Source organism: Chelonia mydas, chromosome 2 (genome assembly GCF_015237465.2).
Source record: "Chelonia mydas isolate rCheMyd1 chromosome 2, rCheMyd1.pri.v2, whole genome shotgun sequence".
Classification (NCBI taxonomy): Eukaryota; Metazoa; Chordata; order Testudines; family Cheloniidae; genus Chelonia; species Chelonia mydas.
Genome location: NC_057850.1, coordinates 3,069,259 through 3,130,206, shown reverse-complemented (window position 1 = coordinate 3,130,206; position 60,948 = coordinate 3,069,259). Strand labels below are relative to the sequence as shown.

Here is a 60,948-nt window from a genome sequence, read left to right as displayed (position 1 = left end):
GCTGGGGCGGCAGCTGGGCCTGGGTTCAGAGCTGGGGCGGGGGTCGCTGCGGGGAACACGGGTTGGGCCTGGGTACAGAGCTGGGGCGGGGGTCGCTGTGGGGAGTGGGGTGGGGGGAGCGGGGGTCGCTGCAGGGAGCACGGGCTGGGCCTCGGTTCAGAGCTGGGGCGGGGGTCGCTGTAGGGGGGCCTGGGGTCGCTGCGGGGAGCAGGGGCTGGGCCTGGGGTCAGAGCTGGGGCTGGCATCCCCCTGCAGGCTCCCTCTGCCCATGTGACGCCGCCCCCATCCCAAGCGCCATGGCGGTTAGCGGGGGGGGGTTCACACCGGGCCGCCAGGCCGAGTCCCTGGGGGAAGTGGGATGGAGAAACGGGCCCGCCAGAGAGATGTCGCGGTGCCCATGGGAGTTCGCAGGTGAGGCCCAAACCCTGCTTCTCCCAGCGAGAAACGGCACGAACCATGTCCCGGCTGGGGGGCAGCACATGCCTGGGGCGGGGATCCAGGCCACCATTTGCAAGTGATGAGTTTCTATTGCAGAATCTATTATTATTATTCACATTTGTGAGGGTGAGGCCCCAGGGTCAACCAAGGATGGGGCCCCATTACCATGGGTGGTGACGTGTGAGCCAGGAAGCCTCCAGGTGGACTCTCAGGATTGTCTTTTACCTGGTAAATGGATCCGTTAGCTCTGGAGTCCAGAGGAAACCGGAAGCCTGGAGACCCATGACCCCGTTGTGACAAGCCATGTGTCAGAGTAGAGCTGCACCGCATCATGGCATTGACAGAGCTGCCGCTTTCAGTCCATTTAGGAATGCAGATGTCCGCTGTAACTCTCCACCCCCTTCACTGACATTGGGTGTAGTTCTGTCCTCGCTCATCGGTTCTGTGTTCAGATTGGCTGGTGAACCAGAATTTGCCCTCCCCTTGCTGTCCTGGGGACAGATTTTGGGGGATTGCCTTTCTGATTTTGATCTCCTTAGTGTTTTACTTGTTTCTGCCCTACTCTTTGCAGTTTTCCTTTCTGAGAGATCCTTTCTCCTGACTGCTGGATGTGATCTTGTCTGGGTTCTCTCTCCATTCTGCAGACGATGGGCTTGAGAGTGACTGTGAGAATGAGAAAACTCTACGGGAAGATCCTGGAAAGGTGAGCGCCAATGAGCTGTTTTCAGACTGCTCCATGGGCAATGTTTCCCAGAGTCTGGACCAGGGAAAAGACAGTGAAAGTCAGCATGGGTTACAAACGCAGCAGGGAAAATCCACAGGGAACCGGTGGGGCAAATCCACTCTCTGTGAGAGACGTCTCAAGAAGTGCAAAGATGTGGCTGTGCACTAGAGCCCAGCTCAGAGGGGAGAGAGACCCTATAAATGTGAGGAATGGGGCAAAAGCTCCTGGCAGTGCCCAGCCCTTATCAAACACCAGAGAATCTGTATGGGAAAGAAGCCCTACAAACGCATTGCGTGTGGGAGGAGCTTCCAGCTGAGCTCAGCACTCTTAAACACCAGAGCACCCACTCCGCGAAGAAACCCTCCAAGTGCCTTGGCTGCGAGAAGCCATTCAGCTGGTGCTCCGCACTCCTGAGACACCAGAGGAGCCATGCTGAGCAGATCCCCTGCCATCCCACTGAACGTGGGGAGAGCTTCCAGCAGCGCTCTGCCTTTGCCAGACACCAGAGAATCCACTGGGCGGAGAAAAGGTATGAGCGTGCTGACTGCGGGAAGGCCTTTGGGCAGAGCTCGGACCTGATCAGACATCAGAGAATCCACACCAGCGAGCGACCCTACACACGCGCCAAGTGTGGGAAGAGCTTCTCTTGGAGCTCAACCCTCATCACGCACCGGAGGATCCACACAGGCGAGAGACCCATCAGTGCAGGGAATGTGGGGAGTGCTTCAACTGGAGCTCCACCCTCCTCGTCCACCAGAGGATCCATATGGGGCAGAGACCCTACAAATGCACCGAGCGTGGGAAAGGCTTCAGTCACAGCTCAGCTCTCATTCAGCATCAAATAACGCACACGGGAGAGAGACCCTGGACCTGCTCCAAGTGCGGGAAGAGCTTCGGTCAGAGCAAATCCCTCCTTGCCCATCAGAGAACAGGCCCTATGGGTGCAGTGAGTGTGGGAAAGTCTTCCAGCGAAGCGCGGAGCTTCTCCGACACCAGGTTATCCACCTGGAGGACAGACCTTACAAATGTAGCGCCTGCGGGAAGAGCTTCAACAGCAGCTCGAACCTGACCGAGCATCAGCGAATCCACACTGGGGAGAAACCCTACAAATGTGACGTGTGCGGGAAAGGCTGCAGCCCATGGCCCACCAGAGAACCCACATGGGCGAGAGGCCCTATAAATGTCCCAGTTGTGAACAAAGGTTTAGGTGGCACTCAACACTTATTAGACATCGGAGAATCCATGTGGAGCCAGTTGCTCTGGGGGCATTTTCGTAAAACCGCCAGGGAGCTATGTCCTGTTAAGCAGGGAGCCTGGGGGCTGCACAAGAAGGGCTGCGTTTGCTGTGGACCCCTCCCCAGGAGGGAGTAAAAGGAGGCAGCCCAAGACTTGAGCATTCACCTGCTGAGAGAGGAAATGTTGTTACTATCGAGGAAAAAACATCGTAAAAACTCATCAGCTACGTAACTCCGAGCTGCTTGGATAGCGGGTCGTAGCCAGTGTGCTGGGGCCAGTTTTGGGGTGACTGCCTGATTCTAAGTGGGCACCAAAAAAGTCGTCATAAAAATAATCTGGTGTTCAATGATAGTCTAAATGTGAATTGTGAAAAAACAGCTCTGTGCTGTGAGGGAGAGAGACTGTGCGGAGCAGGGGTGAGTTACTGAGGGGACAGTGAGAAGACAGAGGCGAGCTAGCCGTGAAAGAAAGCAGAACGGCTAAATTCAAATATATGGAGCTGTAGCCCCTACTCATTCATGCTGGCGCGGCCCTGTGGATTTCTCATGTTGTGTTGGCCACAGCTGAGTGCAGTGGAATTTGCATCGTGCCTGCGTCCAGGTGTGGACTGGTCCATGACTTACAAAAACCGAATCCATACACTGGAGGCGACCTTAGGCCAGTTGGGACGGGAGCTCGCTCATCCCAGGGACTGCGAGAACAAATGACCTGCTGTGCCTCCAGGCGGCAGAGGGGGTGATGCTGATCAGTGAGACTGGCTGCTTTCTCTTAGGAATGGCATAAAACCATTTTAGCCTGCTTGAAACATGTAAAATAGGTTTGTGGGTGGTGGTTGTTTTTTTTTTTTTAAAGCCCTCCCCCCGCATTTCTGCAAAGGCTCCCTCTGATCAAGGCAACCACCTCACCCCTTTCCTTGGTCTGTGTCTGCTATAGGCCCCATTACACAGGAAGTGCTTTTAGCAGCCTTGTTGCTGTCTCACCTGAACTGTGAGAAATGCCATGTTTGGGGACGTGGGATTTCCCTGGGGACGAGAGAGGTTCCAGTGTGACCAGTGGCCGGAAGGTGCAGGCCTCCTCCAGCTGTGACTGTACAGGAGGTTCCTAGTTGGTTTGATGGTCAGATACACCCGCCACGGCTGTGGTCATGAGCCAGAGTGTGTAACTGAGCTGGAGTTAGTGTATTGAATGATCCCTGTGGCACAGGCTCAACACCCTCTAAGCAGGGGCTGTATGTGTCTCCATCCCTTTCGTGCAGCTCCCTGGTTCCCTGAAACAGTCATTGCTTATGCCACCCACCCCACTGCAGCCTCACTGGGGAGATCTAAAATGAAGCCATCCTGTGGTCCAGAACCTGCCTGAGCTCATAGTTCTGGGCAGGGACGGGAGCTGCCTTCTCTCTGTGAGACTGGCTGTGAACACTGCCCTGAGTCCGGTGTGTTCTGGGAGCAGCGGGGCAGTCACACACTACAGCATTTCTCGTTCTTGTGGATGGTATTTATCCCAGAGCCAAGGGCAGTGGTTAACAGGTGGGGGTTTTGCTGGGGGTGTGTGTGTGTGTTTGAACAGGAGGGACCAATGAAAGTGTAGAATTGCTGAGCCTGGAGACTTTTGAACATTTTACATAACTAACACTCACATAATCAGTGAGGTGACAGGCAGGCTTTGAGGGCCAAAGCTGGGGCATTTGCCCAGCTGAGAAACTTGCTAGTGGGACCAGTTCAAATGCCCTCAGGCCCTCCTGTTAAGGGCTGGTCCTGGACCAGTGAGGAGGGAGGAAGGAAAGCTCACGCTCCCTGAGTCCTAGTAGCTACATCCCCCAGGCCCAGAGGTGTGTGCCTGCCTCAGCTAGGGTGGGAAGGCAGAAGAGGCTGAGTATTTCCATGCTTTGATGGGGGTGAGCTTCCTGCCCTGGGGAGGAGATGAGTCCAGTTTGCTATGGGGCACTGACTGATCACATGAGTTTGGGAGGCTGACTGGTGATTTTTCCACTCGTGGGGTTGGCAATGCTGATCTTGCTCACCAGGTGGCTTTTCCCAAAGAGCTTGCAGCACTAATTGTAAGTACAAGGTAACTCATTAGTAATAGCACACGAGTAACAGACAGTCACCACAGCGCTAGTTATTTCTAGCAATTATGTTTTCACACTTTTACTTGCCTGTCAGGTATTTTCTACATTCATAGTTTACAGTTTAACAGAGTGGCGAAAGCAACAGGTTAATCACTGTCAGAATTTTGACTTAATCTCCATGAACAGAATATTGTAATGTATACCATTTGTGGATTCTTTGGTCATCCAGCTGTATTATTTAACGAAGAGACGTAAATCAAAAAGCATGAACAGATGAAACTCTTACAGAGCGGCGTTCCTTTTTCTTTATGAGTCTTACTTTAAATCTCTGGTCTAAAAGGACGCTTAAAAAAATTAAGCTTTAATGTCTCTCCTATAAAGAAAGAAAACGTAAAATTCCCCAAAGCCCCCTAGCGTGCTAAATCGTCCAATCCAACTCCAGTCAAGTAACAAAAACCCGTCATGTGACACCACATATTTTAAACCCATATGGAGTGCTAAACTGAAAACAACCCATTTAAGTAGAGCTTAGTGTGCAAAGCCTGGCGTGAAACCAAAATTCAGGTTTCTTACAATCTTCATAAGAAAGTACCCACACTGTGTTGTCAAACACTGCTAATTGCTGGGGTGTTACATTGAAGTGTACAGCCAGTATGATCATGATAAATTCTTCAAAGCAACAACGGGTCAGTAGACAAGAGAAAAGAGGTTCACAAAAGGTGAATCCCAATGCTAATTAAAGTGAAACTGCCCATTAACAGATGCATATAAAAGTTAGTAAATTTCTTTAATTGTGGAGCTATGACACCCTGGCCCCACCCCAGAGCCTTCACCCCCCCTGCACCCTAAACCTCTGCCCCAGCTCTGAGCCCCCTCCCACACGCTGAATCCCTTGGCCCCACCCTTTCCCACACATCACCTCCATATTGGTGCGCATAACAAAATTCATTCTGCACATGGATGTAAAAAATTAGAGGGAACATTGGCTGTTAGGTGCTAGTACAATCAGCATCACTTAACAGTAACATGGATGCTCTTGCAGTTAGAGCACTGGACTGGAACTAAGGATCATCTGGCTCATTTCACAACTCTGCCATGTAATTCCTGTGTGATCAAGGTCAGGCAACTTACCTGTTTTTGCCTCAGCTCCTCATTAGTAAAGTGGAAATCAATGATACTTCCCTATTTCACAGGTGTTTGGTGAAGATAAGCTCACTATTATTTACAAAGAGCTCAGGTACTACAGGGGAACAACACCCTTGCCCACGAAAATTGTTTTATCATTCAGTCCTTTCAAGACTAACAGCTTCATGCAGGTTTATGAATCACATTATGACTTTAAGTAGCAAAAAATCCCAAATCTGCTGCTGTTTCAAAGACGTGTGGAACAACGTCCATTACAAAAGTGGCTAGGCTACCTGGATCCCCGCCCTCTTGGATCGCAGGCAGGTGCTAAATGCTTAATTGCAGATATTGTAAACAGGAAATGAACACAAAAATTGGAACGGTTCAAGCTGGGCCCAGTGCCACGAAGAGTGAAGAATCCCTCAATCCCACTGGCACTAGTGGTTGATAACACATACACGGCAGGACTGGATCCAAGTCACCAACTCCATCACTCCCGACAGGGAGGAAAGTACAACGTGATGGTGAGATGTTGTTTGATTTCATCGGATCTGTGCCCTGGTATTTGCATATATCCAAGGTAGATGTTTAATTACACTGGTTCCAGGCATAACAAAGAAGAACAGAATTGATAAAGGTACATTGAAACCTAATCACTTATCAAGTCTGAAAGACCTAGGTAAAACCTTTCAAACCTCACTGCCTAAAATTAGCTTTATTAAGCTCTTCAAATTGAGATGCCTAAGTAGGCTTTCAGTGGGGCTGAGCACCCACCAAACCTCTGAAAACCAGATGGGGTTTTTTGTGTGCGCTTTAATATACAGTTAGGTGCAAAGTTTGACATTTTTGGACATGTCACCAGATACTGCATAATCATTTCATACAAACTTTGCATCATCTTTATTCCTCAGAAGTAAAACAAAAAATATAACAAGAACAGGGCAAGAAACTCCCTAGCACAGCCACAAAGAACTTTCATTGTAAAGGTATTTATATTTATGTAGAACAATGCAAACATATAGGCCTCAATTCTCTGTGCATTTATTTCTCCACTTGAGGCACGAACAGGACAGCGACAGGGCTTAAAGTCACCGTTGTGGTAGGCCAGCTCAGAGTCTGCCTGGCCCCCAAGTAATGAAGTTAAAGCAACCTCAAATATACCCTGCTAATTCATATTCTAACTCCATATAATGTACTTACTGGTTTAACTTTTTTTAGGATAAGAAAATATGACTATAATGCTATCGTATTCTAGCAGCGTGCAGTCTAGACCAGACAGGGCGGTGTGCGTGGCAACTGAAACTTCTGATCATTTGTTGCTGCTGCCACAAGCTCCTTAGCTACTCCTGTCTGCAAAAATCCAGCAAACTCGGCACACGTCATTTTATAGTTGAAGTGCACGAACAGCTCAGCTTTCACCATGTCCACCAGGAGCCGAGTCCTTTCATCAGCCCACAAGTTCTTCATAACGCTGAAAACGCGTTCCACAAATGCGTTGCTGGGTGGAACAGCAAACACGTGCTGCACAATTCTAAGCAAGTTTGGGGCCTCGCAGCACTTAAAGAGCTCTACCCACACCTCAGAGACATTGATTTGATGGTGACGCTCTTGTTGCTGCTGGCACTGTGTCGATTCAGCATCGTGTATTGAACTCTTGAGGATTGGTAGCACATCATTCAATACGCACATTTCTGTAAATAATTCATCTATGTTCACTTGAATGTTCAAGTTTGTAGACAACGCGCACAGTTTGTCTAGCTGAAGAGGTTCGTCCAGATTGAGTGGTGCACACAACCTATAGAAAGAGTTTTCGCTGAAATCAAACCACTTTTCCAGGTACTGTAGCATGCGTGTGTAAGCCCGCTGGGCATCGCCAACAAATTTATTCTGCTTGTTAAGCGGTAGCTTCTTCAGGAACTGTGTCACTTTGTACCCATAGAAGCCTTTCTCTTGTCGATTCTGAATCTCTCTTCTCAGCTTGTTGAATATAGCATAGAGTTCGGTTACCTGAATGTAATCACTTTCAAGAACCTTTATGGTGTTGTTAAATTGGCTCATAATGTTGTGCACAAAGTAGATGTACAGTTCGGGAAGCGTAACAGTTTCATCATCAGAAACTGTCCCCTCTTGCTCAGCAAGAAAGGCCCATATTGCGCGGCTCACATCTTCCTCTCCTTTGTTCACAAAGTAAGATTTGAGTGCAGGCCAATCCTTCAGTAACCTGTCTACGGCAGTGAAAAGGGTCAGAAAACGTTTAGGTACCTGGTGTAAGATTTCTAAATATTCTGTCTCCATGAAGTCAAAGAATTCTTTAAGTTCACTGATATTCTTTGCACTGGATGAGAATTCACTGAAGACCTTGATGACCAAATATTCTACATCGTAAGAGAGCATATTCAGGCCATGTTTCGCTGTATTGTGAACTATGTGAGCACTGCAATACCCTGGCACAAGGTTTGGTAAATCCAACATTTGTTTTAGGTGCAGAAAAACAGACTTATTTTCTCCAAAATTGACTGCTCCATATGCCACAATTTTATTCTGTATCAGACCGGAATTTTGAAGACAATTTCTTAAGTTGTTTGCGATTGCCTCTGATGTTTCGTCTGCATCCTCGAAAAAGTCTATGATAGACATGCAGAGTCCCTTATCTTTATTAAAATAGCGGACGGCAACTGGGAATAATATAGTGTTCCCTTTATTAGACGCATCTGTCGCCACTGAGAAAGGTGTTGATCCAATGTCTTGCACAGCCAGTTTCAATGAATGGGGTGCTAATACATTCTCAATCAAAGCTTCTGCTTTTGTCATTCCACAGTGAATTTTGGAAGCTATCTTGGAATCGGGGAAAATGGAGTGATACAGTTTATTTCCACAATCTTGAGAACGGTAGCTGTGGTGGTGTTTAACTCCGTGATATGTTAAAAGCAATTCAGCCGTGCATATGTGTTGTTCTTTGGCGTTATCAGTCTTTATGGAGACTTTATTGCTAGTACTGGACCATACCTGTCCTTGTACTTTGATTCTGTGACCTTTTGTCTCTGCATGATGCTTAATAGCTTTTACAGAATCAAACTTAACCGTGAATTGAACACAACAAATAGAACAATATCCCGAGTCTTCACTTGCCTTTGTAAGCCAGTTCCGATACTCTGGGAGTTGTAGCCACTCATCTTTAAAAGAGCAGAGCCTTCGACTCTTTTTCTTTTCGGGTTCCGCCATTTCACCCTCGCGCTAGTCTGGCTGCAAGCACAGGTCAGCCACCAGATAAAAGTGTTGAGTGTGTGTGGCAGTTGCTCCCCGCTGCTTGTGGTGGCGCACTAAAAAAGTTATTCAAAGAGTCAATCACCTAGTTTTTGGCAGATTGAGTACGCTAATTACAGGTTTTATTTGTTACAGGACGCTAGAAGAAGATGGACAATCGTGGTAACTCACTTTTGGTGTCCGGTCAATACTTCTGACTAGAGACTGCACAGGTCCCCTTAAAACTGGACTTTTTATATATTAGCCTCTCTAATTTGTCACAAGCTATTTTCCTGTTTTCAGTGCAGCTAAAGTTAACAGCGGTGTTTTGACCAGCTTGGGTAACATCCAGTTCTGCAAGGACATCTCTGTGTATTTGCATCAGTTCAATTAGCACCACCCTGGGGAGAGCATTGACCGCTGCAGCTAGCACATCAAGCGGCATGCTTACAGTGTCCCCATATTTCATGTTTGGTAGAGTATTATTAAGCCTTGACAAAATGACGTGAAAACGATAAGTTAACAATATAACTTACATTGGATACCAGTTGCTCTCAAGATTAACAAAACAAGGCCCTAACATGTTGATATATTAAGTCAACTGTATTAAGATAAGAGTCAGAGTCTGGTTTTAACCTTTAAGACAGAAAACCCCCAGGCAGAAGACAATGCACAGAGAATTTAGTTCATAACTCAACACCCTCCCCACCCCCCCCACCCCCGACAGTGTTTATATTTACGTATTAGGTACCAGTCATTCCTTAGAAACTTCCAGTGACTGAGAAGCTGTAATTGTCAGGGGTTTCTCAGGATCGCCTTCATTTGTTGGTACTACATTGACTCAACACATGGTATCTGTTGTTCAAACCTTTGCTGAATGTTGTGTCAGAGAAGTCAGGACAGGGGCAATAGGGGGCAGAGCACTGCGGGAGCAGTCCCTGGAGCCAGAGGCAGCATCGGTCCCTGGGCTGAGGGCATTCGGGGCACGATTGGGCGTAGGTGGGGGTTGATTCCTGGAGCAAGGGGTAGGGTTGCCACCCCTCTGGGTTTTTGGCTTCTGTGTCCAGGTGCGATGAGGCTGGAGAGAGCCGGGGCCTGGGAAGCTGAGAAGGCAGGACGGGCCATTACGGATAGCGAACCCGGCCATGCTCCTCAAATGCTGTGCGCTGGCAGGATCCCTCCCCGACGTCCAGGGACACCATTTAGGGAGGGGGAGAGGAGTACTTGCCCTCCCCGCCCCCCCAAGATTCATACCCAAGCCTTGGCATGCAGGAGTGCTGGCCCTTTAAGACAGGCACACAGAGGCGTGTGTGTGTTTGTGCACGCAGGAGTCACACAATCCCTCCCCCGAGCTCAGAGATGAAAGTAAGCTGGCACGGTCCAGTACAGCATACCGGTGAGAGCCGGTACACAGCCGACCATACAGCAGGGCCACTGATGATGGGGGCCAAAAGGGGCAGCTTCCCCAGGGCCCGGCAATTTAAAAGGGCCCAAGTCTCCCGGCAGTGGCCGGGAGCCCCGGGGTAGCGCTAGTGGCGGAGATGGCAAAGAGCCCCAGTCCCTTTAAATCGCTGCTGGACCGCGCTGAAGGGCTGGCCGGTGGAGTCTGGCCCCAGCCCCACCCTTCCACCCAAGGCCCCGCCCCTTCCGGTTGAGTCGCCCCCGCACCTTGCTCAGGATCCCGGCTGCCCTGTGACTGGAAAGTCCCTTAAATTGCTTTCACCCAGCCTGAGCTGTCAATCAGCTGGTGGCTCCTTTGACGCCTTTCCCGTGCACATCGCTCTGCACAGTGCTGTGCCTCCCCTGGCCAAAGCCTTGAGTTTGCACTATCTGTGGTGAACTTTCCGGGGGAGGGGAGGGTGGGTTGCTGGTCCCTGGATCCTGCGTCTCCTTCATCCTCCAGGCTACCAATTACAAAGTTCCCTTCCCCCCCAAAAGGGTTTGAACTAATGCCTTCAGACCCTCATCTGCCGAAGGGATCTATGTCACCTTTGGTGAGTTCATCCTACTTTTGAGAGGCTTTCTAACCTTTCACAGCAGAAGTATATTGCAGTCTGCCACGCAATCATGATGCCAGTAAAAGCCAGTGCTTTTACTGACATGATGTAGCTGTATTTTATTAGTTCCTCCACTGTTTTGCTGCCTTTTGTCGACAAAACTCTGTGGTGTAGACAAGACCTCTAATGCCTAAGACAGTGCCCTAAAGAAATTAAAGGAAAAAGCTCAGAGAGGGTAAAAGATGCCCAGCAGCAAGACAGTGGGGGTAGTTCTACATTATCCAGAGGGGTTTCTTTTCAGATCTCTTCAGCTTCTAGTTTCATCTCCAGTGTTCCAACAAAAAGAGCAAGAGCTGCCCCCAGAATGCCCCGTCATTTACCTAGGCCCGAGTGTTGGATGCTGATAACTTGTGATGTATGTGTTTAAGGATCTAGCCCTTGGTTCAACTTTATATCTAGGTACCGTCTTGTAAAATGGCTTGCTTTCCCCCCGGAAACGTTCTCTTGTGGATGATCTCCATACATAGTTTTACCATAGTTAATTCATTGCAATTAGGGGTCCTACACAAAGTCTAATGTTACTAGAAGGCAATGTTTGTTCCAATCTTTACAGAAGTTCTATCAAGTAAGTTCTACTAATTAGATACACTTTAATACTACCAGTAAGATGTGCTAAATGAATTCTTCACTATAGCATGCCACTTAGGGAGGTCTTTTAGCAGAGAATCCCTATCCATAGCTGTCTCTAGCACAGTTTCCAATGGAAATTGCAAACGGGCAAATTCTGCCCTCCTTTGCACAGCTGGAAATCGGAGTCACTACATGGGTCTCAACCATTATTCTGAATTTGGAGTTGTGTAAATGAGAACAGAATATGGCCCATTTTATTTCATTTTTAGTTTTGATCTTACTGATGCAAGATTTTGAAAAATATATTTTGGCCTCCTTATTATAAACTTAAGGTTCACTGAAATTCCACTATATTTAGCATTTCAATCAATCATTTGTGCATTGAAAAAGTAAGACTACAGAAAGTACTGCTATTTAAAGTGCTTCAGTTGTGGGGTGCCATGAAACAACCTTTGAGTTAGGGTGTGATAAAATATTGTCATTCCAATCGCTGTAGTACCACAAGGTTTAAAGTTGTTTAAACTTTTCCAGAGTACTGTCAACCTGTGGAACTCCTTGCCAGAGGATGTTGTGAAGGCCAAGACTATACCAGGGTCCAAAAAAGAACTAGATAAAATTCATGGAGGATAATAGGCCCACCAATGGCGATTAGCCAGGATGGGCGGGGTGGTGTCCCTGGCCTCTGTTTGCCAGAGGTTGGGAATGGGTGACAGGGGATGGGTCACTTGGTGATTCCCTGTTCTGTTCATCCCCTCTGGGCCACCTGGCGTTGGCCGCTGCCGGAAGACAGGACGCTGGGCTAGATGACCCAGTATGCTTTATGTCCTGCACCCCCTTGCAAGAGTCTGATTTGTCTTGGGCACCCCCAAGTTTCACCTCACTTAAAAACGACTTGCTTACAGACCAGACAGGAACATACAAAAGCCCCGCAGCCCCCTGGGGCTGAAGAAGGGCGTACGGGCTCGTTTCCCCCCGACGATGCTAAAAGGGGGGGCACTCGGAAGACGCTCCCTTGTGCTGACAGTCGCCGTGCGTCTGGAGCCCGAGCTGGCCCTGCCCTGGCTAGCGCTTGCCCTGTCGCCCGGGGCAGACGCAGGCCGAGGTCGGGGGAGCCCCCGGGAAGAGCCCTGCGAGCCCCGCCGGCTCCCTCCGCGCCCCCCGGGCGGGGGCCCCCTGGGTGAAAGCAGCCGGGGAGCGGAGGCGGCGGCTGCCCCGTCGCCCCCCCGGCATCCCAGGGAGAGTTGCCCCCCGCCCTGGTGCCCCTGCCCGGGCAGCGCCGCTACCTACCGGTCCGCGGGAGCCAGTGCCGGGTGCTCCCCCAGCAGCCGCTGCTCTGCCGGCCCGGCGGCGCTTACTGCGGGGACCGGACGTTGGGTGTCCGGTCAGCCGCGACGACCGGACACCGACCCGATCCCCTTTGCGGCCGGCCGAGCTCCAGGCGGACACGTTTGCGACACAAAGGCGTTTGCCTCGCTCCTCTCGCAGGACTACATGTCCCAGCATGCAACGCTGCCGGGCCGCCCTGGACCCGAGGGAGCGGCCCGCGCCACAGCAAGGCGGGAAGCTTCCACCGGCGGGGCCGAGCGGGGCGTCAGTGCGCGGCATGCTGGGAGCTGTAGTTCCGGGCCGCGCGTGGCGCTTGGCCTGCTGGGAGCTGTCCCGCCGGTGGATTTGCTTTGCAGCCTATCAGAAGAGGGGCTGGCCCTTTGGAGGGCGGGACTGGCGCGCTCAGTTTGTGATTGGCTCCGTTTCCTGGGACGGCGGTGCCTGGTAGCCAATGAGAGGGCAGCCCTGGGGATCGGCGTCCAATGGGACCGAGGGGGGGGGCGGGCTCGGTACGAGCCCAACGCGGCCGGACGGGAGCTGGCGGCGAAGCGGGGGGATGAGCGGGGAGCGGAGCCGGGAGATCCGCCGTGAGTGCGGGGGCGGGGGATCGGGCCGGCCCGGGATCTGGGGCGGGGGTGGTATCGGTGGGGCGGGGATGTGTGGGGCTGGGGTACTTGGGGAGGGGGCATTGGAAGGGGTGGGGCGAGCAGGGGGTGGGGCGGGGGGGAATCGGGGTGTGTGGGGGTCGGGGGCTGGGGGGGTGAATGGGATGGGACAGGTGGGGATCTGAAGGGGTTTGGTTGGCGGGGATGTGTGGGGCTGGGGTACTTGGGGAGGGGGCATTGGAAGGGGTGGGGTGAGCAGTGGGTGGGGCAGGGGGGAATCGGGGTGTGTGGGGGTCGGGGGCTGGGGGGGTGAATGGGATGGGACAGGTGGGGATCTGAAGGGGTTTGGTTGGTGGGGATGTGTGGGGCTGGGGTACTTGGGGAGGGGGCATTGGTAGGGGTGGGGTGAGCAGTGGGTGGGGCGGGGGGGAATCGGGGTGTGTGGGGGTCGGGGGCTGGGGGGGTGAATGGGATGGGACAGGTGGGGATCTGAAGGGGTTTGGTTGGTGGGGATGTGTGGGGCTGGGGTACTTGGGGAGGGGGCATTGGAAGGGGTGGGGTGAGCAGTGGGTGGGGCAGGGGGGAATCGGGGTGTGTGGGGGTCGGGGCTGGGGGGGTGAATGACATGGGACAGGTGGGGATCTGAGGGGGTGGGGTGGAGGGATCGGAGGGGAGTGTGGTGGGGCAGTGGGTGGGGATGTGTGGGGCAGGGGGATGGGGAGTGAGTGGGCCGGGCTGGGTGTGGATCTGAGGGGGTGGGGCGGGGATGTGTGGGGCTGGGGTACTTGGGGAGGGGGGATTGGTGGGGAGAGTATTTGGGGGTGGACTCATTGAGCTGGGCCCTTGGGCTGGGGATTGGAGCTGGGTGGGGAGTGGGATAGGGGAGGTTGTCAGGTATTTGGAGATGGGATCATTGAGCTGGGCTCTTGGGCTGGGGCAGTATTTTGGGTGGTGGGATTTAGGGTTGGGGTCCATAGTTGCCTACGTAAGACAAAGCCCCTAATATCATAGAATCTCAGGGTTGGAAGGGACCTCAGGAGGTCAGCTAGTCCAACCCCCTGCTCAAAGCAGGACCAATCCCCAACTAAATCATCCCAGCCAGGGCTTTGTCAAGCCTGACCTTAAAAACTTCTATGGATGGAGATTCCACCACCTCCCTAGGTAACGCATTCCAGTGTTTCACCACTCTCCTAGTGAAAAAGTTTTTCCTAATATCCAACCTAAACCTCCCCCACTGCAACTTGAGACTATTACTCCTCGTTCTGTCATCCATCTTCTTTGGAACCCCCTTTCAGGTAGTTGAAAGCAGCTATCAAATCCCCCCTCATTCTTCTCTTCTGCAGACTAAACAATCCCAGTTCCCTCAGCCTCTCCTCATAAGTCATGTGTTCCAGTCCCCTAATCATTTTTGTTGCCCTCTGCTGGACTCTTTCCAATTTTTCCACATCCTTCTTGTAGTGTGGGGCCCAAAACTGGACACAGTACTCCAGATGAGGCCTCACCAGTGTCGAATAGAGGGGAACGATCACGTCCCTCGATCTGCTCGCTATGCCCCTACTTATACATCCCAAAATGCCATTGGCCTTCTTGGCAACAAGGGCACACTGCTGACTCATATCCAGCTTCTCGTCCACTGTAACCCCTAGGTCCTGGATGGGGCAGTGAGTGGAACAGGCTGGGGGAGGGGTGGAGATGGGTGGTCTCCTGGGGTGGGGGGAGCCCTGGTGGGTTTGGGATTCTTGTGACTGGCACAGGGGTGTAGCTGGGACTGATGGGGGAGCCAGATGTGAGAGGGCAGGGCAGGGCCTAGGAGCGGGGTCACAGGAGTTCACCCCCTGGGACTAGCCTGGGGACCCTGCCCTTAGCTCTGGAGGGGTTGGCTGGGCCGGAGGTGGCCCCGGGCTCTGAGTGGGAAGGATGCACTGACAGAACCTGGGCTCAGCTCCTGGCCCTGACACCAGCTTGCTGGGCTACCCTGGGCACGTCCTGTCCATCCTTCTCTGGGACTCAGCCCCCAAGGGCTGATGGTGCTTCCCCACCTGCAGGGAGTGCGCAGACAGGCTGGGGGTCGTAGGAAAACTTGTCCATGGTGATTTGCTGCCCTGTGCTGGGCGCTCCCTTGGTGCCTAGTTAGGTGGCCAGTGACTGCGCCAGAGGGATTTGGTGCTAACAGGCTGCAGGGGCGTGACTGGTCGCTGATGGTTTTTCTCCTGCTGCCCCACAGAACTCCAGAAGGTGAAAGACAAGGCCCAGAGGAGTGGGAACCTGAAGGAGGAAGCTGTCATTTGTAACCAGCTTGGGGAGATCTTGGCTAGACATGGTGAGTGGGTCCCAGGGCCCTGCTCCTGGTGGGTGAGGGTGGCCGGCTCGCTCCTGTCTGTCTCTGGTGGCTGAGGCTGACTTTGTGGGAGATGGGGCCTGGAGAGCCCTTTGCCCGTGTAGGTATTGGGGCCCTGCCTCTGTGCCGTGCCCCCCCCCCCCGCCCCCCACCGGCCCCGCGAGTGCCACATGCACAGGCCAGGGGTGAGATGGGATCTCTGCGCTAGGATCGGGGTCGCCCCTCTCACACCGAAGCAGGTCGCTGGCCCGTCTGATGCCCTGTCTAGCGCTGCCGGTGCATGCTGCCGCAGGAGAAGGTGGAAAGGCGGGTGGTGTGGTGCAGCGTGGGCAGAGGGGATTCCGTCTGTCCCCCGTGGGGACCACAGTGTCCTGTAGCAGGATGTGCGATTGCCCCACGTCAGGGCCATCATTCCAAAGTTAGTCACTGTGAAGTTCTCTAGGCTGTTTTTTGTCCCCACTGCTCTGGTTATGTTCGTGGAGGCCGGGCGGAGGAGGGCGCCTGGCGCTGGGATGGCCCTTGGTTCCTGGGGAGTTAAGTCCAGAGGCTGGGACCAGCCCTGTGTCTGCCACACAGCCGAACTTCCCCCTGCTGGTGGTGCCTGAGGAGCGGGGTTGGCGACCACGCTCTCCATCCTGGAGCTTTAGGCTTGTTTGGGTGCACTGGGCCCAAGTCATGGAGCGCCTCGAAGATCAGGGCTGAGACGCTGAGCTGGGCTCTGTTGTCCGGGAAGCCAGCGGAGGACGGGCGTGAGGTGCTGGTGGGAGCCTGTGGCGCTGAGGAGATGCTGCAGCGTTCTGTACTTGCTAGAGTTTCCTACGTGCTGAAGGCTTCGTGCCCAGGTGTGCCGCATTGCTGGAGCCCAGCGGAGAGTCAGTGTAAGGCCAGGAGGGACAAGCACATTATCTCATCTGGCCACCGGCACCTGCCCGCTGACCCCAACAACCGAAACAAGGCCAGTGCACCACAGGAGGCTAGGCTGGTATGGGCAGAGAACAGGAGGGCCCAAGCAGCACCATGGCCCATATAATCCTGGCAAGTGACCCACACCCTCCAGAAGAAGGTGGAAACCCCACAATGTCCCTGCCATTGTGATTGGGGGGGAAATTCCTTTCTGACCCACGTGTGGCGATCAGTCAGACCCAGAGCATGTGAGCAAGGCAGCCCAACCTTGTAGCACGAGACTCAAGGAGCTCTATTCGTTGGCTTAACGTGACAGTTAAGGGGCGACTTGATCAGTTGATAAGTACTTACATGGGAGGCACGTATTTAATACCAGGCTCTTCAGTCTCACAGAGGAAGGTCTAATGGGATCCAATGGCTGGGTGTTGAAGCTAGACACATTCAGCCTGGAAATAAGGTGCACGTTTTTGACAGTGAGGGTCATTAACCACTGGACCAATTCCCCAAGGGGTGTGCCGGATTCTCCACCACTGCTCTGCTCTGGGACTTAGGGGCAGGGCTGTAGCCTGTGTTACACGGGGGGTCAGCCTGTATGGTCACACTGGTCCCTACTGGCCTTGGAATCTATGACGAGGAGAGAGCCCCAACGCCCCCTCCCCCGAATACGTTAGGGGGTGGATAAAAATCCCTTCCTGTCCCCTGCAGATCACCATCGGAGACCCTGAAGCATGAGCATTAGGAACATAAGACAGAAACTGGAAGGGTCCCCAGAGCTACCAAGCCCTGCCCCCGTCATCACAAACAGCCCCCTCATACAATTACACTCCTAATTTTGCCCAGCTTGCTCTCAAACCTAACAAAGTTGTTTGTCCCCCACAACTCCTGGTGGGAGGTAGTTCCAGAACCTCCCTCCCCTTCACTGCCCGCCTGAATTTATTCATGGCCATTTGTTCTCAGGCCAGCATTGTCCTTTAGCTTCCCTAGCTCTTCCCCCTCCCTGGGTTTACCTGCCCGACGTGTTACCAGAGAGTAAGGAGATCCCCTCGCAGCCGCCTTTGTGCCACGCCAACCAAGCCAGGCTCTTCCAGTCGCCTCTCCTGAGCCAGGCCCTGCGTTCCCCTGACAAGCCGAGTCGCTCTTCTCTGCCCCTTGCCCAGTTTGAATTCACCTTTCGTGGCCGTGAAATTATACTCAGTATTCCAGATCCGCCCTTCCCAGTGCTTTGTACAGTGGCATGAACGCTCCCCTCCCTCTACTGGAGAGACCTTGCCTGAGACAGCCTAGGATCGCATTTGCCTGATTCATGGCTGCCTCATATTGGTGGCTCCTAGTCACCCTGTGACCAACCACACACTCAGGTCTCTCTCCTCTTCTGTCACCTCCGGCTGATGAGCCCCCAGCTTGGAGCAGAAATTCTTACGATTAGACCTTAAGTCCATGACCTTGTCCTTTGTACAACTGAATTTCATCCCATTTCTTCTACTCCAGTCTTCAAGACCATCTAGATCTTCCTGTCTAATATTCTGATCCTCCTCCAGAATGACCATCCCACCCGACTTCATATCATCAGCCAATTCCATTCGCCTGCTTCTGCTTTTTGTACCATGGTCATTAATAAAAATCCAGACTAAAATTGGGCCCAAGACTGATCCTTGAGGAGCTCCGCTTGGAGCCTCCCTGCAGTCTGATCATTCTCCTTTCAGCACAATCCGTCGCCTTTTCCCCTGAAGCCAGTTCCCTTTACCTTCCAGTCCTTGGGCTGAGCCCCATCTTCTCTAATTAAACTAATTTCTCATGTGGCACCGTGTCTAACACTTTCCTGCCATCCACGTGTATTAGATCTGCTGAGTTTCCCATAGCTAGAAAATCAGAGGTGACGAGGGTCATCTGCTCTCACATCCCCAGTGCTGAGTACACTTCAGATCGGAGCATCGGAGCCCTGAGAGTACACTTGCATCCCCAATGCTGAGTACACTTCAAATTGGCTCTCATCTGGGGCCGGGGTTAGTGTGTCTCCGGTGAGTGCCGTGGCTAATGAAGCAGGTGCTGCCCCACCCGCCTTGGGCAGCAGGTTCGCTTCCCCCTCCACCCTGCCTCCTTTCTCTGCTCCCGGCAGGGCGGTACCGGGAAGCACTGGAGGAGCACCGGCAGGAGCTGCGGCTCCTGGAGAGTGTGGAGGACGTTCTTGGCTGTGCCGTGGCCCACCGGAAGATTGGGGAACGCCTGGCTGAGCTGGAGAACTACGAAGCTGCACTGAAGGTAGGAGGGTGGGCAGCTGATCTGCCGCGGGGATCGGGACTCTCCAGGGAATGGGGGTGGAAGCTGATTACCCGGAGCTCAGCCCCCTGAAGACTGCAGTGTGGGGGTGGTGAGGGTGCAGCGGGGCAGGGATGAGGGGGGAGAATAACTGCAGAGGTTTAAAGGGGAACACTGGGGCACGTGGTGGTAACCTCTGAGCTGTCAGCCCCGGAGAGCCCAGCTCAGAGCCAGCCTGGATCCCCAGGGCTTGGGGGTCTCTGCTGAAACCCGCTCACAGTCCTGCCCCCTCAGCACCAGCGCCAGCACCTGGAGCTGGCCCGCGCCCTGTCCGACCACACCGAGCAGCAGAGGGCCTGGGCCACCATAGGCCGCACCTACATGTTCGTGGCTGAGAGCGGCCAGGCGGGCGAGGCACTGCGGGAGGCGGAGCAGGCCTTCATGAAGAGCCTGGCCATCCTGGAGGAGAAACTGGAAGGTGAGGGCCTGGTGGGCGTGCGGGGCTGGGAGCTGCGGGGCACAGAGCCAGGGCAGGGGGGTGCGGAAGGGCTGCCAGCTGGTGATTGGAGCGGCCACGGGAGGAAATGCCAGTCGGGTTCCCCTGTGACAGCCTGGCTGGGTAATCCCAGTACCCACACTTCACCCATTGTCCCCGCACCAGAGCTGGGATCCTCCCGGTCCCTGAGCTCCATCTGCTCCCTGAGGCACAAAGGGACAGAGCCTCGGGCTTTCGTCTGGCCTGCCAATCTCCTTGTGCCGGTTTGCAGGGCTCCGGCTGGAATCTGCAGGCCAGGCCCATGGCGCCAGCTGTTCCTGGTGCCTGTTTGACAACGAGGGATTGTGGGATATACAGGGGCACTTAGGGGACTTCCAGCCCTATCTGACCTCTACGCCAGGGGTCAGGCAGGACTGTGCCCTAGACTGTCCCGGCGCTCGCACCCCTTCCCTTGGGAGATGATTCCCCCGGCGGATCCAGTCAGCCACAGGACTATGTTTCCTGACATTCAGCCTGGCTCTTTGTGGCAATCGTGCTGTTCCTGGCCCCCTGGGTCCTGGAGCTCCTGCCTGGCAGATCTGGGTGGGTGAGGAGCAGGGACGTCCGGAGCCAGCTGGGTAACGGGCTGGCTCTGGGTGTCCCAGGGATGGTGCCGCAGCGGGAGCTGAGCGAGATGAGGGCCCGGCTTTATCTCAACCTGGGCTTGGTCTATGACAGCATGAAGGACCAGGCCAAGTGCAATTGCTACATCAAGAAGAGCATCTTCATCTCGGAGTAAGGCCCTGGCCCCTTTCTCGGGGGGGCGGGGGGGAGAGGAGAGGTCTCTGCAGCCCCACCGAAGGCCCCTTTCCCGGGGCATGCTGGGAGGCCCCTTTCCTGGGGAAAGAGCTTGCACGTTTCCCCAGAATTCAGCCCAAAGCCCTGGCCCACCCTCTGTTGCTGCGTGTGGCTGTTGGATGAGGGGGAGCCCGCTGATTGCTGGGGCTAAGGGGTGTGGCGGGCCGGGTATGTGTGTATGGGGGGGCGTGACCCCGAGTCGTCCCTGGCCATGACCCCGCCCTCCCTCCAGGCAGACTCGCCTCTACGAAGACCTGTACAGGGCGTACTTCAACCTGGGCAACATCCACCTGCGGGAGGGGCAGTACTCCAAGGCCATGCGCTGCCTGGAGCGGGCGCGGGACTGCGCCCACACCATGAAGGAGAAGTGCATGGAGAGCGAGTGCTGCGCCAGCATCGCCCAGGTGAGCGTCACCAGCTGCTGGGAGGCAAAGGGGCAGCTCCCCCCCCCCCACACCAGCGAGGGGTGCGCTTTCTCCTGGGGTGGCTGTGAGCAATTGTACCTCCCTGGGGGCTCATCTGCCCTCCCCTTCTCTGAGCCTGGTGCCCCGGTGCCTTGCAGGTGCTCCTCAGCCTGGGGGACTTTGTGGCCGCCAGGCGCTCGCTGAAGAAGGCCTACGTGCTGGGCTCCCAGCAGCCCCAGCAGCGCGAGAGCATCCGCAGGAGCCTGCGATACGGTGAGCGCGCCAGAGCCGAGCTCCCTGAAACATGGAGCGCAGGGCCGGGCTGCGGGGATTGGGTGGGGGGGATCCCCTGCGGTGTCTGCTCCCCAGGGCTCAGCACTGATCTTTGCGAGACTGACTAGGGCAGGGAGCCCTGTGGCTCTGGGGGCTCAGCCCCAGAGGAGATTCTCGTCTGGACCGCCTGGTTGTCAGTACCTGGCCCGGCCCAGCCCCCTCCCCTCCAAATCCCCTTCTATGGCTTGTGGCCCATGGAGCAGTGCCCCCAGCACCAACCCCCTCCCCACAGGCACGCCCAAGGAGAGGAATCGCAACTGCTGGGGTGCAGGGTTCGAGGCTGGCACAGGCTCTTCCTCCCAGGGGGTGGCCTCCAGGGCTCCTGGTAAGTCCCTGACGTGGCCCCCCCCATGTCACCATGGGGCACCTGCTTTCTGTGACTGAATCCAGAGCCAGCCCAGGTGGGTCTGGAAGGAAGCTCAGCAGCTGCCCAGAGGATGGCCGGTGTCCCATAAGCCTGCTGGCTAGGTTGGGTGAGGGGGACCTTGCGGATCCCCTGCCTGCCCTGCACCCCTAGGGGGTGAGAGCTGCCAGGAGGCCTGCCCAGGCCTGGCGCCCTGAGTCCCTGGCGCATGCTGCTCACGCTGCCGGCCTCTCTTGCAGCCCTGACGGTGAGCCGTCTGCAGGAGGCCCTGGAGGAGGCCACGCCCGGCGACCTGCAGGCAGCCCTGGGCCTGTGCGAGCAGCTGGGGGACCTGTTCTCCAAGCACGGGGACTATCGCCGGGCTGTGGAGTTCTACGAAAGGCAGGTGAGTCAGGGGCTGCTCGGGCAGGGGGCAGGACAAGCTTGCCCCTAGGCTGTGGGGCCTGTGCCGGCGGGCATCCTGCATGGATAAGGGGCTCCCCCTTCCTCCTAGCCACTTCCGGGGTGCTGGTCTGGAGAGGGGCCCTGCCAGCCGCTCTAGATTCACACATGGGGCGTGGGGTGTACGAGCCGGGGGAGTGAGCCCTGGGGCAGGGCGGGCTGGCCCTGGGCAGGGTTGGCTGTGTGGCTGGGCACCCCTGGGCAGAGCGCGCTACAGACCGTGTCTCTCCGGGCAGCTGCGTTACGCCGAGACCCTGCGGAGGCCTGAGCAGGAGCTGGCTGTGATCCACGTCTCCCTGGCTGCCACCTACGGGGACCTGAAGGAGCATGGCCAGGCCGTGCAGCACTACCAGATGGAGCTGGCGCTCCGGCGCGGGAACCCGCTGGAGGTGAGCGGGGCAGCCTGGACTGTGCCCGGAGCCCTCAGCCCATGGAGACAGACCCCCACCCAGGGGGAGGCCAGGTCGTGCTGGGCCCGGGTCCCCATTGGTATGTTAGGGGAAGCTTGGCTAGCAGGCAGAGCCTGGCTAGGGCCCCACGGAGCGGGGCAGGCAGAAGGGCCAGGATGGCAAAGGGCTTTACCTGCCCCTGCTGGCGATGGCGGGTGGGCACACTGCCAGCGGAGCTCAGCTTCTGGCGGGCAAGGGAGGAGCCGGGGGGCTGGACTGGTGCCGGCAGGCTGAGCCCAGCCCCTGACCCGTTGTCTCTGCACCCCAGGAGGGGAAGACCTGGCTGAACGTCGCCCTGGCCAGGGAGGAGGCCGGCGAAGGCTACGAGGCGCTGGAGTCCTGCTTCCGGAGCGCGCTGCAGTGTGCGGAGCGGGCCGGGGAGCCCAGGCTGCAGGTGAAGGCGGGGGAGGGCTCTGAGCCGCTCCCCAGCGCGGACTCCAGTGCTTGCCTGCAGCTGGCAGCGCCCCTCTCAAGGTCCCGCAAGCCAGGGACTGAGCTGGGAATGGAATCCAGGAGTACTGCCTCCAGTCCCCTGTCCTAACCACTGGACCTCACTGCTGGGGCCTGCTGCTGAATGTGTCACTTTCCGGCCCCCTCCCCCCCACCCAACATGCAGCCCCTCCTGGCTGCCCCCGCTCCTCGCTGGCACGTGCCCAGGAAGACTCCATTTAGCCCACCTACCAGGGGACGCGGCTTCTCGCTTCGCCCGGGAGCCCAGGCTGTACCCAGCTGTACTCAGCATTGCAGAAGCCGTGGGGGGGGGCGGTGGAGGGAAGGACGTGGGGTGCTGGGGCCCTGAGCTGAAATGCGGCCAGTGCAGCTGGGACTAGACTCGTGGGGAGCCCCACCTAGCCAGCGTCCCCCCGGCCTCACCTATAGCCCTGCCTGCTGGGCTGGGCCAGGGGTTGGGGGTCTGGGAGCTGCCCCGACGGCTGGTGCCTCATCCCCACTCACTGCAGCGCCCCCAGCTGGGCCAAGCCAGGGCTCGGGGACCCGGGAGCGTCCCACTCCCAGCCAGGGCTCCTGCCTCCTCCCCTGGCCCCCCTTCTGGGGCAGGGTGATCAGCCCATCTCCCTTCGTCCCCCAGCGGCAAATCCTGCGGCACCTTCACCCCATTCAGCAGAAATGGGGGTGCCCCGAGGCCCCCGACACGCTGGCCAGGCTGCAGAGCCTGTGCCGCTCGCAGGGCTGGAGCGCAGCCGGGGACAGTGACGAGGAGGAGCTGGAGAACAGCGAGCCCCTGGAGGAGAGCGACCTGGAGCTGTCTGAGAGCGGTGAGTGGGCGGGGGAGGGGAGAGGGGGCAGGGGGGGTCCCGTGGACCCTGGAGTCGAGTCCTGACAAGTGAGCGGGGCGGGAATGTGGTGGGTGGGGCTGTAGCCCCGTATGTGCCTTGCCTGGCACGTGGGGCCCCATGTCTGCAGGGTGGGGGGCTGTATTGTAGCCGGCTCCCCCGGCTCCGGCCCTCCCCCCACCCAGCGCGGCGGTACCTCACCCGGGCCTGTGTGTTCCAGACGGGGAGGAAGACGACCTGGACGGCTACAACAAGAGCGTGCCCGGCCGGCGCAGGATCACCAAGGTGAGGCCGGGGTCTGGGCGCAGCGTTCTCACCCCGGGAGACTAATCGGGGGCCGGGCTGAGACCCCGCAGGGCTCATCCCGGGCAAGGGCTGGATTGCGGGTGGGGGCGGGGCTGCGTGGAGGTTGGCGATGATGGGGATCTGATCCCTCACCCCCCATGCCCCTTCAGTGGAACCGGCGGAACGACCGAGGCGAGACCCCGCTGCACCGAGCTTGCATCGATGGGAACCTGCGCCGGGTCCAGTTCTTCCTGGAGCAGGTAGGAGACGGTCCCCGGCTCTCAGGCACCGGCCCCAGCAGGCCCCTTCCCTGTCGCCCCGCGGCTTTGGGGTGGTGCGGGTGGCTGGGGAGCTGGCTGGCACTGCAGAGGCCCTTCATCAGAACATAAGAACGGCCGTACTGGGTCTGACCCAAGGTCCATCTAGCCCAGGATCCTGTCCTCTGACAGGGGCCAGTGCCAGGGGCCCCGAGGGAATGAACAGAATCATCAAGTGATCCATCCCCTGTCGCCCGTTCCCAGCTTCTGGCAAACAGAGGCTCGGGACACCATCCCTGCCCATCCTGGCTACTAGCCACTGACGGACCTATCCTCCATGAATCTATCTAGCTCCCTTTTGAACCCCATTATAGTCTTGGCCTTCTCAACATTCTCTGGCAAGGAGTTCCACAGGTTGACAGTGCATTGCGTGAAAAAATACTTTCTTGTTTTAAACCTGCTACCTGTTAATTTCATTTGGTGACCCCTTGTTCTTGTGTTATGAGAAGGAGTAAATAACACTTCCTTATTTACTTTCTCCACACCAGCAGTGGGCACGTTTTAGCAAGGGCTGAAGGGATCCCGCTGGCGATGGAAGCGCTGGGGTTGGTGGGTGGTCCCGGGGGGGGGAAGGGGTTTCACAGCTCTCCCCATCAGGACTTCTGGCCTCAGTGTAACCCCCCATGCCTGTTTTCATGTCTCTTCCTTCCTGGTGTCAGGGTCACCCTCTGAACCCGCGGGATTACTGCGGCTGGACCCCCCTGCATGAGGCCTGCAACCATGGGCACCTGGGTGAGTGAGGGGGGGCAGTGAAGTCTGGGGCAGGGAGCCAGAGGGGCCGTGTCACCGCTGCCTGGCACTAACTGCTGGCTCCTGTGCCCAGAGATCGTCCGGCTGCTGCTGGAGCGTGGCGCCTCCATCGATGACCCCGGGGGGCCGGGCTGTGAGGGGATCACCCCCCTGCACGACGCCCTCAACTGCGGCCACTTCGAGGTGGCGGAGCTGCTGCTCCAGAGGGGTGCGTCGGCGGTGCTGAGGAACGCCAAGGTGAGGGCAGGGGCTGGGCTGGGCACACCCCGCCTAGCTGCAGGGTATATGTGTGGGGCAGTGCCCTGGCTCCTGGGGCCAGGCTGGCAGCAGTCTCGCCCATGGCCTATGTCTCGCCCCGCGCAGGGCCTGAGCCCGCTGGGCACCCTCCAGGAGTGGGTGAGGATGTACGGCAAGGACCTGGACCAGGAGACACGCCGGCGCTGCCGAGCCATGGAGCGGCTGCTCAGGGAGGCCGTGGCGGGGCGAGGTGAGGCCAGGCTGGTCGGGGAGTGAAGCTGAGGGGCGTCTCCAAGGGAGCAGCATTGGGTGGGCCCCGGCCCCGGCTCTGGCTTGCTCTTTCATTTTCACCTGGTGCCCCGGCTTCTCTGCTGAGCCCTCAGTGCAGCTCCCAGACCCACTGGCAGGGGGCAGGCTGGAGTCCCCTGCCCCTGTCGTCCTGGGGAGCGCGTCTAGCCTGGTACCAGGGGCTGCCTTTCCCCCTCCCCGTCTCCCCGCTGTGCTCCGCAGCCCCTTGCTCTCGGGGTGTTTGGCCCTGGATCTGGGGGCCATGGGCCCAGCTCACGGGGTCTCTTGTCGCCCCCACAGCACCTGATGCAGCCCCGCCCCCCCGGGACATTCTGCAGAGCCAGCTGTTTGATGCTGAGCTCTCGGAGCCTCTAACGCTGCGCCCCTCTGCTCCGGCGCCACAGCCCCGGAGCGGGGGCCCCTCCAAGGAGCCCCCTGCGCCCTGCGGGCTCCCCAGTCAGCATGGTGGGAAGGGGTCAGAGCGCAGGGCCGAGCAGGACGACTGCATGACCCCACTCCGGCCCATCAAGAAGAGGCAGCGGCTCCTGGGCCAGAGGGAGGATTGCCGGACGCCGGGGTTCCTGGTGCAGGAGGAGCCTGAGCTGCCCACCCGTGGTGGTGGCCAGGCGGAGTATGAAGCAGCCATCCGTAGCGTGGGCAGTGCCCAGTCCTGCCTGGGCACAGAGCCGGTGCCGTCCGAGACCCCTGCGAGGCCGGCCCTGATCCCAGCAGACGAGTACGTGGGGGACGACTGGCTGGAGGATGACCTGAGGGCGAGCCGCGAGCCCCGCAAGAGGAGCCGCTGGGGCCAGGGGGAGTCGGGCTCGGACTCTGGAGACGCCACAGGGCCCGAGAGCGACGGCGGGGCCCCCCCTCAAAGGAGGAGGACCCGGCAGAGCCGCCTCACCCAGATTGTGGACAGAACAGTGCTGGGCCGATCCCGCGGAGGCTGCGCCCTGGGGGCCCCAGAGACCGCTGCCACCCCTGCCAGCCTGAGGCCCACGGACAGCAGCCGAGCCAATGGCCTGAGAGGCAGTGGAGAGGCCCCGGAGGTGAGGCGCCCGGGGTGTTGGGCTCACAGTGAGGAGGGCGTGGGGTACCCTTGGGGTGTCCTGTGTGCCTTGACTCCACTCTCCTGTCCCCAGCTCCCTTCGCTGTCTGCAGCCCCCGCTCGGCCGCCCCCCATTCGAGTGCGTGTCCGGGTCCAGGACAACGTCTTCCTTATCCCCGTGCCCCACAGGTGAGAGCCGGCTCGTGGCCTTCCTCCCGGTGTGGCCCAGAGCCCCTGGACCTTCACCCCAGGCCTCGGGGGGCAGGGGGGCGGGTGGAGTCCTGCCCCCTGCAGGTCAAGTGTGAAGCAGCATTAGCAGCACCCTCCAAGGGGTCTGGCTCCTAGGCAGCTGCTGGGGCCCATCCCCCTGGGCGAGGGGTTGGCCAAGGGGGTCAGGTGCTCGGGGTAACACCGCTCTGAGTAGGACGTGATCCCCCTCACAGCCACTGGGGAGCGGGGCGGGGTGGTGCCTGCGGGGCCTAGTTCGGGCTGAGGAGACCGGTGGCCTGTAGGGGGCGCTCCGCCTCAGCCCCTCCCGTCCCTTGCAGCAGCAGCGAGAGCCGCCCGGTGGCGTGGCTGGCAGAGCAGGCGGCCCAGCGCCATTACCAGACGTGTGGCCTGCTGCCGCAGCTCACCCTCAAGAAGGAGGGGGCGCTGCTGGCGCCCCAGGACCTCATCGTGGACGTGCTGCAGAGCAACGAGGAGGTGAGTGGGGGGCGTCCGAGCCAGCGTGGGCACCTCCTGGGTCGAGCCCACGTAGCTCCCCCGCAGGACGCCGAGGGGGTCGTAGTGGGGCTCGTCACCGTGGCGTCTGGGTGTCCGGACGCTTGGGTTCAGTGCCCATCCTGTGCCAATGGGACTCTCCTCTCCCTTGCAGGTGTTTGCAGAGGTGCAGTCCTGGGACCTGCCCCCGCTCGCCGACCGGTACAGGAAGGCCTGTCGCAGCCTGGCCGTGGGTAAGAGGCTGCCTCGGGGACCTTGCTGGCCCTGCTCTGGGTGGGCGCTGGAACCATCGGGCACAGAGGGATCCAGGTCTTGCGGGGTTTTGTAGGGCCCTGGGGCAGTCAGAGCACCCCCTTCCCCCGTGTGTGGGATCACATTCTGGGGGGTAGAGCGGGAAGGACAGTCCTGGGGTCCTGGCGCCAGCCTGGGATTGGGACCCTGCTCTGCAACAGCTTCCCTGTGGGGTCTTGGGCAAGTCCCTCAGTCTCTGGGCCTCTGGCTGTGGAAGGGGGTTGGAGGCAGATCTCCAGCCCCACGGCCGTGCGACGTGCCAGAGAAAGGCCAGTTCAGAACCTACTGAAGGACACTCGGTGCTCTCGAGCCCCGGGGAGCTGGGCTCGGCCCGAGGGGCCATCAGTCGTGGCCGACCCCTGTGCAGCGCTGGGGGCGCTCTCCCCCTGGCTGTGGCTCCAGCCTCCAGCTGTCAAGGACCCTCAGCAGCAGTTCGGGTCCTCCGGTGCCCCAGTGGGCCTGGGGCGACCTGCCCTCACCTGCCCTGTCTCCGCGTTGCAGGCGAGCACCGGCTGCTGCTGAAGATCATGGAGCTACAGGAGTCAGGCCCCTCGTTCAGCGCCTGCGGCCTCTCGCTGCGCCAGCCCCACCTCGCCCCACTCCTGCGTGCCCTCAAGCTGCAGACCTCCATCCGGCAGCTGCGGCTGGCTGGGAACGGCCTGGCCGATGGCCTGGCCGCTGAGCTGCTGGCTATGCTGGGCACTATGCCCAGCCTGACCCTCCTCGACCTGTCAGCCAACCAGCTTGGGGCCGAGGGGCTCCGCACGCTGGCAGCAGGGCTGCCCGCCCAGACGGCCTTTCAGGTAGGGCTGGGAGCATGTCCAGCATCCTCTCCCCCGCCCCAAGACTGGGCAGGGAGCACGTGGTGCATCCAGCCCCGGTGTGGAAGAGGCCCTGGCCTCACGCCTGAGCCCTAGAGCCACAAGCAGGGGCTGGGGACCCCCAAGCTGCCCTCCCTGAGTTCCAGGGCTGCCCTGATCAGTACCAGGTGCTGCACTGGTCCTGCAGGCCCTGGATCTAGGGAAGGGGAAACTGCGTCCCTCCTGCTGCCGGGGAGTCTGCCCCTAGGGCCCTGGCGGGGAGGCACTGGGGGTCACTTAGGGAAGGAGGCCCACATGGGGGGCTCTGCTCCCACTGTCGCTTCTCCCCCTGTGCCCCTCACCATCAGGTTGGTGCAGCCCCCTGCCCGTCTGATGGCACTGGGTGTGCGGGGCAGACCCCAGAGGGTTGGGGGTGACCCCCCTGTCCACCCAGCAGCGCTGACTCCTGCCCCCCATCCTGCCAGAGCCTGGAAGAGTTGGATCTCAGCCTGAACCCCCTGGGAGACGGCAGCTCCCAGGCACTGGCCTGCCTGGTTCAGGCCTGCCCCATCCTGACCACGCTCCGACTGCAAGCGTGCGGCTTCACTGGGGCTTTCCTGCAGCACCACCGCCTCCTGCTGGCCGATGGCCTGAAAGGTACATGTCCCCCTGAGCAGGGAAGGGCACTGGCCACGTGGCAGAGGTCACTGCTAGCCTCCTTGTGCGCGATTGCAGAGGCATCTCTAGGCTAGGGACCCCTATGAGTCCCCAGAGGGACTTGGGGGAGGGTGAACAGCTCTCAGCTGGGGGGACGAGTATGGCTCTGCTCATGGAGAGAGTCCTGATCACTGTCCAGTCCCAGCCCAGCTCTGCTGATGCCCCTCAGTCCTGCCCCATAGCTCCCCGCGATCCAGCCCTGGGCTCCCCCACTTCTGCCAACGCCCCTCAGCCCTGCCCCACAGCTCCCCGCTCTGCTGTTCTCTCCCAGTCCTGGTCTGTCTGGTACATAAGTTTTGCATTACGCAGCTGCGGACAGGGCCTCAGGCGAGCTCCCCAACTCCCTTCCCTTGCCCCCACGGCTGCAGGCTCGCTGTTAGTTCGCTGTCTCTCCCTGGCCCAGGCGCTGTGCACCTGAAGACCCTCGCGGTGTCCCACAATGCCCTGGGCTCCACTGGCCTGGAGCTGCTGCTCAGGAGCCTGCCCTGCACCACCCTTAGCCAGCTGGAGATCGGCTCGGTGGCTGCCCGGCTGGAGGAGCCTCTCATGGATCCGGTGGTCAGGTACCTGATGCAGGTAATGGGCCCCAGGCTGGTGCAGGGGCAGCTCGGGGGGAATCCTGCTGTAACCCTTTACTGGCTCCAGGAATTGCCAGAGTATTGCTCGTGGTAAGAACATGGCTCCGGCCACTGACCTCGGCCCCTGCGCTGCAAAGAGACAAGGTCCTTCCTCAGGAGCATGACCATCCAGTGCTCCTGGTTCTGCTTCTCCCAGGTTCTCTGAGGAATCTCAGGTGTTCAGCGGCTCCAGGCCCTTGCTTGAAAGAAGGGTTTGGCCCCTGCCCCGTTCAGCTGGGGTGTGGCTTTGGGATCAGTTCCCCTCTGTTCCCTTCCAGGAGGGATGTGCTCTCACCCACCTGACTGTGTCTGGGAACCACCTGAGTGACGAGGCTGTCGAGGAGCTGGCCAGGTAAAGGGCAGTGCTGGAGTCTCTGGGCCTGGGGGTTTGTTGGGCGGGGGCAGATGGTTGTGGGGTATGGGTGTGCTGCTGACTGTGAGGGGCTGTGATGTGGAGCTGAACTGGGAGCCTGAACTTCATCCTGCTGGGTCCTACCTGGAAGTGACCCCCCGGATCTCCTCCGGCCGGGCCCATCCCTTGGTGATGGGGGCCAAGAGTGGGCGGGGCTGCTGTATAGTAATGCTTTGTTCAATGTCTAGTTGGCAGCCAGTATCAAGTGGAGTGCCCCAGAGCTCGGTCCTGGGGCCGGTTGTGTTCAACATTTTCATTAATCTGGAGGATGGCGTGGATTGCACCCTCAGCAAGTTCACAGATGACACTAAACTGGGAGGAGAGGTAGATACGCTGGAGGGTAGGGATAGGATACAGAGGGACCTAGACAAATTAGAGGATTGGGCCAAAAGAAATCTGATGAGGTTCCACAAGGACAAGTGCAGAGTCCTGCACTTAGGATGGAAGAATCCCAGGCACTGCTACAGACTAGGGACCGACTGGCTAAGCAGCAGTTCTGCAGAAAAGGACCTTGGGATTACAGTGGTCGAGAAGCTGGATATGAGTCAGCAGCGTGCCCTTGTTGCCAAGAAGGCTAACGGCATATTGGGCTGCATTAGTAGGAGCATTGCCAGCAGATCAAGGGACGTGATTATTCCCCTCTATTCAGCACTGGTGAGGCCACATCTGGAGTACTGCGTCCAGTTCTGGGCCCCCCACTACAGAAAGGATGTGGACAAATTAGAGAGAGTCCAGCGGAGGGCAACAAAAATGATCAGGGGAACTGGAACACATGACTTATGAGGAGAGGCTGAGGGAACTGGGATTGTTTAGTCTGCGGAAGAGAAGAATGAGGGGGGATTTGATAGCTGCTTTCAACTACCTGAAGGGGGGTTCCAAAGAGGATGGAGCTCGGCTGTTCTCAGTGGTGGCAGATGACAGAACAAGGAGTAATGGTCTCAAGTTGCAGTGGGGGAGGGTTAGGTTGGATATTAGGAAAAACTTTTTCACTAGGAGGGTGGTGAAGCACTGGAATGTGTTACCTAGGGAGGTGGTGGAATCTCCATCCTTAGAGGCTTTTAAGGTCAGGCTTGACAAAGCCCTGGCTAGGATGATTTAGTTGGGGTTGGTCCTGCTTTAAGCTAAGGGTTTAGACTAGAAGACTCCTGAGGTCTCTTCCAACCCCGATATTCTAAGATTGTGGGTGGGAAGAGTGAGGCCGGGGGCTGTTTGACTCAATTCTTCCCTCTTGGTTCCAGGTGCCTCCTGGTGTGTCCACCTTTAGTCTCACTGGATTTGTCTGCAAACCCCGGGATCACCATTGTGGGCTTGCGGATGCTGCTGTCAGCCCTGGGGGAGAGGAACCAGGGGCTCCGCTCCCTCAGCCTGGCAGGTGAGGGTGAAAAGGGCTTGGAGCTCCCCAGGTCACTGGGGGGGGGTCTAGTGAAGGGTCCTGCTTCCCAGTCCCTGGCTCTAAGAGAAGTGCTGGGGCAGGGGGAGAAATGCAGTCCCTGCTGGGCCTGTCATGAGACTGACCCTGGGCAGGGGGCTGCGAGCACCAGGACTGGGGTGGAGTGGAGTTAGCTCTAGAGCCAGCCTAGGTCACAAGTGCCACATCTCCCTGCCTACCTGGGGGATTCCCAGAGCACCCAGCAGCCGGGGAGTGACCTGGCTGAGCTGGTGTGGCCCAGGTACTCCTCTCTTGGTGGTGCGCAAAGGGGAGCAGGTCAGACAGACGCAGCAGCTGAGCTGGGGGGGTCCAGGACTGGAATAGCTGGGGGCTGCAGCTGATAAAGGGCACGGGCAGAGCTCAGAAAGGGACCATGGGGATCACCCAGCCTGACATCCCTTTCCCTGGGTCCTGCATTCCCTACACTGGCACAATGGCCTCTTTCCTTCCCGCAGGCTGCAGCGTGCGAGGCCCACTGGACAGCACCACCTGGGCCCGGGTCTCTGCCAACGTGCGCGAGTTGCGACTCTGCAGCCAGCAGCTGAGCAGGAGCGACCAGCGGGGCGTGGGCGAGTCCTGGCGTGGCCCCGCGGGCACCTCTCTGTGCGCAGTCACTCGGCACCACAAGCTGTTCTGCAAGAGCGTGTGACGGGACCTGCCTCCTACTGCTGTATAGATCCCTCGGGGCCTGCTTGACTCCGTCCTCGGCCATCCCTGGAACTGCACCGCTAGGGGGCACTCTGGAGGTCGGTCCTCCTGGGCGGCAGCAGCCATTGGCAGAGGGGGTGTCTGGTGGTAGGAGGACGCAAGCACTGGCTGGCCTGTGCCAGCAGCTGTTCTGCACTCAGCCCTGGCCCACGGGGAGAGGGTGCAGGGCCCTGGCTGCTGGCGCTTATCCTGCCATCTCCAGGTGCTTGGGGGCCCTTTAGCTTTGCCCCGCCTGGCACCTCTGCAAGGTGAGAAGGAAGTGTTGGTACTATCTTATCCAAAGGAGGCAGGATGCCAGACGCTGCGATCCGTGGAACTCCCTCCAGAACTGTCCACACCATGGGGATTGCTCAGCTCTGGATCGACAGCCTCTGCTGTGGCCAAAGGAGGCAGCGAGTTACCTGGCCCGCACTGCTCACAGAGCGATGGTGGGAATTCCTAGTGCGCTGCTCGAGAGATCACTTACAGTCCCAGCACCGCCATACCTGGGGGTGGCTTGTGTTTTCCTGGCACAGCAACTGCCCTGGAGCAAGTTCTGAAGGTGACTGAGGCCCTGGGGCAGAAAGGTCCCCCCACTCGATTGCCCTGGGAGCCTGACTCAGAGTGGGTTGGGGGGGGGGGGTGTATTTTATTTGTCCTCTAATCTTCCTGTAATCCAGTCCTGCAGGGGGAGGTATTCGCATCCTCCCCAGGCTGTAGGGGTTCTGGCCCCACCCTTCCAGTGGCCACTCGGGCTAGTTCAGACATTACAGGTTATTTATTGACTGTCAGGTGCTTTTCCTGGGAGCACAGGGCTTGCTGCTCGTGGCCCCGGGGCATCGGTTAACCATGGTAAATAAAGTGCTGCATTCCACCAGCTCTGGCCTTGGCTGCTCTTCTCACAACTCTCCCCATAAGCTGTGACACAGACGTGGTTGTGGCTCTCCCCCCCTCCACAAGGCCAGCTGCTTTATCTACTGCCAGAGCAGCACCATCTGAGGCTGGCCAGGGTTCTCCCTCTCCCTGCAGACAGGAAAGGAGAACAGGAGCCAGCTTAGTGCCTGGGAGTGCTTTGGACATCTGACCTGTCTGGTCCCAAGTCAGCCGTGCACCAGCTATGCCTCCTGCCCCCAAGCCCAGCACCACACCACACACGAGCTGCAGTGTGAGGGCCTTTATTAGTGCAGGTTTGTACAAGTCTCCTCCCCTGCTCGCAGGGCCGCCCCACAGCCCAGCTGCAGCAAGGGCCAGGTGGGCTCCGGCCAGAGGAAGGCTGTTCACACAGACTCCGCCCCACAGGCTAATGCTAGGACAGCTACAGCCAACGCCCCTCCCAGCAGTGGCGGGAAGGGAGGACAGCATGGCAAACTCCACACCACCCATGAGTGTGCCCTACAGCAGGGCAGTGGAACGGAGCCCAGCGGTCCCCGCCTGAGCGCTATACATGGGGAGGGGCTCCCAGGAGGTGGGCCGCTGGAGACACCAGTCCAGGGGGGTGCTGGTCCAGGCTCAGGAGTGCAGGAAGCGGTTGAAGGCGTTGTAGGCTGATTCCAAATCAAACAGCATCTGGCGCACTTGGGAGTCATCCAGCTCATCCGAGGCAGACATCCCACTCAGCGTCTGCAGCCTGCCAGGGAAGAGTCAGGGGGAGGGTCCAGCCCTGAGACTCCTCCCACTCCAGGGCAGGAAGAAAGCTCTTAACAAGGGGACTGGGCTGCACTAGCAGGAGTGGGAGAGGGGCAGGGAATAAAACAGACTCATCCCTCTACAGTACTCCTTTTCTTTTTACGAATACAGACTAACACGGCTGTTACTCTGAAATCCCTCTACAGCGCTGACCTAGGGGAGAGCCAGGATCAACCTGGGGCTCCTCCAGCCCCTGCCCAATCCCTAGCTGGGCATGATGATAAACAGCCCCTGATCAGAAACATGGCAGGTTGGTGCCAAAGATCATCTTACCACGAGCCTCCACCCCGGCGTTGCCCTGACCTCCCCCAGCAAAGGGAATGCCAAAGGCACTCTGCCAACAGGCCTGCCTGCAAAGCAGCCCTCCTCAGCCCGGTGGGTGGAACAGCCCTCTCAGTTCTGCATAAGACCCACGGGGGGCAAGGCAGGCCCAGGCCTCTAGCATCCCCTCTGCCTGCCTGCTTGAGCAAACAGAGATAGCAACAGAGGAGGGGCCCCCAGAGAGCCATACTCACCACTGGTTCACTTTCTGTCGCCCCTCGAAGTCAGGGGGCAGGTGGCTCATGCGGTTCATTGTCTCCATCAGCTCCCGCAGGTCCGGCTGGATCTGGGGGCACAAACACATACAGCCTGAGCCTTTCCTGCCCCACACCCCAGGACTGGCTGGGATAACCCCACCCTATGGGGCAGAAAGAATCCTCCCTCTACACCTCACTTCATGCAGGAATCTCTCCACACAGCCAAGTGCTGATCCCAGTAAGGAAGCCTCCACGCCCCCTTCCCATGGCAATTAGCATGGCACAAAGTCATAGCCCATCGTTCTACAGGCTGTTCCCCTTCCCTCTCCTGGGCCAAGGAGGAGATGCCTTGGGAAGCCAGCCGGGGCGCAGGCTCCAGGCAGAGTCCTCAGGGACTCAGCCTGCCTGTCTCCCCCAATCTCACCTCATCCATAGCTCGGATCTCCAGGCGCAGTTTATCCATCACCGTGATGAAAAGCTGGAAGAGAGAAGAGACACCTCAGTAAAGGCCTGGAACCCCAGGGAAGTAGGGGAACGGCACCTGACAACCCCAGCCCTCCTAGGACAGCCCCCTGAGCATGGGCAGTGCGTAATGGAGGCTAAATCTCCCCAAACCTCTCACCGCCAAGGTGGAGCGGGAGGGGGACAATAGTGGTTTTGGGGCCCCTGGAAAAATCCCCCCTAGCCATGGCCCCGGGGCTGCAGGAACTCTCGCTCCCTGTCCCCACGGGGGGAGGGGGGGGGAGACGGACCAGGACAGGGCTGCGGGTGGAAGGGGTGGAACGGGGAGGGGCTCAAAGCTCTAGGTGGGACACGGGTGTGGAGAGGCCAAGCTCTCAGCCCCCCAGGCCAGGGAGCTGAGAGCAATGAGTGGAGATGTGGCCTTGGCCATAAGAGGCGGAGCAGGGGGCTAGCTTCCCCAAGGGGAAGCTTCACCCGCCACCCATGCCCTTGAGAATCGGCTGGTCTAGACACACAGTGCTGGCCAGCCCCGCGGGCAGAGTCCCAGAAGCACTGGGTACAGGGATTACAACACACGCAGCCCCTCGCCATGGGCAGGAACGTACGGAGACGATGTCAGCAATGCAGCGGTTCAGGTTGCCTTTGTCATCCTTGATGGTGATTGGCCGATCCTCCTTGATCCTCTCCATGGCCAGCGGGCAGTCAAGCTGCAGGAGACGGGTCAGTCACAGCGAGCCCCGGGGAAGCTCGGCGCAGGGCAACAGGGATAAAAACCCCAAACAAGCAACATTTCCCTGAGAAAGCTTCCAAGCACGGGACGGGGGTTCCACGCTCATGTTCTAACCCGGGGGTGGGGGAGGAGAGTGCAGGCCTGGGCCGGTAAGCTGGGGGGGGGGGGGGGGGGGGGGTGAACTCACTGCCCCAGGGCCAGGAGCCTCTCTCTGTAAACCTGGCGAACAGCTGAGTGTAACTCACCACTGGAACAATTTTCCCCAGGTCATGGTGGATTCTCCATCACTGACAGTTTTTAAATCCAGACGGGCTGTGTTTCTAACAGCTCTGCTTTGGGAATGACTTGGGGGCAGGTCTCTGGCCTGTTTTACACAGGAGGTCAGATGGGATGGTCACACTGGTCCCTTCTGCCCTTGGAATAAACAAATCTATGTAGGATTTCTCTCTTCCCCCTCTGGGGAGTGGAGTCTAACCCAGTCAGCAGCGGTACATCTAGGACCACAGCCCCCCCATTCTAAGGGTTCCCCTGGGATTCCTGTCTCAGTGCCTCCCCAAGCTGGAGTGCCAGAGAACTTAACTCACCCGGAACTTGCGGCAGAATTCATCGATGGAGCCGATCTCGGAACCCTGCACCTGTTTGAAGGCAGCTTTGTACTGGACCAGGAGCCGGGAGCAGGCTGCAGTGTACCTGGGGCAGGGAAGAGGATATGGAGTAAGAAGAGCTGCTAACAGCCGGAGCTGCTGATGCCAAGCAGGAGGGGATCACCGAGGCTGAGTACATAAAATAAGCAAGAAACTTCCTTAGGGGAAGATGAGTTCACGCGTGTAACAGTCCCCAGGGCAGGGGTGGAGCCCCAAGGCCTGAGGCTGGCGGCCCGCTCTGGATGGAACAACACTGCCTGGCCCCAGGAAGTGTGTGTGGAGGGAGGGGCGGGGTGGAAGCGGGGGAAAGGGTGAGGCAAGGGGACCTAATTGGCTGTTTTGATGATTTTCTGAGCCCCCTCCCCACAAGGAGGAAACATCCCCTCCCCAGTGTGTCTGCAGGATCTTGGGGAGCAGAAGTCACTCTGCTCCACTCAGTAATGGGAGACATCCCTGCTGAGGAATCCTGTCAGCTCGGCTCCCCGCCGCCCCACGAGAGTCCAGGCTGGAAATAAGAGCAGAGCCCGGACTCACTCGTTGGGAGAGACGCAGTCCTTGATGTAAGCTTTCTCCAGAGCCTGCATCGTCTTCACCACTGCAAACAGCTCAGCCATGTTATCGTACCTGAAACCAGAGGGCAGAAGCCTGTGAGGGCGCACAGCCCGCGGATCCCCCACTCACACCCTCTGCGATACACCCCCTCCCACGCCCCCAGGAACGGCACAAAGGCTCTAGCATTTCAGGGCCAAGGGCGACCACTTGCTTTTTCCAGAGATGACATTTCCACCTACTCCTTCTCCCTGGGACGCAGCCTGCGCTGGCCAGTGGCACAGACAAGACAAAAGGGCTCTCAGGTCTTTTCTGGCTTGGCAGGGGCAGGACACCAGAATAGAGAGCTCCCTGCACCGTCAGCTCCAGCGTCTTCAGAGCAAGGACCTCACTGCAGCCAGCAGCTTGAACTCCCGGTACACACACGGCAACACAGAACTGCGTACATGGGACCCACAGGAAACCCATTCCGCTTGGGATGGACTCACTTTTCTCGCTCCCGTGCATTCTTATACAGCTTCACCTCCTGCAAGGACAGCAGACACACACAGCACATCAGGCAACGTCACAGCCTCTGAACCGAAACCCACGCGCACGGGCTGGGGGACGGGGACACAGCTGACAGACGTGGAACCTCCTGCATCCTCTCCAAGGGGCAGAGGAGACGGGCTCCAGAAGAACCCTTACTGGGATGGAGATTGGGGGCTGCCTGTGTCCTCAGGAGCATGGGGTCCCTGGATGCCCCAGGATGGAGGGGCGCGCATCCATTTGCAGAGCACAAACCCAGCTTACGCTGGAAGGTCTTTCTGCCTCCTGTGCCAGAGGCGGAGCAAGGAGGGAAACACGAGCGAAGCGCTACTCACCTCGTACAGTTCCGGCTTATTCCCTGGGGCTGAAAGAGAGAGAAACCCGTGAACCGCAATAGCCCCAAGGGCTTTCCAGCGATTCCCACAATGAAACTTCTCCCTGGTCACCCTGCGTTACGAAGGCCCAGTGCGGCAGCTCCTCAGCCCGCGAGCTACTGGGCGACTGCTACCCGAGAACCCCACAACCAGCTCCAGGACAGCGAAGGCCGGCTGAGAGCGCCTGCTGGCCACCGCCCATTGCTCCCAGCCAGGGAGCCAGGAACAGCCCCCCAGGGGAGACTCGCAGAGATTCAGAGCTGCAAGGGACCTCGAGAGGTCACCAAATCCAGCCCCCTGCGCTGAGAGAGGACCCAGACCATCCCTGACACGGGTCTGTCCAGCCCGGTCTGAGAAATCTCCAGTGATGGATCCCACAGGCTCCCCGGGGGGCCTGATCCAGAGCTGGACTCCCCCGAGAGTCAGGCACCTGCTCCTAACCGCCGACCCGCACTGCGCCTTGTGCCCCCGGCCGCGGCGCGCAACCCTGAACCCGCGGAGCCCGGTCCCGCGGAGCCCGGCCGAGCGCGGACACGCGGCGCCTCGAGGCAGCTCCCGCCCGACCCCGGCCCGCTCGGGGGGCGCCGGGCCAGGGCCGCGGCCTTGGGTCCGGGCACTGGGCCTGGCCAGGGAGACCCGGGGCCGCCCGCAGCGTGCGCCCGGGGGCCGCGCAGCCCAGGAGCGGGGCCGGGTCGGGGCCGGACTCACCTCCCAGACCCGGAGCGGCGGGGATCCCGTGGAACATCCTGGCGGCGGCGGGGCTCTGGGAGGGGCAGAGAGAGGCGTTAGCGAGGGGCGGCTCCGGCCCGAGCCCAGCCAGGCCCGACACCACGGCGAGGGGCTCAGCCCCGGCCGGGCCCCGACACACCCCGCGGGGGGGGTGGCGCCAGGCGGGGACAGCCCCGGTCCGGCACCCACAACGGATAACGCGCAGCTGCTTCCGCCGCCCCCCACCCCGACCCACCTGCCGGGGCCGGGCTCCTTGCTGCGGGCCGCTCGCGGGCTTCCGGGAAAATGGCGTCGGAGCCCATCGGGCGCTCGACTCGCCGCGCCTAGCGGCCCATCGGGCGCTCGGGGCTCGGCCCGGCGGCCTGGGGCTCGGCGGGGGTGGGGCGTGGCGCGAGGCCGGGCGTCCGTTCTTTGAGCGGGAAAGGGGCGCGTGCGCGGGGCTGGCGCGGGGCGGGAACGAGGCTCGAGGGCAGCCGGGGCCAGCGCCGAGGGTAGGCTGCCCGGTCGGTCCTGCTGACCGGACCCTGGCACTGGTGTGGCCTGGCGCCGCCGCGGAGAAGCGGGGGGCTCTAGAAACCGGCGTGTCTGACCGGCGTTGGCAGGCCGGTTTCTAGGCGGGCTGGCGGGGGGCCGGATTGGGGGGGGGGAACCTCACCTCACCTCCCCTCCCCTCCCTGCCAGCGGTGACGTGTCTGTCCCAGGCTCCGGCTGCTCCTAGGCGCTCCCTGCGCTGCCCCCGCCTTGAGTGCCGGCTCCGCAGCTCCTATTGGCTGGCGACTGCAGCCAATGGGAGCTGTGGGGGCGGTCCCTGTAGGTGGAGGCTGTGCGCAGAGCCGCCCGCCGCCCCTCTGCCTAGGACAGAGGTTCCCAAACTTTATCAACCTGTCAACCCCTTTCACTAAAATGTCAAGTCTCGTGAATCCCCTCCTAAAAATGAATATTTCCAGGGATTTTCTCCTTTACCTGAGTATAAATTATAAAAGCAGTGATCCTGGAAATGTATAATTTGTTTTTATGACCTGCTTATTACACACTATTTATTATTATTATTTATCATTACAGTATTTTATTACATTATGAAAAAGGCAATACTCTTCCAAGAGCTCACTTTTGTAGCTTGTATCGCTTTGAAGAAGCCTGTTATAAGACAAGGCCCCTCTGTTTCATCAAGGAGTAGCAGATGTGAAGCAGCATGAAGGGATTTAAGAAGCCAACTCAAAGAGTTCTTCATACACAAGCACTCAGGTCTTGAGCAGTCCAGGCAAACGACGCACGTTACAACGAAGTTTAAGCTTGTTCTTCATCATAATTTTAAAAACAATACTAGCTGCCCATTTAATTTTAAAACCAGCAAAAAATATCCACCTCCCTTTCCGTTTCGTATAAGGAGTCTTGAAGTTTAAATCTCAGCGTGATAGCTATGCTTGTTTTGATCTGCTTAGCTCTTGGAAGTCCAGGGGCTCTGGGCTGCTGGCCCCGGGCTGCCCAAGATTCCTAGGGACAGCTCTGTCCACCATTAGGGAATTTTTCCCCAAGAACCCCCTGTAACATTTGCGAACCCCAGTTTGGGAACCACTGGCCTAGGAGCAGCTGGAGCTCCCTGTTGCTTGCAGGGAGCTGCCTGAGCTGAGCAGGCCCCAGATCTGGCTCCCAAGCCCCAACCAGCTGCCCTGAGGTCCCTCCTGTATCCAAACCCCCTCCTCAAGTCTGTGCTCCACACCCCTCCCCTGCCCCAGCCCTGCATCCCCTCCTGCACCCAAACTCCTGCCATCTTAGTTAACCAGCATTTTTAACTTGCCAGCACCCCCCATTCCTCCAACATGCCAGATAATAAAAGCTTTGACTTTATTATTAATACCAATGTGATAAAATGGTGATGAATCTTACCGGATATGCCATGTAAGCTACCAGTGGAAAAGTTATGATCTACTAAGTATGATAGCATTGTTTGTATGTATGTATCAGGAGTTATAAATGCATGAGAGATCTGCATCTCAAACCTGTGCTGTTTCTGGTTGGCACCCACAGACAGATGGGCATCAGCACTATCTAGCCTGTTTGATGGCCCATCCAGGGCAAGCAGCTGTACAGTGAACCCCTTGAGGGAAGCCAGGGGCTATGTCTATGAGTCAGCAGGGCATGTAGGGACATGCATGTGGACAGGGGACTCCAAGAGCTTTTCCATGCCCATGTGCTGCAAGCTTGTGTTTGGTTGGGACAGAGGATGCACAAAGCCCTGTGGCAGAGGATATAAAAAGGCAGCTGCGTCGTCTCCATTTTGTCCTCAAGCTGCTTCTCATCCCTGGAATAACTTCTCTGTGGACGGAAGCATTGAACAAAGGACGGATAGATCCATCCAAGCTGTGGATGTGTTCCAGAGGGGCTTCACAAGCCAGCAAACCCACCCATGCTGCAAAGAACCTGCTATACGGTCTCTGAAGTTATATGTCTCTACCTGAATGCTTTGACCATTTAACAACTCTTATCCTTCTTTTCTTCAGTATCTAAAACTACAAGTTTAGTTTAAAAGAATTGGCTGGCAGCCTGGTATGTTGCGTAAGCTCCAAACTACGATTACAGTAGAATCTCAGGGCGTGTCTTCACTAGCAACATTAAAGTGCTGCCACGTGTAGTCACAGCACCAGCGCTGGGAGTGAGACTATAGCTCCTCCCTGTGCTATAAAAAATCCCACCTCCATGAGGGGAGTGGCTACCTGCGCTGGCAGCAGCACTGTCTACACTGCCACGTTACAGCGCTGAAACTTGCAGCGCTCGGGGTGTGTTTTTTCACACCCCTGAGCGAGAAAGTTGCAGTGCTGTAAAGTGGCAGTGTAAACAAGACCTCAGTTATGAACACCAGAGCTACAAACTGACTGGTCAACCATGCACCTCCTTTGGACCCGGAAATCCTCAATCAGGCAGCGGCAGAGACCAAAGGAAGAAAAGCAAATACAATACTGTGTTAAATGTAAACTACTAAAAAAAGGGGGGAAATTTAAAAAAAAGATGATTTGACAAGGTAAGGCAACTTTGTGTTTGTTTCATTTAAATTACGATGATTAAAAGCAGCATTTCTCTTTTGCATAGTAAAGTTTAAAAGAAAGAAAAGGAGGACTTGTGGCACCTTAGAGACTAAGCAATTTATTTGAGCATAAGCTTTCGTGAGCTACAGCTCACTTCATAGTTTTAAAGCTATGTTAAGTCAATGTTCAGTTGTAAACTTTTGAAAGAACCATAACATTTTGGTCAGAGTTATGAACATTTCAAAGTGACAACGTCTGTTCCCAAGGTGTTTGTAACTGAGGTTCTACTGTAGCATTGATCTGGTAACGTGGCTGGCCCTTTGGGACTCAGAATAATATTTTGTATAGTGAACAGAGTTTTAAATAACTTCTCACTTTACTGGACCTCTTTGTTGATTGGGAGTCAGAAACTGGAATGCACTAAATGGGGCTGTATTTTTTTTTCAGCTTCTTGATAACCAGGGCCGGGGTGTCAGGAACACTGTTTGTGGCTGGTTGGTGAGTCTAACAACAGTGTTAACCACCAGTCTTTGGGAGAATCTGCTCTCCTTTTTGCAGCCTGCCCTGACCTTGGCATTTTCAGTGTGGACTACCCAAGGCACCTCAGGTCACTAGGGTCACTAACCATTGGAAAAAATGTACCAAGTATGGTGAGATTCTCCATTTCTAGACATTTTTAAATCAACTTTCATAGTTTTTCTGAAAGATATGCTTTGATTCAAAGAGGAATCAATTCATGGAAGTCTTATGGCCTGTTATATAGGAAGTGAGACCAGATGATCACAGTGGCTATTCCAGCCTATGCTGGTGGCAGGAGGGGGACAAACTGGCCTAGAGCAGTCCAGCCCAGCACAGGATGGGCCAAGGTGTGACCTTTCCCCCGCCCCTCTCAGCCCCTGTTCCAAACTCAACTTGGTCCCAGGAATGTTTGGCCCAATGTGTATGAGGGAGGGTGGGCCTGGACATCAGGGCCAGGCTGATGCCGGTTAGTCTCATCCCTAGCCTTACAGATGCCATTGTATGTTTCTTCCCCCCTACCTTTTTTAAACTCATATGGCCCTCCTTTGCTGGCAACCCAGCGTGTCCGTATCTTATTAGGCTCTGTGGGGATTTGCAGGGAGGGGTTAAGGGGGTTCCCTAGCTCGTAGCCTTTTGCCATATTAGGTCACAATTCCTACAGAGGACAGCTTGATTACTTACCAGATCAGCTGTTGGGGTCACCAGTGTTCAGTTGTTGGCTGCATGTGTGTGTTCTCCGTGTATGCTGTCCCAGTGCTGCCCTTATAGCTGACACAGCAGACCTCATTCAAACTGCCCACACAGACCACAAGACTTGGTTTGTGGCAAAGGCACCCAGCCAGACTCATTGTCAACAAACCACTTTATTAGTGCCCTATACGTGCTAAAGTACACTCAGTACATGTATGCTTTGGACAGTGGACCAGCTCCGTGAATGGCCGGACTTTCCATTTCTCCCTTGGCCAGACACACACACTGACCACTCTTTTATACGCTGATACAAACAAATTACATATTGCCCCTCTGATGTGGTTAGTTACCACTCTTTGCTTGTACATGTTGCTTTGATCAAAAAACATCTTTATCCATCACACTGTCAACCTGACCTTATCTTTAGGAGGGGTCAACATGTCCTTGTCATCTTTGGGGAGTGTGTTTGTACCATACTTGGTATCGGGGGTTCTGGTACCACCCTTTTGGAATGTCTTTATGTGAGTGTCCTGGGCCTAGCACTTCTTAGGAATGTGTATGTTTTTGCAATACCAGCCCTGTTCTTGCCAGGGTCCGTGAACTTGCATGCAGGCATGTTCTGTAACAGGGCCTGACTTCTGCTCACAGCCTTGACTTTTGCTCACTTTGCTTTATATCAGCAAGGCTTGACCACTACTTTAGTTTAGCCCTTATACCAGCCCTCTTATATCAGGCCTCGTGTTTCAGGCTGTCGTGGGGCATGCACACTCCATACCCCTTTGGGGCAGGGCAGGGTTTTGATACCACTCCCATTACGGTCTCCCTGACAGTCTTTAGGCTGAAAGTGGTACGGCCCAGAGGCCGGAGACTGTGTAGCAGCCCTTGGGGTCAGGGCAGTGCAGCCGGATGGCCAGAGTCCATGTAACAGCCCTCAGGTACAGGGTTATACTGAGGCAGCAGTTGGAGCATGCCCAGCAATGTCTGAGGGGTGGGACTTCCGCCACCCATAATGTGGGGTTAACCCTCTTTTGTCCAGTACAGGGTATGCACACCCCATCACACAGGCTCTTTCTACTACAACACGATGTGACAAAGTGGGGATTTTCCCTTGTTATGTTATATGTGAGCCTATGTGAGTTTTACTGTTTTGTATGAATACGGCGTGTGCCTCAGCGTAGTGTCATCCATACATTCTCTAAGCACACTCTCCACTCCATTACCCAAGTTGTTAATGAACATCCTGAATAGTACTGGATCCAGAGCTGACCCCTGCAGGACCCCACTCGCTATGCCCTCTCAGTTTGACAGTTAACCATTAATAACTACTCTTTGAGTACGGTCTTTGAACCAGTTGTGCACCTACCTTCTAGTAATTTAATCTAAACCACATCTCCCTACTTTGTCTGAGAATGTCACATGGGACTGTGTCAAAAGCCTTCCTAAAATCAAGATATAGTGTATCTACGGCTTCCCCCACATCCACTAGGCCAGTAATCCTGTCAAAGAAGGAAATTAGGTTGGTTTGGAATGATTTGTTCTTGGCAAATCAATGTTGGTTGTTTCTTCCCACCCTGTATCCTCTAGGTGCTTACACATTGCTGGGAGGGGGCAGCTTACCCCTGCACTAGGAAGGTAACCCCTCTATTCAACATTGGTGAAGTCTCATCTGGAGTACTGTGTCCAGTTTTGGGCCCCACACTACAAGAAGGATGTGGAAAAATTGAAAAACGTCCAGCGGAGGGCAACAAAAATGATTAGGGGACTGGAACACATGACTTATGAGGAGAGGCTGAGGGAACTGGGATTGTTTAGTCTGCGGAAGAGAAGAATGAGGGGGGATTTGATAGCTGCTTTCAACTCCCTGAAAGGGGGTTCCAAAGAGGATGGATCGAGACTGTTCTCAGTGGTAGCAGATGACAGAACGAGGAGTAATGGTCTCAAGTTGCCGTGGGGGAGGTTTAGGTTGGATATTAGGAAACACTATTTCCCTAGGAGGGTGGTGAAGCACTGGAATGGGTTACCTAGGGAGGTGGTGGAATCTCCATCTTTAGAGGTTTTTAAGGCCCAGCTTGACAGAGCCCTGGCTGGGATGATTTAGTTGGGGATTGGTCCTGCTTTGAGCAAGGGGTGGGACTAGATACCTCCTGAGGTCCTTCCAACCCTGATCTTGTATGATTCCTCCCTTCACGCTAGGCGAAGGTTTAGAGCACCATTGGCCAGCTGGAATGGGAGGGGTACAGTGCTCCAGCCAGGAGGCCCCTAGCCCTCTCAAGGCACATGGCAGCTTCTGCCCTCCCTGCCTTGCCCGCCCGCTGATCTAGGGCCTGCCCATACAGGCGGGGCTGGGGCTTCTGTACTGAGTGGCAGGGTAGCACTAGCTGAGCCTGCGTGAGCCATAGTCAACCTGTGCTCTCGGATGCTGGATCCCATCCCTACATGCTCTCCCTGCCCCACTGCTGCTGGGGCCCAATCATTCCAACTGCTCTTTCCTGACTTCCCTCCCTGCTTGCTAACACCTTTCTGGGTCTGAACCCAGAGCTGGAGGAACCTCCCCAGTTCCAGAGACAGCCCATGGCATGCCTCACAGGGGATACCCACATTGCAATGCCCAAGCTGGCCATCAGTCGGCACTGCTACACTACGGGATTATGCACCCAAGCATCACCGGTGGAGGAAGGAAGCTACGTTTACCTGGCTGTGAATAGGGGGATCTTTGGAGTCCAGGGGGTCTGGGCAGCCCAGTCTAGGTGGGGAGGGATGGGCAGAGGGACTCTGGGGCACACCTCCCCAGGGGAGGTGATGGGGGGGGCATAACCAATGAGATTTGCAGGGCCTGCCAGGTCAGCTGGGATCGGGGCCAGGCTCCTGTCTCTGTAGAGGCACCTGGAGCCCATGGGGGGAGTGGGAGTATGGTGGTGGAAGGCTGCGTTCCACTGGGGGGCCCAGAGCAGTGCGGGGGAAGGGTTAACCTGCCCCCACCCCGCAACGTTTCAGACAGGCCTCCTGGGCCAGGCAGAGGGTGACGGGAACCCCAGGCATATGAGGTCCCTAGCGATCTCCTGCCCTGGGGTGCATATGGGCACTTCCCCCTTCCCCAAGGAATCACGCACATGGAGCAGGATCAGAGCCTGCCCATGTCTCTGTCTCACAAACACGCCCAGACACACACAGGTGCACTCCTGGTTCAGGCCCATAACGCCAGCCCCAGGGAACCCTGGTGGAACAGCCCAGTGTGGGCTGATGTGTGTTGCCTAACGCGGGTTTCCAGGGACCTGGCGGCTCTTGGACTTTGCCGCTGGGGCTCCTGCTGGCTGCGCAGCGTGGGGTTCTCTGGTGCACATTGGAACGACCTGGGTCCCTTTGCGTTTCGCTCCTACGGAACCGAGCTCTCCTCACTTTATTCTAAGGGCTGGGCCCAGGACAGAAATACAAAGGGCTAAAGCCAGACCCCCGTGAGCAAATCTGCCTGGCTAGAAACATTACCCTGCCTAGGGAATTCCCCTCCCTACTAGTCCAGCTCTGGGCTCCCCTCTGCCTGCTATTAAAGGGCAAATGAGATGCTGATTATTGTTAATTATCATGATCAGTTCTTGTGCCTGGAGCCTCCCCAGGCCCTGTAACAACCCAGTTGTAGGAGAGCCTGCAGTGTCTCTTCGATACAGCGAGAGAGAGGGGAGGGCCAGGAGCCACAGATCAGCGCCCCACCCCCACCCCCTGTGAGGCTGGTGCATGGAATGCTCCCTTGGTATTTACCCCCTCCTCTCTCACCGGTGATGTGGCAGAGGGAGCCTGGCATGAGCCCAGGGCACAGCTTGGCGAAGGGCTCTGCCTCCGTCCATGTAGCTTTGCTGGCTGCCAGGTCTCCCTTTCCTGCTGGGACATGTGCCAGGAAGGGAGGTGGGGCCGGGCATGGGCCCAAGCAGGGAGCTTTTGTGTGACTTCCCCTTGTCCCTGTGATCACTGGACAGGCCAACTGCCCCAGGGGCCTGCCCAAGTCTGGCCTGCCCCCAGACGCAGTCTGCATGCCTGCTTCTCAGCCAGAGCACTGAGCAGGTACCCCTGCTGGGCGGCAGGGGGCAGTGAGAGTCCCTGTGGGGCAGGTGGGGCCGTGAGGCACAGAGAGAACACCTGGCTCCCCATTCTGGTCTAGAGCGAGGGCTGGGAGTCAGGACTCCTGGGTTCTAGTCACATCTCTGGAGGGGAAGGCGTTCTAGCGGGTACAGAAGGGGCGGCTGGGCACCAGGACTTCTGGGTTCTACACATGTTGTTGCCACCGACTCACTGTGTGGCTCTGGGAGAGCTGTGTTCCTGCTCTGTGCCTCAGTTTCCCCATCTGTAAAACTGCCTCACCTCATGGGGGGGCCTGAGGCTGAATTAGCCAACAATTGCCAAGCGTCTGGTGGTCCTGTGTGGAAGTTGCACCAGACACATACAGTGCGTTACGCTGGCTGATCCCAGAGCCCAGCCTGCGGTACAGCCTTTGGGCTACTTTGGGCTGGCACGATGCCCGCAAAGAAGCTCAGTTCATGGTTCTGCGAGTCCCCTGCTCCTGCACAGCTGTGCTGTCTGACTGATCTCAGAGGCACCTGGGGCTTTCCCCTTCGAGTGCAGCTCTCCAGCTCTTCCTCCTGGGACATTCCTCACCCCGCGGAGTGGGAATCTCAGCCCTTGCTCCGCCCAGGCTTTGTGCCTGGCAGGGGTGAGCCCAGTCTGGCCCAGGGCCCAGCTGCAGCCAGAGTAACTCTGGCTGGGACACTTTGCCGCAGCAGCCGGATCTGTGCTCCGCATTGGCAGGGGGCCGAAGTCAGGAGAGGGGCTATGGGGCATCCATGCCAGACTGCGCGAATGCAGGGCGCTGGGGTAACGCACTGGCTTTGGGAGCGTGCCGTGGCACCCTCTCGGGGCTGGGCCCACAGAGGGGATAAGGGATGTACTACTTGAGGCAGCTGAGGGAGATCCCCTGGAACTCAAGTGACAGACCCTGTGATTTGGAGCCAAGCCCCCACCCTGGCCCTGCTGCAGGCCCCCTGCCGCCTCTGGGCTCACTGCACACCAGGCTCAAATCCCCGCTCCCCGTCCACCCCATGCAGCCTCCTCTCCCCTATCTGCTATGCCCCTCACTGAGCCCTTCCTCCCACTGCCTCTCCTGTCCCCAGGCCAGCACCCAAGCCACCTCGCCCTCCTTCCTCAAGTGCCCCGTAGCCCCCAGGGCCTGCCCCATTCTCCCTTCCAGACCCAGGTTCTCCAAGGCACTGTGCGTGGCTCTATCTGACCCTTCTTCGAGGATCTCTCCCTGGGGAGCCCTGGGCCGCGGCCAGCTCCGGCTCCGGTCTGGCTCCTCCGCAGAGTCGCATTGTCTCCGTGCAGCCTGCCTGCCCACAGACAATGAGCCCCGTCCCTGGCCCCATAGCCATTGGCCTCGCTGGGCCTGGGGACGCGGTGTCCTTCCCACTGTGCCTGGCCCTGCAAATTATGGAGTGAATGGCAGGGGAAGAGCCAGCTGCACAGCCCATCCCCCCCTCTCCCCCCCCCCAGCACAGCTCAGGGCCCTGGAAATCTCAGCCAGGGACAAGCTGGGGCTCCTTCCCATCCCCCCTTCCCTGGCTTCCCCCCCCCAGCCCATTTCAGGACCCAGCTCAGCTCTACCTGCCATGGAGCTCATCTCTCACCCTGGCCAGAGCCAGAGCCCTGCCTGCCTGTCCTCACAATCCCACCCTGCGGTGCAGGAGCCTTCTCCTCCGCAGCCCGAGCTGTCTAGGGCAGGAAGGGGTGAGGCCATCCCAGGGGCTGCAAATGCCCAATGACCCAGCTCAGATCCAGTACGAAGCAACCAGAACCATCTGCCTCAGAGCGGACCCAGCTGCAGGGGGCAATTAACTCTTTCACTTGGGCATGTCCCAAAGAGTGGAGGGGGGGCGCAGGGCAGGGGAGATGTCGTCAGGTTGGCTGGGGGGCTGGGCCGTGCAGAGACAGCACCCCAATGGCCGGGCTGGGCAATGGCCACCCGAAGCGCCGTCTAGGCTGTGCATTGGGGAGTTGCTGCTACGTGTCCTCTGGGGCAGAAGCCTTCTCCTGGCAGCTCCCTCGCTGGGTGAGTTGCCCTATCTCTGCACAAGAGGGTGGTGACCCTTAGCCCCACCTCCCGGGGCAGAGAACATTTGTTTACTGCAGATAAAAAGCCTGCCCCGAGCCCCTGCGGATGGGCATGTCCAACAGGCCAAGGGCTGTTTAGGAGCCTTTTTCTGCCCATTTGGTTCTGAAATGTTTTTTTAAAATTATCATGCACAGTCTGTAACCAAGACCAGAGGACAGGTGAGACTCAGCCCCAGATCTCAGCCATGGCCCCACTTCAGGGGGTTGTCTCTGTTCAAATAATCTGCAGTGAGAAAGTTAACATTGGATCATCATTAGGTTTCAGAGTTAACACTGGCTGACTGGAGCTGTTCAGCGCTATCGTTTCTGACTCCCTGCCTGCGGGCTCCATGCGGCAGCGCTGCACCGGAGTGCGGCTGGGAGGTTGTACTCTACCAAGGGGTGCTGCTCCCCAGAGCGGCTGCACCCCGAATGCAGTGTTTGCTTGACTCTGCCGATAGTGCGGCTGGCACTTGGACCAGCCCCCGCCTGGGGAGCAGTGGTCCTGCCCCACTTTGGGAAGGGTTTTGGGACTGAAGGATTATTACTCTCAGGGACAGACTCGGGGGGGCCTAGGGGGCCTTTCGGCGGGCCGTAATTTCAGAAACATTTTGGGGGCAGGAGGGCACAGCTGCATCTGTGAGTGTAGTTCTGGGGGAGACGTAATGGCGCATGCAGACCTCTGACAAGCTGGGGGGGAGCAGCTGCCCCCCTCACCCCATAGCAAATGATGCCCCTGACTCTGGGGGTACTAGGTGTGGATTCCCCCCACACAGTCGGTGTGGGGTCAGTTGCTGTAACAGCGGCTGGTTAGAAGCTGGGGCCAGCCCAGACAGGGACGGACGTTTGCTCTATGGCATAAGATCAGCCCTGGGTGGGAGGAAGGGGCAGCTCCGAGCGATGGGCCGGGGGGTAAAGCAGCACAGGCCTCTCCTCCAGAAGCGCTTCGTTTTGTGGCACGACCCTGGGCAAGCCGGGGCCATGAGGCTACTTTGGTCCCAAGAGCAGCTCATTTCCCCCGGGGTTAAGCTCCCTGGAGCTCCCCTGCTGTGTTACCCCTTAGCTGTTATTTAGGGACAGAAAATGGAATATGGTCAACCCAGGTGGGACTTGAACCCACAATCCCCAGCTCCGGAGGCTGGTGCCTTATCCATTAGGCCACTGGGCCTGCCAAGTCTGTTTGTTTTACGCTATGTAACAATGCGGAAGGCTGTTGAGTGGGGTGACCACATTTCCCTCTGCTGATGATGGGACACCTGGTAAAATTGCTCTTGTCAAGGGAGTTCAGCAGCAATCAATGCCGTGCAAACGTTCCAGTTAACATCACCTTGACTGAGCCCCTGTGTCACGGAGTCCCCGGGCGCTGCTCTGGAACTGCTCCCCACGAAGCCAGGCAGGACTCTGGGGAAGTCTCCTCTCTGGGAGCAGCCTGTCTCCAGGACACACAGCTCACCCGGGTGTGTGGGAAGGTCCACCTTCCCGGGTCTGACCTCGGAGTATTCAGCATCCTCTGCCCCTCCGTGCGCTTCCCACAGTGAGTCCACCCAGGTGGGGTCCTGGGGAAGGCAGAGGGGCCTGCCCCCCAACTCCGCAGTCAGATGGGACTCTCAGCCAGCCAGGAAAACAGAAGGTTTATTAGACGACAGGAACATGGTCTAACACAGAGCTTGTAGGTGCAGAGAACCGGACCACTCAGCTGGGTCCATTTTGGGGGCAGTGAGCCAGACAACCACGCCTGCCCTTCTCTCCATGTCTCCAGCCAGCCCCAAACTGACTCCCCGTCCAGCCCCTCCTCCCCTGGGCTTTGTCCCTTTCCCAGGCCAGGAGGTCACAGGATTCCTTTGTTCTCCAACCCTTTAGCTCTCACCTTGCAGGGGGGAAGGGCCAGGCCATCAGTTGCCAGGAAACAGGGTGTCGGCCATTCTCTGTGTCCAGACCCCTGCACACACCTGCCCGCTAGGGCTCTGCAACGATCATACACCCTTATCCCACCCCCTAGATACTTAAGAACTGCACAGGGGAAACTGAGGCACCCCCACAGTATTCAGAGGAAACATTAAGAACAGTCCTTCTTCATCATACCCTGTTAAAAAGAAATTCTGCCAAGTTGGATTCTCTCTATTCAGAGAGGCGTCCCCGTGCCGGCGCTGTGTGCGGGGTTTTGGCACATGCAGGGCTCAGCTCCTCCTGGCCAGCGCTCTGAGCCAGAGGGTCTGGGGCTTTCCCGGGGCACCAGCCCAGCCAGAGGCGGTGGGGGAAGGAAGGAGCCTGCCAGCCAGGCTGCTGCTGAGCTGAGCGCTCCCACCAGGAGCTGGTCCTCCGCACAGTGCCGGGAGCGAGACACGCCCTGCCAGGGGGGATATGGAGGAGCACCGGGGCTGCGGGGGCGAAGGGGCAAGGCAGGGAGAGGAGAGTGGGAGGGGGAGCACCTAACAGGCCGATGGGTGGGCAGCAGAGGAGACACATAACTGGCCACCGCCTGGCACCTGCCCGCACACACCAACCTCTGCATCTCGCACCCAGTGCCAGCCGGAAACGGGACGGTGGTTGGGGCCCTGCAGGCCGAGAGCCGGCAAGCAGAGGGGGCCGCGCTCATGGACCAGCAGGGGAGCGGCTGGCCCCATGTGCTGCATCTTCGCCCTGCCACTAGCCTGGCGCACCCATCCCCATCGTCAGCCACCGGACCCCCTCCCTCACTGCTGGTGGGCGGGCGGCTGGCAAGCAGGGATCTGGCCAGCAGCAGCACCTGCCAGTATGGATGGGGCGGGGGGACTTAACTACGGGACTGTCCCTTTAAAAACGGGACCTCTGGTCACCCTACTATTGAGCTGCCTCCCAAGGGTGCTCCGCAAGCAGGGCTCAGAGGGAATCTCTCACTCACAGGCATGAGAGGCCAGTGACTAATTCGGAGCAGGTGACACCTTCTTTGGAGGCAGCCAGCGTTTGCCACGGGCCCAGAAAGGCTCCCGCTGGCCAGCCCTTGGCCGTACCAAGTTTGGGGAGTGAGCCACTGTAAGGGAAAGGACCAGGGCGGGGTGCAATGGCCTCACCCCCCACCCCCCTGGCTCTCTGCCTTGTGCTGCTGGGTGGCCAGGGGATGTTGCCGCAGCACCCAGCCCAGCAGGGCAGCAAACAGGGTCACAGTACCGGGGCCAGACAGTAACCCAGATAACAATGCTGCAATCGGCCCCGAAAGAGACACGTGTTAGGGGGCTTATTCCTTCACCCACTTACTTCCCTGGTCCTTCTCGCATGAACAGAGAGCAACAATACCCAAAGTCCAAAAGTGCAAACAATTGGATGTTTATTGGGGTGAACTTCCAGCAAGCATGATTCCAGTTTCCTTCCTTCGTGTCCCCCTTCCCAGCTCTGACACCACAGAGCCTTACGCCAGTGCCCCGTTCCCATTCCCCCCTTAGCAAAACATGATTCCAATTTCCCCACTCCCATTCCCTGTTCCCATTTCCCCCTTTAGCAAAACATGATTCCAGTTTTCTTACCCCCATTCCCTGTTCCCATCTCCCCCACTCGCTTCCTGACTGACTGCAGACTATATAGTAAAACTTGAGTTCCGCTTAGCTATACCTTAACCAATCATTTTCCTGAAATTTAACTAACCAATCTGAAGATATTGTAACATGATTATGTAACCAATTATATCCCACCACCTTAATTAGTTTACACCCAGCAAAATTAATTATACAGCAGACAGAAACAATCACAGAACCAGACAGAGATTATACAGACAAACAATCGGGAAATGGGGACTACAGTGATAGAACAACACAGAAATGAGGATTTCACATCCCAGCTATTGATAAGGGAGTTCTTGCCAGACAGGATGCTCTCAAACTAAATTTCCTTTTACATTTTCTAGGCACTTCCCTTTCTCTGGAGGTGATCGGCACTATCAGGACAGGATTGTATCCTAACAGCCCAATAGCACCTTCTTTCAACGTGAGGAGGTGGCCGGTCGCTTCCCAGGTCATGGCTGCCTCTGCTGCTTAGCCAAAGATCTGAGCCTAAGCACAGGGCCTCAAACTGTCACAGGGAGAGGAGGCCCTTACACCAGCAGACAGGGATTTTGATTCTTTCTTTTATACCTCTAGAACTAGCCAAGTGATAAGAATACTCCTAAATTCTTCAAGTACAGGCCTTTACCGACAGGCCTGAATATCTATATCCTAACAACATGAATTGCCCAGCCGCAGTGCGGGGCCCAGGAGCGGTTTGGAGAATGAGGGTTACCCCAGGGCAAACTGGTACCCCCACCATGCCGCTAGCAACGGCCCCGGGTCACTGCTGCAAGGGGTGCTGTGGGTCCTCGCTGGGCTAGTGCAGCTCACTAGCGCTGCTGGAGTTGGGGAGTGACACGCTCGGCATGGGCCCGGGGGGGGGGGGGAATGTCTTGTGCTGGGGAGGGGTGTAGGAAGGGCACTGAAGTGCTGCTGGCCTGTTTCGGGGTCACTAGGGTGGGCGCTTTACACCCTCCGGTCTGTGTTTCATGGACCCCACGCAGCCTGATCCACAGGAGATGAGGCAGCTGCAGCTCACCCGTCGTAGCATTAGCACCAGAGGGCCCATGTTCAATGCCTGCTATGGGTCTGACTCCAGGCCCCCTACACTCAGGCTTCCCTGCCCCCACCGGGCTAACAGCAGCGGGGGTGGTGTGCGGTGTGGGGGTGCAGCATTCTGGCAATCAGAGGTGTTCAATCCAGAAGCCGAGGGGCCCCGTGCAGCCCTAGTCTGACGTAACCAAGCGGGAATTACAGCCTGCCTTGTTAGCACGTATCCAGGCAGCGCAGACGAGCCCACGGGTAACTGTACCATCCTGGCTGTCGGACGGTGGGGTGGATGCTGTGTTGTGGGGCAGCATCTTGCCAGGGCAGAGGCCAGATCCCCCTAACCTTCTCCCAGTCGCACAGCGAGCAGCCCCTGTCCCCCGCCCTTTCCCAGCTGCTCTGCGTAGCTGAATCCTGCTTGTTCCCCTGCCCTGGGCCAGAGATCAGCAGGGAGGGCAGGGCAGCCACCTGACGGTGCCATGCTGGCAGGGCAGCTGGGTTTATGAGCCTCCCTCTCGGTCCCAGGGAGAGTGCAGGTGTCAGCTGGTCTCTAACAGCAGCTGATGGGAGCGGGCAAAGGGCAGGTGGGGCGGGTGGCACGGGCAGGGTGAGTTGGGTGGCAGAGAGCCACCTGGGGCACAGGTATGTGTGGGGGAGGCTGCGGGCTCCCGCTGCCCTCGGTAACGGCTGGGAGAACACAGTGGGCCACGCTCCAGCCCCTGGCCTTGCTGTGGGTCTATGGGGGTGCAGTGAACATCGATCCCCAGGGAGCACAGGGCTGGCTCGCTGCTGCCTCACAGAGCAGCAGGAAGGAGCTCGTTTCCTGGTGATGGGGGCATTGGGGGAGCATATACCCAGGATGCCCTCAGGTGGGATTGGGAACGTGCATATCCGGGCCCAGAGATGCACACACGAGGCACACAGCAGTGAGCTGTCAGCCAGCTGTGGCTGGCGTTCTAAGGCAGCTCAGATGCCAAGGTGATGGGCCCCGTCCCAGCGTGACTGGCCCTGTCAGGTGGCATGGTGCTCAGCCCTCCCCCACCCCACCTTGTGATGCAGCCCACTCACCTCCCGAGGTGGGGAAATGATGGTCATGTGCCAGATTAGGCATCTCTGGGGTAGACAAGGGTGAGGGGTGAAGCAGGGGGCTGAGCTGGGAGCAGGAAGGGGCCTGAAGGGGCACTGGCGTTGCCTGGCCTGGTGTCCTGTCCCAGCCCCGGCTGGCGCACTGCACCCAGCAGAGGAGCCTAAGCACAGGGCCTCAGACTGTCACAGTGAGAGAAGGCTCTTACACCAGCAGACAGTGATTTTGATTCTTTCTTTTATACCTCTATGACTAGCCAAGTGATAAGAATACACCTAAATTCCTAGAGTATAGGCCTTTACAGACAGGCCTGAATATCTATATCCTAACACACCCCACCAGGTGCCACTGATGCCCGAGGCCTCTGCCATGGCAGGGAACTGATTAGCTGAGACTTGCCCAGTGGATCCCCCAAGGTCCCTGCCAAGATCACCTGGAGGAAAATTCCTTCCTAATCCCAAATCTGGCTTGAGTGTGCAAGCAAGGTCCACCAGCCAGGTGTGCAAAACACAGGAGTCCCAGTCTGATCGCAGAGCACCAGTCCCTTCCCTTCCCTCCCCCCCCCCCCCCCCCGGACTCACAGAAACCCTGTCTCTGGCTGGGGCAGATCTCTGGGTCTTCAGAGAAATCCAGAAAACTCCAGATTGTGCATTGGTGACAAAATTCCCTTTTGCACCCAGCAGGCACCTGGCTGAAGCCCTGGACCATGAGATGACCAGGACTCATGACACAGCGCTGCAAGTGTTACACGCAGGGGAGGGTGATGCAGGCACTCCTGGGCTCCCCAGGACCCAGGAAGGAAGCAACTGACCCGGGAGTGTTTAGATATAGATATTCAGGCCTGTCTGTAAAGGCCTGTACTCCAAGAATTTAGGTGTGTTCTTATCATTTGGCTAGTTCTAGAGGTATAAAAGAAAGAATCAAAATCACTGTCTGCCGGTGTAAGGTCCTTCTCTCACCGTGACAGTCTGAGGCCCTGTGCTTAGGCTAAGGCCTCTCGCTAAGCAGCAGAGGCAGCTATAAGCTGGGAAGCGACCGGTCACCTCCTCACATTGAAAGAAGGTGCTATTGGGCTGTTAGGATACAATCCTGTTCTGATAGTGCCTATCGCCTCCAGAGAAAGGGAAGTGCCTAGAAGATGTAAAAGGAAACTTAGTTTGAGAGCATCCTGTCTGGCAAGAACTCCCTTATCAACAGCTGGGATGTGAAATCCCCACTTCTGTATTGTTTTAAATAAATTGGTTAGTCTCTAAGGTGCCACAAGTACTCCTTTTCTTTTTGCGAATACAGACTAACACGGCTGTTACTCTGAAAGTTCCCACTTTGCTATTGTTTGTCTGTATAATCTCTGTCTGATTCTGTGATTGTTCCTGTCTGCTGTATAATTAATTTGCTGGGTGTAAACTAATTAAGGTGGGGGGATATAATTGGTTACATAATCATGTTACAATATGTTTGGATTGGTTAGTTAAATTTCAGGAAAATGATTGGTTAAGGTATAGCGAAGCCGAACTCAAGTTTTACTATACAGTCTGCAGTCAATCGGGGGGGGGAATGAGGGTGGGGAAATTGGAATCATATTTTGCTAAGGGGGGAATGGGAACAGGGACACAGGTGTAAGGCTCTGTGGTGTCAGAGCTGGGAAGGGGGACACGAAGGAAGGAAACTGGAATCATGCTTGCTGGAAGTTCACCCCAATAAACGTCAAATTGTTTGCACCTTTGGACTTCGGGTATGGTTGCTCTCTGTTCATGCAAGGACCAGGGAAGTAAGTGGGTGAAGGAATAAGCCCCCTAACAGGGGGAGTCACAGATTAATGGCCAGAAGGGACCCCCACGGCCATCCCGCCTGTCCCGCCCTGTCCCCCAGGCTGATGACTCTCGCCTGGACGCTAGATTCAAGGGGAGCGTATGGGAAGCTCTCGCACCGCACCCTCACAACTCTGAGCCAGGGTGAGTCCGCCCCCGCCAGGGAGAGCCGTTCCAGCGTTTAATGACCTCCCCAGCCAGGAAGCTGATGCTTCCTTCAAGGTTAGAGTTGTCCAGCCCCAGCTGCCAGCGTTGGACCTTGTCCTGCCTGTGTCAGCAGGCTGCAAAGCCTCCCCCTCGCTAGCAGCGCAGTCCCACGTGTGAGCGCCTTGACGCAGCCACAGGGCGCTTCGTGTGAGCGCCTAGACGCAGCCACAGGGCGCTTCGTGTGAGTGCCTAGACGCAGCCACAGGGCGCTTCTCAGCCTCTTCGAGAAGCTCACTAAATTCAGCTCCCGGAGCTTCCCGCTTTTCCAGCCTGTAGCGGGGTAGTCACCCGCTCCGGCCTTAAAGCAGTTAAAAGCAGCCCCGGAGGAGGGCTGAGGTTGGGGCAGGCTGATTGGGGGGAGCAGGCTCAGCTGTGGCCACGCCCCAGTCAGGGCTCCCCTGGCCCTTATAAGAGGTCAGTGGGCCAGGGGCAGACACTCTCTCTCTTCCCTTAGCGGGAGAAGGGCCTGGCTGCTGGGAGTGTACCTGGGTACCTAAGGGGAAGCAGGGCTGGGGAAAGGCCAGAGGAGCTGGGGAGCTCCGGCCTGGAAACCCCCCAGGCTGCAGGTCTAGTGGAAGGCCAAAAAGTGTACTGGGGTTGCAGGGGGCAGCCCACGGGTAGGCAGAGGCAGCAGGTCCAAACCCCCCTTGCCTGTGATGAGTGGCTTATATACTGCAGTCTGCCCCAGTGAATGGGGGCTCGATGGTGACTGGGCAGTAGCCATATATTGAGGTGAGGTGGGGATAGGGTGTTGGGGGTTCCCCTGGGAGGGGAAGAGCCAGATCTGTGGGGGCACTGCCAGGGAGCAGCACCCCAGGGAAAGGGGCACCGGGGTCCAGGAGGGACACGGGGGCCAGCCAGAGCGAGACAGAGGGTGCCCTGAAGGAGCTAATTCCCTGAGAGACCAGCAGGAGGCGCCGCAGGGGTGAGTCTCGCCCCGTTACACATCCCCTCACTCGTTTTTGTGGCCCTCCTTTCATCTCTTGCCAGGATCCCAGACTCTGCTTCACTTCCTGTCCCAAGCTGCTGTTAACCCCTGGCCGCGGCCCACCCAAGAGGCGGTTGCATGCTAATGCAAGAGGCGGTTGCATGCAGGGAGCAGTTGGTGTTTGGGGGGCGCTGGGAGCCACCCAGATGTAAACGCTGGCTTGATTTGTTTCTGCAGCACCTCACCCGCTCTGGGAAGCCGCTGGGGGCAGGGGTCTGGCCTGTGCAGTTCGGGGGAACAGACTCCATGACGTCAGGGCCGTGGGAGCGGTGAATCGACGCAGCACCAACACGCACAGCGCTGCACTCCTCGCACAAGGAGTACGAGCGACCGAGATGGGGACGGCAGAGGGGTAACGACCCTCCATCGGGGGGACAGCATGGATTGGACCCAGCCCTCCAACACCCAACGACTGACCGCTACCATTTGAGCTAAAGGGCAAGGCAGCTACTAGGACACGTAGCAGTAGTAGGTTCTTATCCTCTATGTGGCCCAAGCAGCAAAGGCTCTGTCAGCCTGTTACAGGTGCCAGGCGGCCCAGGCCGGCAGCAGCATGGAAGGTGGGGTGAAGAGAGGTGGGGGCAACGCAGGGCAGGGTGAAGGCGGCGAGGAGGTGGGAGCCAGGAGGGAGCGGGGGAGCCTAGAGGGCCAGGGCAAGGTGAGGGGTGACCAGGCTGGCATGTGGGGCAGCATTTTGGCTGGGTGCTGGGGGGGCTGGGACCCAGCGGGGCCCGAGCGGAGGTGGGAGGGGACGTCCAGGGCACGGCCATGCATTGAAGTTGCCAGCTCAGGCTGGATTTCCAGGACGGGGGGTGCAGCCTGGGAGCAGGTCCCCGGGCCAGGACGACGAGAGACGGAGGATCTCCAGGCTGGCGCGAGCGGGTGGAGAGGGGAGTGGGAAGTGCAGGGGCTGGGGAGTGGCAGGCCAGGGCTGGGGAGTCAGTGCTGAGCCCAGTTAGCATCCCAGTTTGCCAAAGGACAAGGGCCGTGGGCCGGGCAGCAGGGCAGAGCCGATGCAGCGGGCGAGGCCGGGAGGAACTTGCCCTCCTGAAGGCAGCTGAGTGCAGGGGCCTCCAGGAGAAAGGCCTGCAAGGCAGGGTCTCTGCAGAGCTGCTCTGGGGCTGAGTCAGCTGGGCCCATCCTGGGAGGTGCTGGGTGGGGCTGTTCGTGTCTCGCTGCCGGGATGAGGAACCCAGACCAGTGAAGGTTCAAGGCTGAGGAGGGTAATTTACCGTTTCACCTGCCCTGGCTCCACACTGAGCCACTCCGTCCCCGCTGTTACTGGGCCGGAACAACGCTGGTCTAAGCTGTGGCTCCAAACCCCGGGGATGGCACCAGCCCGGCCATGGGCGCCCAGCTGCTGCCTGGGCCCCTGTGACGCAGCAGGGAGGGGGGAGTGTTGACCAGTTGTAGGTAGGTGGCCTCAGGCGTTTTACGCTGACTCCGGAACCTTCTCCGGTACATCTCGGGGGCCAGCCCAAACTCACGGAGCAGGGCCTGTTTGAACAGTTCATAGTCCCCTGCCTCTGCCCCTGTCATTCGGCTGTACACCTCCACGGCTTTGGGGTCCAGTAAGGGGGTGAGAAACTGGAGCCTGTCGGCAGGGACAACCCTGTGCATCTCGCAGGCATTCTCAAAGGCCGTAAGGAAGCTATCGATGTCCTCCCCCTCCTTACGCTGGGCCAGGAAGCACTTATCAAAGCTCCTTGCAGTCTTGAGTCTCCTCTCTCACCGCAGCCGGGGCCCCACTGCTCCTCAGCCTGGCCAGCTCCAGTTCATGCTGTCTTTGTTTCTCCTTCTCCTGACGTTCCCTCTCCTTCTCCTCCTGCTCATGTTGACGTTGTTTTTCATGATCCTCCAGCTCCCTCATTTTCCTCTCCCTCTCCCATTCCAGCCGCCTCCGCTCCAGGGATGGGGAGCTCTGCCGGGAGGATCCCCTGCTGGCTGCTGAGGTCATGGTGCCCTCGATATTCGCTGGGCTTCCCCCAACCCCTCCCCCAGGCCCAGGTAGGAAGGGTCTCGGGATGTCCTCGGCAGCAGTCTGACCCCTCCCAGCCCGGTCAGGCCCCAGGGCCCACTCTGCGTGTGCCGGGCGGCTTCCCTCCGGGACAGGGATCGGGTCATCCAAGCGATCCCTCTCCTCCAACTGGGCAATCAGCTGTTCCTTGGTGGACCTCCCGATGCGCAGCCCCCTCTGCCTGCACAGATCCACCAGGTCGCTCTTAAGGCGTTTAGCGTACATCTCCCTGCTGGCCACTCGCAGGCCGGGCAGCTTTCCACGGTTGCCAGGAAAAACCCCTCGTGTGCCAGTCCTTCTTGAGGTCAGCACCTCTTTGCCAGGGTCGAGCTGCAGACTCCTCCGCCCCTGGGACCGCTTGCTGCAATCCCCCGGGGGACCCTGTTACTGCGAAAGTCCTTCTCTCTGGTCACACACTCCCAGGGGTTAACCGCGCCCTGGAACTGTCTCTCTCTGAATCTTCAGCACGCCTGGTCCCCGTCAATCCCCCTTCGTTTTACTGGTCCCCAGTCACTTACGGCAGGAAGCGCCGTTCACGGGGTGCAGTACATCCCACCACTGCCACCGGTTGTCACGGAGTGTGGGGGAGTCCAGGCCCTGCACCCCTTTTCCTGGGATTCACTGAGACTCTCAGCCAGCCAGTAAAATGGAAGGTTTATTGGACAATAGGAACACAGTCTAAAACAGAGCTTGTGGGTACAACCAGGACCCCTCAGTCAAGTCCTTCTGGGGGAGCAGGGAGCTTAGACCCCAGGCCTGGGGTTCCCTGCGTTCCACCCCCCAGCCCCAAACTGAAACTAAACCCCCCCAGCAGGCTCTCTCCTGCAGCCTTTGTCCAGTTTCCCGGGCAGGGCAGAGGTGTTACCTCCCCCTCCCCGTCCTGGCTCAGGTTACAAGCTCTCAGGCATCCCATCCCCAGTGAAACTCCCCTGCCACATTCCCAGGTCAACACTCCCCCCTCCCTGCTCCTGTGCTTGTGGGAGAAATGTGGGGTCCGGCACAACAGGGCCTCAGCTTATCACCCCCAGTCCAATGGGCTGGTGGAGAGGTTTAACGGGACGCTAAAGATGATGCTGAAAACCTTTATGAACCAGCACCCACAGAATTGGGAGAAGTACTTACCTCACCTGCTGTTCGCGTACAGGGAGGTGCCCCAGGAGTCTACTGGATTTTCACCTTTCGAACTGTTATATGGAAAGAGGGTGAGGGGTCCCCTGGACCTGATGAGAGACGAGTGGGAGGGGAAGGCCACTCCCAATGGAGAGTCAGTGGTGGAGTATGTCCTGACCTTCTGAGAGAGACTTGCTGAACTCATGGGCCTGGCCAGGGAGAATCTGGCCAGAGCCCAGAAGAAGCAGAAGGTCTGGTATGACCGCACGGTGCGGGCCGGTGCCTACGCCACCGGGGATCAGGTGATGGTTCTCATCCCCGTGAGAAAGAACAAACTACAGGCCACCTGGGAGGGCCCTTTCAAGGTCGTCAAGCAGCTCAATGAGGTAAACTATGTGGTGGAGCTGTCGAACCGGGCGCACCACCGCCGGGTGTACCATGTGAATATGATGAAGCCATATTATGCCAGGGGGAATGTG

The 60,948-nt window shown here is 57.8% G+C and overlaps 3 protein-coding genes, 1 non-coding gene and 1 pseudogene across 11 annotated transcripts; 2 read left to right on the top strand and 3 right to left on the bottom strand.

Moving 5' to 3' along the window:
* Positions 1 to 296: 296 nt before the first annotated feature.
* Positions 297 to 4,751, top strand: LOC122464801 (annotated as a pseudogene).
* Positions 4,544 to 13,078, bottom strand: LOC114021973. Its single transcript, XM_037891831.2, has 2 exons — positions 12,749 to 13,078; positions 4,544 to 8,911 (listed from the first exon to the last, which is right to left on the bottom strand). Exon 2 carries the CDS (start codon positions 8,811 to 8,813, stop codon positions 6,858 to 6,860), a length of 1,956 nt encoding a protein of 651 aa, XP_037747759.1. The 5' UTR covers positions 8,814 to 8,911; positions 12,749 to 13,078; the 3' UTR covers positions 4,544 to 6,857.
* A 195-nt stretch (positions 13,079 to 13,273) lies between these two features.
* On the top strand, positions 13,274 to 32,986 carry TONSL (tonsoku like, DNA repair protein). Of its 6 annotated transcripts, none has more exons than XM_037891825.2 (26): positions 13,274 to 13,374; positions 15,617 to 15,712; positions 18,750 to 18,892; positions 19,184 to 19,367; positions 20,030 to 20,159; positions 20,455 to 20,626; positions 20,785 to 20,899; positions 21,563 to 21,708; positions 22,001 to 22,153; positions 22,482 to 22,607; positions 23,301 to 23,487; positions 23,726 to 23,790; positions 23,961 to 24,050; positions 24,767 to 24,839; positions 24,931 to 25,094; positions 25,221 to 25,344; positions 25,683 to 26,434; positions 26,528 to 26,622; positions 26,985 to 27,138; positions 27,311 to 27,389; positions 27,949 to 28,250; positions 28,733 to 28,904; positions 29,368 to 29,540; positions 29,860 to 29,933; positions 31,232 to 31,365; positions 31,878 to 32,986. In XM_037891825.2, exons 1-26 carry the CDS (start codon positions 13,344 to 13,346, stop codon positions 32,069 to 32,071), a joined length of 4,128 nt encoding a protein of 1,375 aa, XP_037747753.1. In that variant the 5' UTR covers positions 13,274 to 13,343; the 3' UTR covers positions 32,072 to 32,986. The 6 variants fall into 6 exon arrangements, 4 of the variants coding, with proteins under 4 accessions (XP_037747753.1, XP_037747752.1, XP_037747754.1 ...); XM_037891824.2 differs by having other exon boundaries at positions 13,295 to 13,374; positions 26,982 to 27,138; XM_037891826.1 differs by lacking the exon at positions 31,878 to 32,986 and having other exon boundaries at positions 13,315 to 13,374; positions 26,982 to 27,138; positions 29,368 to 29,527.
* VPS28 (VPS28 subunit of ESCRT-I) lies at positions 32,414 to 38,708 on the bottom strand. 3 transcript variants are annotated; one of them, XM_037891829.2, is made up of 10 exons: positions 38,565 to 38,680; positions 38,309 to 38,363; positions 37,562 to 37,590; positions 37,187 to 37,224; positions 36,684 to 36,773; positions 36,090 to 36,195; positions 35,381 to 35,482; positions 34,738 to 34,791; positions 34,311 to 34,402; positions 32,414 to 33,132 (listed from the first exon to the last, which is right to left on the bottom strand). In XM_037891829.2, the coding sequence occupies exons 2-10, from the start codon at positions 38,343 to 38,345 to the stop codon at positions 33,084 to 33,086; spliced, it is 597 nt and encodes a 198-aa protein (XP_037747757.1). In that variant the 5' UTR covers positions 38,346 to 38,363; positions 38,565 to 38,680; the 3' UTR covers positions 32,414 to 33,083. The 3 variants fall into 3 exon arrangements, with proteins under 3 accessions (XP_037747757.1, XP_037747756.1, XP_037747758.1); XM_037891828.2 differs by lacking the exon at positions 32,414 to 33,132 and adding an exon at positions 33,269 to 33,736 and having other exon boundaries at positions 38,565 to 38,708; XM_037891830.2 differs by lacking the exon at positions 32,414 to 33,132 and adding an exon at positions 33,647 to 33,784 and having other exon boundaries at positions 38,565 to 38,678.
* An 11,080-nt stretch (positions 38,709 to 49,788) lies between these two features.
* Positions 49,789 to 49,861, bottom strand: TRNAR-CCG. The gene has a single exon. It is a non-coding gene; the product is annotated as a tRNA-Arg (tRNA).
* Positions 49,862 to 60,948: the final 11,087 nt, after the last annotated feature.

Bases quoted from the DNA above. Each gene is read 5' to 3' on its own strand.
- LOC114021973 (XM_037891831.2), bottom strand. From the start codon at position 8,813: ATGGCGGAACCCGAAAAGAAAAAGAGTCGAAGGCTCTGCTCTTTTAAA.
- TONSL (XM_037891824.2), top strand. From the start codon at position 13,344: ATGAGCGGGGAGCGGAGCCGGGAGATCCGCC. The intron at 19,368-20,029 runs GTGAGGGCCTGG...TGGGTGTCCCAG, and splicing joins CCTGGAGGAGAAACTGGAAG to GGATGGTGCCGCAGCGGGAG. The intron at 20,627-20,784 runs GTGAGCGTCACC...GGTGCCTTGCAG, and splicing joins GCTGCGCCAGCATCGCCCAG to GTGCTCCTCAGCCTGGGGGA.
- VPS28 (XM_037891828.2), bottom strand. From the start codon at position 38,345: ATGTTCCACGGGATCCCCGCCGCTCCGGGTCTGGGAG. The intron at 36,196-36,683 runs GTGAGTCCGGGC...TCCCTGCCCCAG, and splicing joins GACTGCGTCTCTCCCAACGA to GTACACTGCAGCCTGCTCCC. The intron at 33,737-34,310 runs GTGAGTATGGCT...CTTCCCTGGCAG, and splicing joins CGACAGAAAGTGAACCAGTG to GCTGCAGACGCTGAGTGGGA.